This window comes from Coenobita brevimanus, chromosome 68, assembly GCF_032717465.1.
Source record: "Coenobita brevimanus isolate Jiangsu-jjx chromosome 68, ASM3271746v2, whole genome shotgun sequence".
Taxonomy (NCBI): domain Eukaryota; kingdom Metazoa; phylum Arthropoda; class Malacostraca; order Decapoda; family Coenobitidae; genus Coenobita; species Coenobita brevimanus.
This window is the reverse complement of record NC_137021.1, coordinates 38,121,239-38,193,327: the sequence shown is the minus strand read 5'-3', so window position 1 is coordinate 38,193,327 and position 72,089 is coordinate 38,121,239. Positions and strand designations below refer to the sequence as shown.

General features: G+C 41.7%; 1 protein-coding gene across 1 annotated transcript; it reads right to left on the bottom strand.

The window, feature by feature from the left end:
* Positions 1-18,718: 18,718 nt before the first annotated feature.
* On the bottom strand, positions 18,719-51,506 carry LOC145405886 (uncharacterized). The gene is made up of 3 exons (XM_080277142.1): positions 50,061-51,506; positions 46,800-48,946; positions 18,719-18,947 (listed from the first exon to the last, which is right to left on the bottom strand). The coding sequence occupies exons 1-3, from the start codon at positions 51,504-51,506 to the stop codon at positions 18,719-18,721; spliced, it is 3,822 nt and encodes a 1,273-aa protein (XP_080133268.1).
* Between the last annotated feature and the right edge of the window lie 20,583 nt (positions 51,507-72,089).

Genomic DNA, 72,089 nt, shown 5'->3' with positions numbered 1-72,089 from the left:
TGCAAGATGTGCCCTTGGAAGACGGCTAGCAAGATAAGGACTATGTGTCACACCTGCAAGAACCCTGTGTGTGAACGCCACTACACGATCATTTGCCGTAATTGCATTAAGTAACAGGTAAATACGCAGTTTTTGATGTTTTACATTTTTATTTGACAAATACATAATTCTATGGGGATACATGACTGTGTATAAATATCATATACACTAAATTACAGGTAAAATAATTGGTTATTTCCATTGTTCCAGGCAAGTGAAATATGCGTGACCCGTGGCGACCCACTTCATTGCCTGAGGTGCCCTCTGTAACAGGTAAATACATAAGTTTGAATGCTTCAACAACTGGATATATAAATTATGAAAATGCTTAGTGCTGAAATATACATTTTTTTGGGTATAGACATGCTCCATCTATACCTGTGATTTTGGATATATAGCATATCCAAAATCGCAGGTTCAATAATTGGTCTTTTTCATTTGTTCCAGGCACCTGAATTTTTTTGCTGTGGGGGGTTATTTTGGCGTTCCTGGTGGCCAGTAACCCTTCAATAATGCTGATCAAGCGGTGTTTTTTCCTACGGCAGTTTTTTCCTACATATTTTGGTATATGCCCAGGGGCACTCATTTTTACTACTTTTTTTTTTCATTAATATTTTTTGTCTTCTTTTATTATTCTGTTTCATTACTTTTCCTTATTTTTTTACAGAAGAGACTCTATTTTTTACTTTTGTACCTGTGTGGCTAAATAAAATTACTTTTTTCTATTTTCTATTAATATTTTCCTGTAGTGACTCCACATGGACCCAGGTTTCCTATCGCATCATAAAAAAACAACCTTTCCTATCTAGGTTTGACTTGAGAAAAAGTCTTTTAACACTGAGGGATGGTTACGACGATGGGACATGATACTCTGTATGAGATTCATGTCCATGTAACACACTCTCTGTCTCTGTCTGTCCGTCTGTCTGTCTGTCTGTCTGTCTCCATCCAACGCAGCCCCTTCTGGTCTGGGTATTAATTACAGAGATGTCTCCTACTGCTCTCTTCATTTTTTTTTCTTCCTCTTCATTAATCCAGTAAATTTATCTGTTCACTTTCTCCTTCCTTGCACCTGCCGCCAATCATTATCCGGACTTCGTCTCATTATCTCCCTCATCATTTACTTTCATCTTTGCCAGTGCCTCATTCGTATTCTATTATACTACTCTCTCCGACCCATTGTTTTAAATTTACTAAAAGGAGTTAGAGTTGTTGCTTAACCTTGGCCTGTCTAGCAAAACAGACCCGTCAATCACATGAAAGCATCTACTTCTCTAGGCCCATCGTATGATACAGGTACTGTACAAGAGAGGTCATATACTATGTCGGGATCCTGTGCCTCCTCGTGGTAAACAAAGCGTATCTAAACTCAGGCTAGGGTCCTTCCCACCGCGAGATGCAGAGAAATATGGGTCGATTGGGCTCTCTAGTGGACGCCGCAGCTGCCTCACTCAGGGTGCACAGCGCCAGCTGATGCACCACCCAAGCAAGCAAAGTAAATTTAATTATTTTCAAGTGATGGCAACTTGGGTTATGAAAAAGCAGTTGTCGTTATATTAAGGGTATATGGTAATCAGTTTCTCTCTCTCTCTCTCTCTCTCTCTGTATATATATTATATATATATATATATATATATATATATATATATATATATATATATATATATATATATATATATATATATGTTTATGAAAAAATGTCTGTCTTTCTGTCTGTCATCTATAGATATCGAAGGGGATGCATATAAAACTCTCTAAACAGCTCTAACAGGTGAACAGCTCTAACCGGTGAACATTTTGCGGTGGATTTTGATGTGTAAAGTCATAAGATAAAGTATCGTTACCCCAGGAATGTTCGATGCTAAATGAACGTTAGCTGGGCCATGTGGGCGGGTCCTTGCTGTTCGCCCCTCCCCTATCTAGTATTGCCATATCACGATCCCATTACAAGAGTTGGAGTAATGAGCAAGAATGAACCATATGGCGGTGAAATATATAGGACGTGTTTGCGTTACCCTGAGCACCCCGCCGGGGATTAATAATGAAACTCGGCACTTTTATTATTTTCCTACTCTTCAACACTTATCGTCTATAGAATACAACAAATAAATTATTTTGGAGGGTATTAAATATATGGTCATCGACTTTTTTTTTTTTTATGATAGTCTAGCAGGGGTGCACGAGTTCATATGTTTGCTTTAGATGGGTGGTTAAATGCTTCAGATGGATGCTTCAGACGTGTAGAGGCTGTTTCGGAAGCAGGGAGTGGGTATACAAAATATTAAAGCAATGAGACTGAACATGTATTAATATTTTCCTTCTACTCAACATATATTATATGTAGAAGGCAATACATATCATTACTCACTGAAATTTACTAACTTGGCTTGTATCGGCAGAAGTACTATCATACGTCTGGCATGGGTACACATACTCTTTGCTCGTCTGCATGTGTGTTGCCGACTTCAGACCATTCGGTTATATTTTTATTTAATAAATTCGGTGCCGGATAATAAAGCGTATTGTCTCGATGCACGAGGCCAAATGATCTAATTAGCTTTTATTAACTTTAGCACAAATTCTAATATCTGTGTCTCACTTAACCGACATTAACGGGTTTGAGTACAAACTTTCCTGTCCCGTCATTCCACAACATTTCGTCATTGTGTCATACTGCATAGCTCTGAAGGGTAACGATAGTTTTTCTTTTGACAGTACCTAACAGTTTCTAAAGTTTTGGGGAACGCTGCAAAAAATGCAAGAAGCTGGTTTTGTCTTAACTGTCCCACTGTTCATCCAAGATACGTTCTTCGGTGCGTCTAACAACGTTGTTAGCAGCGTCAGAGTAGAGAAAGGCGGGTGCACGACGCAGGCAAGTCTAGCATAAACTCATATATATATATATATATATATATATATATATATATATATGCAAAATAACCACAGGAGAAATGAAATGAGCGACAGTGAGTACTTTCGTATGTTACATCTTCAGACGGGTCTCACTCTGAAGATGTAATATACGAAAGTACTCACTGTCGCTCCTTTAATTTCTCCTGTTATTTTATTTTGCATACACATCACGGTGAAATGAAGTTTCTGCATATATATATATATATATATATATATATATATATATATATATATATATATATATATATATATATATATATATATATATAAATATATATAAGAGAGAGAGAGAGTTCAGCACTTATAGGGAAGAAAAATAAAGGGATATTTAGGTGGGCAAATTATGCAATCGATTCCACTTGACAAACAAAGTATTTACGCAAAAATTGAAGTTTTTTTTTTTTTTTAATGCAAAGTCGTACCTCACTACATCTGAATTCTGTAAATCTAACTGATCTGAGTACGTTAAGGGTATGGTGAAGGAAGGAAAAAATAAACAATATGGTACAAAAAGAAACAATGTTTTTGAGCTATACAACAAGCACAATCAATTAACTACATGTGTGATTTTTTGTTCGAGTCGTAGAGTGCTCTGTGGTGTTGCACAACATGCAAGATCAGCCATCGTTCTTCTTCATTCTTCGTCAGACCACTGTTGTAGTCCATTGCCAGTTTGACTGCCCGCTCAGCAGCTTCATTGACCACTTTGAGGTGGGCCATGACATCAGGAATGGGGCAGAGGTCATTGATGCTTGTCGGAGTATCCAGTTTCAAACACTGGAAGAAGTTTTTCGACTCTGGGTGACAAACTTAGAGATTCTCAGATCTGATGCCCTATCAATAGTCTTCATGTTCAAACGGCGCAGACCCTTCGTCCTCAGCAGTGTTGTGGTCATATTCTTCAGCATTTCCTGCTTTTCCTCAGCAGAGACTTCGTCAGAATACATGGCTAGTGGAGCCAGGTCCTCAATGAGGTCCCAGAGGTGGTTTTTGACTGTCCAGTGCCTTCTTTGCTACAATGGGATCCACGTCTTTGAATTCTTCAATCTGCTTCAGGAGACTGAGGTCACTGATTGGATTGTTGACAGGATTTGGGGCTTCAAACCAGTGTATCACATAGATAGTGACGAGGAAGACACAGATGCGTTTGATGGCCTCCTTTTTGAAGGAGGCTGCATCCTTCAGTTGATTTCTGAAAAGGAAGAAGATCTTGAGACAGTAAAGGCCTTTGGCCATCCAACGTGCTCTGTGATAGGCACCCGGACGGTGAAAGGTCATCCGTGCTGGATTCTTGTCAAGGATAGCTAAAGACAGCTGGAGGAGCTCAAGGTAGTCATCACGGGGTTGCGCACGATCAATGTGGCTGAGTATGGAGTGTTCAATGTCCTCGGCTCTGTTTGCAATCCACGACTGAGATTTTTCATCTAGGTCATCATTGTAGGGATCGAAGGAATCAGTATCAATTTTCCTCCAGAACTCTGAGGAATTTCAGGACCAGAAGAAAAGAAAAAGAGGTCAAGGACCCCTGCCACTGTGAGTTCACACATGTGGTGCCTGCATGCCAAAAACAATAGCGGGACTTGGAGACCTCTATCAGTGACAAAGCAAGCTCCACTGTGAACCCCGGTGTTATATGCTGTGGTATGGAAACAGAGCTCTGCAATCCAGGGCTTCACTTCCGGCCATTCATCTAGAGTCTTAGCACTGCCACTCCCATTGCTTCGCCCGTTCCAGCAGGGATCTTAGGGATCGCCAGGATATTCTCTCTACCAGTCCCTCTAAGACAATTGCCAGGCGATCACTGCGGCCACTACCATCGATGTTGGGCAAGAGCTTTCCATCAAAATGGAGAATCAAGGGTGATTGTGGCTGGAATTCTTTTTTGATTTTTCATGTTATCTCAGTCCTTGATTCCTCCCGAACAGGGTGGAGAGATCCGACAGACAATGTGAGTTCCCCCACGTCAAGCCCTGCTGCGATCAAGGCGGGAGTTACCACTTGCATTGCAACTTGCATTGAAATGAGTCATGGGTTTGAGAAGGCCAGAGAAAAATTGCAAAGTATGGTGTAGTTCCCACCAGTAGTGGAAGCGAATAAGCACTTCGCCCTTCAAGTTCCTGAAGGTTCGATTTTTCTGGACACCTTAAGTTATATATATATATATATATATATATATATATATACTGTATATAGGTATGTCTGTCCTGTATGGAAATCGATGGGAATGCATTTAAAAGTCTCGACCGTAACAGGCGTTACTTCATACGACATACTTAAATGTCTCCAATCAAAAACTGAAGTCGTGTCGTAGTTTTATGCGAAGACTATGAGAGTTCTACCAGGTACATATTCGTGGTTAGCTAGCCTGTCTTTCTTAAGCTTCATATCTGCTGAGGCCAGAAAACTCCGAAGCCTTATCATCAATATGCGAGAAATACTGCAGCTGAGAGACGAAATGCAAACCATATTGTTAGGTAATGATCACCTGGCCGTTTCATCTTAAACCTTACCACACATCGTCAACACAATACTGTATATCGCAGGGTATGGGGAGGACAAGGAACATGAATCGAACTGCATGGAAGATGAGAGCACAATGGAGAACCGTCATCGTTCAGGTTGCCCACGTGTTACAACACCACTACAGGACCAGGAGATAATCACACCAATAGACAGCATTACCTGCAAGCACTGCTTATTCTGTTGAAGACGAACTGCACCTAGACTGAAGTACACAAACAATTGTGCGTAAACTTCGGTCTTCTGAATTTTGTTCGAACCTTAGCCTGTGGGATTCAATTCACCACTCATATAGAATATCAGTATACGGTAACTCTGTCCGAATATGTAAAAGAGTTTTCACAATTTTGTTTCATAACACTGAAATAGTGAAAATTACAGTCAATTAACAACTTCTTGAAGTGACAATTACAGTCAGTTAACAACTTGCTCACATAATTTAGCAGTTACTTTAATACAGATGGAATTCTGATTTCCAAACACGTCTTTAACTTCCTGAACTGCAATGCTGGTGACTTGGCAGTAGTAAAAGAAAGATTAAATTGCAACATTCGGTATATATATATATATATATATATATATATATATATATATATATATATAATTCTTAGAGGAATGCAAGGTTGAAAGCTATGGCACAACCTCCTTTACTGATTTTATTATGTATTTCTATTTTTCTCTTTGCTGTACAATTCTTCACTTGTCTTCTTGAAGTTTCTTCAGGAGTTCCTCAAAGGGCAGCGATGTTTTGGAAATATCTCGTTCCATCTTCTTGCTGGATCTAATGGGTCTGTTGTTTTGCTGTTGTTTATAGATGTCCTCCACCTTTAGTGAAGGCCAGGCCATACATTAGCCTGGTTAGTGGGGGTGAGCTGATTAATGTTGATCCCAGGAGAACTTCTTTGTGAGGCTGTTGAAAAGCTCTAATTTCTTTGACATACGGAGTTGGGAATGCCGAGTCTGCTCTATATTCTTCAGTGCCTCACTGACGATTTTGTCGACGTTATCCTCAATGAGTTATTTGACGTCCAATGCTGGAAGGTTGCGTGGAGGACCCATCGTGACTAGGTGGTGAGATCGGGGTGTTGGTCTGGCTGGTGTGCAGGTGTGAGGCCTTGCATTTTCTCGGTTGCCTCTCAGGTTTTGATGGAGAAGCACGGGGCGCTGCTTTGGTCTGGTCATCTGGCCGGTCAGCAGCAGGAGATGGTGGTGAAGGAGAAGGGCTCTCTTGGTCCTGGTCAATATCCATAGGTGGTGGAGCTGGGCCAGCCTCAGGCAGAGGGGGAGAGGTAGGAGACATAGCAGGTGGTGTGAGGTCCCACCAAACTCCCAGCAGCAGATGTAGGAAACGAGGAGGGAGGGCGCCTCACAGTTCAGACAGACGGAAGGGATAGGAGAAGCAGCCCTTCCCCTCTTGACTGCTGACAGTGGAGGGTGGACCTCAATGGTGGCTGTGCCATGTTCTATTTCTATGTTCAAAGACGTGCCGGGTCAGTGATCTTAGTGCAAGTCGCCCTGTTGAGGGGAGCATCCAGCTGCAGCCTTATCTGCGGTGTACTGCGAGGTTGTGGTGGCTGTGGCTGCCAGGCCTGACGCCCTGATGAGGGGCGGAACATGCATCATGGGCAAAGCTCCAAGGGATGGCAAGGTGTGGCAGCCCGTTCTCCTCAAAGATTTCAGAGAGGAGAATACACAAAACCGCCTTGTCACATCCACAAAAAGCTTGTGCCATCATGATGCACATTGCAACGATGGTGCTAATCTCTCCAGAGCATCCAAAACCCCTGGGCTGGCGTCTCCAGGCCGTGGGACGACGACGTGCATGGGCCTAGCCCTGCACAGCAACACCTCCCTGCCCAGTGACATCCCTAGCCTTTGGACCCTTGGAAGACTGAAAGAGACGAAACTCCACCATCTCACCCTCACCTAGAGAGCACTGGAGGTGCTGTGGATTCGGGCCAATGATCCCAAGGCGGTGTACAAAAACATCAGCACCAATGTCCTGGTGTTTGATAAAACCTTATCCAGCCTTCACGTTGAACCAATTCACGGTCACCACGATCTTCATCGCTCTCGGCGGCTCTAATCTGCTACTAGATGTACCCCCCTAAAGGGTTGAAGGCAAGAGCAGAGGTGGTGGTAGTCACTCGTCAGTCAGGCATAGTGTCGACTGGCCTAGCCAAGTGCTGGACTGGGAGTGTTGCGATGGTTCTGTCGTTGTGTTGTTGTTGTTGAGATTTTCCCCCCATGGGAGGACTGGGCCAGATAAGGGCCCGTCAAGGAATGAGTCTTCATTGTTAAGAGTGAACTAGTGCGAACTAGTTTGACGCATTAGCGTAGCCATGATGAAAGCAATCGCAGCTACGTCTTCAGGGTGGGTCTGGCAGGTGGCAAGGAGACAGTCTCGATGCTCTGAGTGGATGATCCCGGCGTGAAGGCAGTACGCAGCGTCGACGACATTGGCAAAGTTTTCCTCGACATAGCGTTTTTGTTGGACAAGCAGCTCGTTGGTGTTCAGGGACTCGAGGTAGGCACGAGTCTTGGCTGTCAGGGGAAGAAGCTGCGCGAGGACACTCTGAGAATCTGAGGAGGAGATGGAGTCACAGGGTGATCGGTCTCCATCGCGACAGTTGGTGGTCATTTTGGTTTCTTCCCCTTCTTCTTTTTCTTTAGTGTGGATGGGAAGTCATCATCGGCGGTTGATAGGTCGTCAGCAGTAGGTGCTGGTGGCTGAGGGGGAGGGACATCTACGTCCTGTATGATGGAAGGGACGGGAGAAGGGGCCCTCTCCTCCTCAGCTGCTGATGGCGGGTGGTGAGTAGTTGTGGTCTGGCTGTGTGCGGTGTCCATGGGTGGGTTAGGCATGGTGCTGGAGGAGGCAGTCACTTTGTTAAGTGGAGCGTCGAGCTGCAGCCTTTTCCACGGTGTTCTGTGGGGATGGGAAGGCTGCAGTGTAGGGGCACGATGCTGCTGAAGAGGGACTGACTGTGTACCGTGGGCGAAGCTCTATGGGATAACAAGGCACAGCAGCCCACTATTCTCAAATATCTGGGGGAGAAGAACGAGCACTGCGGCCATGTCACCACAGAATGCTCTCGCCATAGCAATACACATGGAGACAATCGTTACCACTCCACAAGTACATCGGGGATCCACAGGCTGGTGCCCCTGTGCCGTGGGGCGCTGCAGTGCTTAAGCAGAGCCTTGCACAGCCTCACCCCCCGGTCCAGTGACGTCCCTAGCCTCGGGACCCTTCGATGTCTGGTGGAGACGAATTCAACTGTCTCGCCCTTGCCTAATGAGCGTCAGAGGCGCCGTGAAGTGGAAGAAGCGTTCCCCAGACAGTGTACAAATACATTGGCGCCAGTGTCCTGGCACCTGATGAATCCATATCCCGCCTTCACACCGTACCATTTCACAGTTCCTGTGATGGTCCGCATTCGTGGCGACTCCTCTGTGCCTATGGTGGTCTCCCTTGACGGGTCGAAGGCCAAGGTAGTTGGAGAAGGCATGGCTGTAGAGGAGATGTTGCCACCATTGCTGCTGGACAGGAACTGAATGATGGCTCTGTCGATGATGATGATGATGTAGATTCGTCCACCTTCGTCTGAAGAGTGGACACATAGGTGGCTGCTTATATACAACTCAGGTGATTCAGGTGGAGAAAGGTAGGCGGAGCTAATCAGCTAAGCTGATTGTTTAATGGCCACTTTGTTGGCTTGGCCAATGTGGCATTTTCATGATGGTAGGATGTGGAAATCAATGACGGCTGTTGATGGAGATGTGCAAGGATGGCAAGAATTAAAATTAAACATCCTCACTCCCGACTGAAGATGACAAAACCTAAGCTGCTAGAAATCCTGTCAAACTACTAAGTCTATGCCACTAGAATAATCACAATAGAAAATGGGTAAACAGTTCTTACTTTCAACGATGAGGACGTCGAGAAGATCTTCATGGACGACTGTTACATTGCACTAACCGGGCATGATTTCAACCCAATGATGCTTCCAGAAATACAAGCTCCCCCCCTCTCAAAAAAAAAAAAAAAAAACAATATTACTCTTCAGGATTGATGACTATGTTCACCAGTATGAAGAGCAAAACACTGCAGATGAAATAATGATAAAAAATGCATGGGCTGAACACAAAGTAGAGAAAATAATAAAAATTCCAAAAGGTAACAGCTAGAAGGTGTTATTTAAACAGGCAATATGTGTAGAGAATGCCGTGGACAATGGCATAATAATGTGTTACCACAGAATCCCTCCTTACCAAATAAAGAGAGATACCTATACACAATTAACAACTCGTATGAGGTGCTACAAACTAGATCTCCCGATCTCAAAATGCCTTAAACCTAAAGAATACAGAGTTTGTTCTGAATGTGCCACCGAAGGACTTATATGGAAGGACTGCAAGTCACCAACTAAACTCTGCTTAAATTGTAACGATCATAGGACCTTGGCAATGAAGTGTCCCAACAGAAGGGAGGCAGTAAAGAATAAATGCAAAGAAAAAGAAACTACATCCAACAACACACACACACACACACAAAAAGAAAAAAAAACTGCCACAATTGCTAATGTAACTGCAAGAGGAATTATGCAATTAGCCCCCTTTGACAAGAACGTCATGGCTCTGATCATGATGTGCATGCTTGAGTCCCATTTGGCAGACATGGCAGAACCGGGTACTTACAGCCAAAAGTTAAGCCTCAGACTCAAGAAAACCAATTTACCACAGTGTGTGGCACCTGAAAACCCTCCATCAAGGAAAATCTTTAACCTAATGACATCTGCCACAAAACCTGCACCTAGCGAGAGAACCAGGAACACACAGAGGCACCACTTAATGAAACAGAACCTCGAGAACAAGAAGGCCAAGGAAATGAAAAGTAAACAAGCAGCACAGCAGAGATGGAAGGAGCACCTCATATGGAGAAGTTATCTGGAACTGATATCGGGCTCTGAATTATGCCATCTGAGAAAAGAAAATTCCCCAGAAGAAATGTAACAACAACAACGCTAATTGAAGGAATAAGTAAAAATCATTATGAATACACATACCTACTGTAAATCTTAACATTACTGAAGAGGATATCTTAAAATTTATTGCCAATAATGAAATAGATCTAATGGGCTGTTTTAAAATAGTTGATGATAGCACATTCCGGAAAATAAGATTAAGATTAATAAGAGACAGAAAACCTTCAGAAAATAGGAACCCAAGACTCAGATCTTCACAATAATCACTACCATGATCAACGACACAATCAAAATTATACAGCATAATATTCTCCAGTGGGAAAATAAAAAAAATACGAACTGACATATGTATAAGTCTCTAAATTCTGTCATTATCTTACTAAACAGCATTGGAACTAAAATGACTAATCAACCAAAAATACATGGCTATGTAACATACAGTGTAATTCTAGTGAAGAACTGAATCACGGATCTTCCATACTGGTTAAGAAAAACCTGAAACAAAATGGATGATGACTTCATTTCAGATATTATAAACATAACCATTGAGACAAGTCTAGGCCCAATCAATATATCAACTACATACTTACCAACGAGAAGACAATACTTACCATTTCTTGATTTTCACAAGCTCCTGAACTATAATTTACTAACCGATATAATGGGGGGCTTGAATGCTAAACATCCATTCCTAGGATCTACATTACAAACAATGTGGGGTTGGGGCTGAGATTACAAGATAGCAACAAATTAATACACGTAGACCCAAATTTTCCAACCTATGTTGGGATTAATTTAGTCTCCACACTCAACATTATTCTGACCAATATCAAGACCTACCATAATATAACAATGTCTCCTGGGCCATTAACAACTTCGGACCATATACCATTAATAGCAACCATTACTGCAAGACCCATCACAGAACCTACCTCTTCATCCTATAATTATGCGGCTGCAGATTGGGATTAATTTATAGATTTTATAGAAAATACACTACTGGGAGATTTAAATTCAGAGGGAAAGGAAATAGAAGATACAGATGACAAGTCGGGCCAGTGGTATAATGCAGTCACTGATGCCATGGGAATGAACATACCAATGAAATGCCAAAGAACAATTGTAAAAGGATTATTGTGAAGTGCTATCAAATCCATACAGACATCTTACAGAGGACTGTATGAAGACGCAGAAATAGTCGGATGAAATCAACAAATGTTAAGATATAAAAATATGAAAATGACACTAGCACAGGAATGTAGAAAACAAGCTGAAGAAAACTGGGAGAAAAAAAAATGGAAAGTCTCACTCATTCACACAAACAACCAAGAGGGTTTTGGAGGACAGTGAAAATTATAATAGGATACAACAATAATAATAATGGGTGCCTTATGGATGAACATAAGATTTTAGATGAACATGAACATGAGAGATTCTCCTTATTACCTGGGAAAAGATATTCGAAATAAGCCAGGAAGAAAATGAAATATTTGATTTCGGCCATGAAAATCTCATCAAAGACATCTGAGAGCAACCCTGCAGAGAACCCAACCATTCACTTGTACAGACAGAAACAGATTCGTCAACAATAACATCTTAACATCATCAGTTACAATTAATGAGTTTAGCACAATAAAAAAAAAAAGCATCAAGAATAATTCTCCAGGTATAAATAAAAAGGTAATATAGAAGAACTACCAACTAAAATGGTAAGATGGCTAGTTGAGATTTTCAATGCCACTCTTTCCCTCGGTTACTTCCCTGGCAGGTTGAAAACAGCACTGATTAGAATGATTCCAGAACCAAATAATTCTACTCTATACACTGTGAATTATAGACTAGTCTCACTGTTGACGGTCCCAGGGAAATTGCTGGACAGGGCTATATCTAAAAGACTAACATACTTTTTAGAAGAAAACAACATTGTCCCACCATCCCAACATGGTTTTAGGAGTTTAAGATGAACTTCTGCAGCACTAGCTTTATGATAAAATAAACCAAACTCTTAGCAAGAAAAAACAATGCTCTGTAGTACTAAGAAATTCACAAAAGGCATTTGAAAAGGTGTGGCATTAGGGCTTGATGTATAAAATACCACACATAAATCTTCCTGACTACATGCAAAAAACATTATGTGACTTCCTCCGTGATAGAGAAGCAAGAATTAATGTAAACAACTATATAGGACAACCTTTTGAGCTCTAAAGCGGCGTGCCTCAGGGTAGCGTTCTTGCACCAGCATTATACAGTATTTATACAAATGACATACCTCCTCCCAACCCATCTAACTTAAACATACAGTTTGCAGATGACATCACACAAAAAATTACGTATCCTGAGAAGTCACGGTATTTAATGGCTCAAAAAGTAGCTGAAGAAATACAAAAATTAACTATATATGAAAGAAAATGAAAAAAAATAAATAAATCATTGTTAATTCACAATCATTCCAATGTCAGTGCGAAAAACAGAAGTAACTATCGAGGGAGAAATAATACCATACCAAATCAAAGGAAATGCCTTGGGGCTTACCCAAACAAACACTGGGGCTTACCCTAACAACACAGGCATCAATCAACACTAAAAGAAAATCATGGGGAAAGGACTTCAAGCTTTAAAAGAATTGAGAAATTTCATAAGTTGTCAGAAAACCTGAAACCGCATTAAATCAAAACTTTAATTTTACCAATTATTGAATACCCAGCTGTGACACTTGTAACTACCAATATAACCAACATAAGTAAATTTCAAGGAGTACAAAATAATCCATTACGATTCGCATACAATGAAAGTTACTCATATCGACGAAACACCTGGGAGTTACATGAGACAGCCAAACTATTACCATTAAACCTTAGGCTATATAATCTAGCCAAAATAGTATGGCAAAAAGTACTACAAATACAGGATCAAAACTTTAAAAATCTTATTAATGAAAAAAACGAAAAGGATCATGCTTGGTTCTCGTCGGCACTTAAGGTGACCGATGCGACCTTCCAAATGGAATTTATCTTGCTTAACTGAAATTGTACATATGTAAATACGGATGACAAGACAGTAAGTGTGAGTATGAGAATCGCTGGGGTGAACTGGAGTGAATGTCATAAGGAGTTGGAGAGTGGAGTATGATAGATATTGTATGAAGACAGGGTGAAGATCATATTAATAATGTGGGAATGACAGTGTATGAGTGGAAGACAACATAAATGAGGCCTGCGTGTAGGACAAGGATTATGTATCACATTACATATGACTGTGTGACTGAGAGCAAAGATTTGACTGGTTTGCTGTTCAGTACAATCCTACTAATGAAAACTTGTTTAAAAAATTATAAAAAAAAAATGTGTGTGTGTGTGTGTGTGTGTGTGTGTGTGTGTGTGTGTGTGTGTGTGTGTGTGTGTGTGTGTGTGTGTTAAAAATAACACATACATATAAGTTATGTACCAGCTAGGTCTTCAGTGTCCAAGCACCAAATGCTTGACCACCAAAAAGCTAGCCCTTGTGAAGACAACAGTACCCTGGTGTGCGAGGGAGGAACAGGAGAAATGTCAATAAAAATCAGATAACAACAGCAAGGTGGAGAACCCACCACCTGTTGAAACTCAGACTCTTCATTTTTCTTAATGATTTTTCTACCTAAACTCCTTTTTTCCAACTTATGAGCAACGGCTGATGCCACTTACTCGTCATCCATCATTCCATCCACAGAAACATTAGATCAAGCCTGAGGATGGAACACGATATTTCCGAAACGTCGCTGCCCTTTGGGGAACTCTTGAAACAAATTCCAATAAGACAACCGAAAAACTGCATGGCAAGTTGAAAAACAGAAAACGTACACAAGAAAATCAGTAAAGGAGACTGTGCCATTCAACCTCGTATGCCTCCAACAAAATATTCTGCCTGTCTACACCCACATACACAAATATATAGTTAAGTGGATGGGTGGCTGTGGAGTGGCAGGGAAGGTGGGAGGGAGGATGTGGTGGGGCAGGGTGATTGGAAGGGGTGGATAGGGTTGGGTGGGAGTTATGTGGGCAACATGGGTGGGTAGACAATTTGGGTCAGTCAGTGTGGCTGAGTGGGCGACAATGTGGGTGGATAAGTAGGGTAGGGGAGTGGGTGTGAAGGGTTGGTTGGTCGGTGGGTACTGGGAAAACAGGTCCATGGTAGGAATAGGTCCAAGGGGAATGTATTGCAGGGGTAATGGGCCCAAGCAGGAACATCGGGTCAGTGGGTAAAATGGAACAGGGGATCTTCTCCCACACAGAGTGGTAAACTAGGGGTCCCATGCAAGGCTGGTAAGTAGGATCATCGAGTTTTACCTGAGCAATGCCAGGTACCCCTTATAGTATACGGTACGTTTATTAACACGTTTATTAACACAGTAACCAAGTGGATGACTAAAATACATAACACATTGTATATTGATACACATCCAGCAAATACTCTCTCTCTCTCTCTCTCTCTCTCTCTCTCTCTCTCTCTCTCTCTCTCTCTCTCTCACTCACTCACTCCCTTTATCTATGTTTCTTTCGTTGTGTGTGATTAATGCTACAGGTGGTAGCAAGAGGTTAAAAATGAACTGAATAATGGATTCCTAGCACCAAGTATCAAAGACCATATGGCAGTAATTCAAGGCAAAGATAATTATATGATTAGCAATGGAACAAAAACGGGAAAGTAGAGAATGAGAATAACAAGAAAAGGTAAATACAAAGTAAAACAAAGAGAAGACACTATGTTGACCGGATATTACTAAAAAATAAATAAAAACTAGGAGGAAAATTATAACACTAATTGTCAGGCAAATGACAGATACAAGTTAAAAACAACATTCGAAAGTCCACATAAAAGGTCTTTAATTCTCTTAAAATATCAGCAAAAAAAGGGGAGCCAACAAAGACAACTAGAGAAGGGAAAGACTGGCGACAAACAGCGGTATAAAAACGGTAAGGCGAGTAATTAGAAGGGTCGTAATTTCGCTGATATATTATCTATCCATCTATCAGTTGCCAACCGCCTTAATCCCTTAAGGGGTGGCCACGACCAAATCACCTCCATGTAGCCCTGCCCTCCCGTCATTTCCCTGCCTTCCCCCCCAGCTCAAACCCCCCTCTCTCATATACCTCCACTCCATCCTTCCATCTCATCCTTGGCCTCCCCCTCCTTCTCATCCCCTCCAAGTCAGTCACATACTGTCTTCGTTAGTCTCTCGCTGTCCATCCTCTCCACAGGATCAAACCAATTCTGTGTATTTCTCCTACCGCTTTCCATCACATCCACATCCACATCACAACGCTCCTTCACATACTCATGTGTCAGTCTGTCTCCCCATATAACTCCACATGCTCCTCTCAAATAACTCATATCCACTACTCTCACTCTTGACTTCCAACGAGGTCCACGCTTAACTTCCGTACGTTAGAGTGCACGTCATCCACCATACTTCGATCCTAACTCATCACACTACCCAAGTACTTTATTGCATTCACATTTTCGATCTCACTGTAAATTCAGTTACTTCATTTTTCTAGATTATGTTTCTTTCACCCTGTCCCAAACTCATTCACCAAGCCTTGCAATTCCCTTTCGCCTTCTTTTGACAATATAGTATCATCTGGAAACAACAGTACAGGAAGTTTCCAAACATTGCCCTCTCTCATCAGGGCGGCTCCAACATCCATTGCCCTATATTGTATCTCTTTTATAGCCCCATCCATATACAGACTGAACACCCAGCGAGACATGACACATCCCTGTTTCAGGCCAATATTCAAACAGAAAAATTCATCCAGTTCACTATCCACACACACTGCAGCCTTAGCACCCTCATACATATTTTTCACGGTATTCAACAACTTCCCGTCTACTTCATTGATTCTTAGTACTTTCCACAATCCTTGTCTATCTACCCTGTCATATGGTTTCTCCAAATCCATGGAGGCCGCATACAACTTCTTTCCCTTCTCTAGACACTTTTCCACCAAAGATAGAAGAATGAATATCTGATCCACACAACCTCTTCCCTTTCTAAACCCCCCCTGTTCTTCTCCAACTAATTCCTCTGTTATTTCCCTACCTCAGTCAAAATGTATCCTACCATATACTTTGCATATTATGCTAAGGTGACAAATGCACCAGTGATTACCACACACTTCTTTTTCCCCATTTCCTTGGTACACGGGAATAATTATGCTTGACTTCCAATCCTCCGGGACTTTACCTTCCTCCCAGGCCAATCTGCACATCTTCCACATCCATTCTACTACTACCTTTCCCCCATGCTTCATCATTTCACCACCCACTCCATCAGTTCCTGGGCCTTTCTCCAATTTGATTTTCTTCAATGCTTCCACTACTCTCATCCTAATGATTTCTTCTTCCCTTCTCACCACCGTCCTTCTCCCAGTCATTCCCCAACCACTTATGCTCGCACTACTTTCATTCAGTATGTTTAACAGTTACTTAAAGTGTTCTCTTCATCTGGTCACTTTTCTCTCTTCTCCACTATCACTTACCATTTTTATCTTTCATCCCCCTGATATGTACGCTGATATACGAGGGTCTAATTCTTGGCTAGGATAGGAAACAGCTTGAAGATTAAAGTACGTTAAAAGAAACTTCACTAACCTTCCACATATTAAAAGAAAAAACTAATGCCAATGCAACAATTATGAATCAAATGACCTGAACAAGTATTCAAATTATGGACGGCTAGTATTACTGTAGTGTCAAAGTGGTTACATGTGCAGCTGTCTGCTTACGAGGACAGCTGGGCCTCACGGAACAGGGTGCTATGCCTATTGCTCAGAGTCACACACACACACACACACACACATCTATTTCTTAATTAATCAATCAGTCAATCAGTCTGTCTATCTGTATATCTATCTATGTACTTATCTGTCAGTATTTATACACTCATAAAGCAAGTCATCCATTAGAGAGAGACAGACAGACAGACAGAGAGATGCAGACATAGATATACTCATAAATCAAGTCATCCATTAGGGCACCATGTGTTCCATTATACTCTTATGGGTCATTAATCCTTCTGCATAATCACAGCCATTCACCAACATCCAACAGACAATTCAATAGCGCGAAATCAGGCACTGAAAATAAAATTAATCACAGCCATAAACTGCACTTTCGTTCCAGGAGCCATTTATTCACGTATAGATGGTTTTATGTGAGACAGTTACATTGGCAAAATCTCCTGTAGACGTAAATTTAGAAAAAAATATATACAATTTCAGCTTTCTTTAGGGGCGACAATTATTCGTGGGAAGGGTATGTTGGGAACTACATTAATGACTTGCTTGTGGTGAATATGAGCTGTGAACCAAAATTACGGAGTATCGTACTAGAGGTATATCACGTTCATCTTGACATCACCTGTATCGGCCTGCAACATTTCGGCTACTTCGTCCATGGGTAAAGAAAGTATTGCCTCTCACCTAAAAACATAATGCACTTCAAGATTACTGTGTTTCGTCAGGACAGCTGTTTGTACTGTGATCAATATGGAAATTTCTTCACACTGGGATTTGAATGGGGACACAGACAAACAAATTGGGAAGTAAAGGAGCATTGTGGTGTTGATGTAGTTGTGTTGAAAAGCGCTTGAAGTAAACTGAGATGGCTGGGCCATGTGTAGAGAAGAAAGAATGAGCGGCGGACAAGGACAGTGCATGTACGTGTGGGGGTAGGAGGGGAGGGGAGGGGGGAAGCTGAGGGTGAGATGGAGGGATGGGTGGAGATGTATATGAATGAGGGATGTGTGAGCCGGAGAGAGGACAAGCTGTTGGTGGAGGACAGGGAGACATGGAGACGATTCGTTTCTGGCCACCGCTTCCGGGATTACGAGTAAAGCGTCAGGCAAGAGACAGAGATTTGTTTTTTCTCATTAATTTCCTTCCAATTCCAGATAATATAATTTTCTGTGAACCAGGTTTAATTATGTAGATCAGCTGTTTTCTCCTGTCCAGTACCCAGTTAGGAAGAGCTGAATTAGTTAGAATGGTAATTGAGGATAATGAAACACACACACACACACACACACACACACACACACACACACACACACACACACACACACACACACACACACACACACACACAGATGAATGGAGAAATTGGACTTAGAATTGTTGTAGATTTTCCTCCCGTAGCAGGACCGGGCCTGTGGGCCCGCCTGAGGCGAAGCTGGTGAATAAAGAGGACTAGCGTAGTTGATGGATGATTAGGGGGAACTACTTAAGGCTGTTGTACAACTCCAAGTTGTTCGTGAGCCTGATTTTCTTGACGATGTTGTTGACAAGTTGTTCAGTGTCAAGCTTGCTCCAGTCAAAGTCGGCGATGGTAGGAAGGGACGAGCTGGTTGGTGGCGGCAAAGGGGAGGAATCACCTGTCTCCATAGGAGGGTCTTTGTCCAAGGCAGCCGGATCTTGGGTGTCTCGAGGGTCAGGGGTGGACTCCCGACTTAGAATTAATATATCACCGTAATTTATAGGATTTATTTTTACAACTTGCTGAGAAAATAAGACTCAGAATGTTACATAAAGTAGTAGTAGTAGCAGCAGCAGCAGCAGCAGCAGTAGTAGTAGTAGTAGTAGTAGTAGCAGTAGTAGTAGTAGTAGCAGTAGTAGTAGTAGTAGTAGTAGTAGTAATAGTCGTAACCGCAAATCAAGGCTCATCTGAATGTAAACCCTGGACTGCAGACAAAAATTACCCTTCTTCTGCAGTCCACCATCCTCCTTTGGGGGATAGGAAGGGGACTGAGGGACGTTATTATACCTGGGAATCTCCACTGCCCAGTCATGTTGGTGCCACCACATGAAGGTGTCTCTCTACAGCCACTTATATAGAGGGAAAACTAAGAAGCAGTAACCACACTAGATGAGCACAAAGTGAGAATCAGATTAAGCAAATGTTAAGGAAAGAATAGCGAGAAGTTAAAGCGAATTGAATCAAGTTAATGAGCTGCTGGAAGAGGACACAGAGTTAGAGCGAAGGTGCTTTGAAGTGAAGGTAAAATTTGGGCAAAGTTCTCTCTCTCTCTCTCTGTCTCTCTCTCTCTCTGTCTTTCTCTCTCTCTCTGTCTCACACACACACACACACACACACACACACACACACACACACACGACACCAAGATTTTATTACAACTACCGTATGATTTATCCCGTTCACTAAGATGGAGTATACTTCTTTTGAAGTATCCATATCGTTTTTTTATTCAGCGATTTTATGAAGGTCTAATAGTGGAGAGACTGCTACAGATTATGCAGGAGAGAGGAAAGAGAGAGGAGGAACAGGGAGAGGAAACTGGGGAAGAGAGAAACGAGAGAATGATGTTAAGCGAGGAACGGGAGACTAGACTAATTAAAGGATGATGATAATGATGATGATCTTAATGATGATGATGATGATGAACTTATTTCTAACCAATTTAGTTCGGTAAAAGGAAGAACAAGAAGAGAGAGAGAGAGAGAGAGAGAGAGAGAGAGAGAGAGAGAGAGAGAGAGAGAGAGAGAGAGAGAATGTTACGAGACGAGGAGGAGGGGGAGAGCAGAGGATGATTTAATGACGATAATAATGATGGTGGGCCTGTATCTAACCAGTATAGTTCCATAAGCCTATCCAATGGTGAAACTTATCGTCTGTACATGACAAGAATGGAATGAAAAGACATCATTGATTAAAAGATTGCAGAGGTAATTCATAACCCTTCCATCCAACAATTGTGACATCGGCGAAGCTTTACATTTTTCTTTTTTTTTAATCCGACCCTGAACGTAGACTAGGAGGTCCGTCCCACATATCCTCCCGATGTACAGTAACAGAGATTTGGTCCTCTTCAGCACTCACAAGTCATCGTGGCACTTAAACATTAATTCCCACTAATGCTGTTGTCAGGAGTTATGGATATCACACTCAGGTTTGATATTAGGGCGTGGTGTGGGCGTTACATTGAGACCACTAGGATCATTAAAACAAAAAAAAGTGAACATGGCGATAGGAAACTTTAGTTTGAATTGCTTTGAGTATGAGAGATTTTATTTCTGGTAATTGGGGAAAAATATTGCCGATAAAAAAGCATTTGCTGCACACACACACACACACACACACACACACACACACACACACACACACACACACGCACACACCGACCCGGTGAATTGCGCTCGCGCGCGCGCGTAAAATTTAACGCCTGAATTCGGTGAGGCTTTTTTTTTCTTTTTTTAATCTTTTGGTGCAGCATCAAACATACTTTTTTTGTTTTTTTCCGCCCAGCAAGGAAGGACTTCTCATACTTAACGAACTTACGAAATCTAAAACAAACTTCCCAATTCGAATCGTCGCTCTTAAATTAAAAACAAAATCGTCAGAAGATGGCAAGAGACAGAAATCAATGGTTTTGGAGTGAATGTGTTAAAGTTAAAGGGTGTTGCTTTCACGGTTAATTATGTTCCAGTTTTTGTATGGGTGATGGTCATTAATACCAGTTACATCCATACATCCGATAAGACTGAAGGATGCCATGGTTAGAGCCAAAAAATTACTAAACGTAAGATTTAAGGGAAAGGAACCATCAATGGTGAAGTTAATAATGAAGAATGGCAGGTTAGAACCGAAAATTAAAAAGGTCAGAGTTGAACAAGGTACAATTTGATATGAAAAAGGATTAGAATAGTATATACTGAAGAATGTTAAGGTTAGGACTGGAAAACGTTAAGGTTAGGACTGGTGAATGTTAAGGTTAGGACTGGTGAATGTTAAGGTTAGGAATGGAGAATAAGGTTAAGATTGGAAAATGCCAAGGTTAGGACTCGAAAATGTTGGAAAATGTTAACGATAGGACTGGAGTCTCTAAAAGTTAGGACTGAAGACTTAAGGTTACGACTGGAGACTGTTAAGACTGGAAGATGGGTGTTATCGCCGAAGTGGCGATATGTGAAAGTGAGTGACACGTAGGGGGACAACTGGGCCTGAGAGGAAGAACTGTAAAGTCTACACACACACACACACACACACACACACACACACATACACACACACACACACGTCACTGTCATTCGCCTTTCTCCTTGCTCTTTCGCACCCCATTATTGCATTTCACACTCCTACCTTTATTTCTGTGTACCATAAGTCACTTCGAGACAGACAGACAGACAGACAGAGAGAAAGAGAGAGATAATATACGCTCACAACGGCGTACTGGAAAACAACTGGTTCCATTTCACACTCACAGAGTAACCGTGTTGCACCCTGAACGTAAAAATGAATAAATAAATAAACAAATAACAAATTCGGACATTTATGAAAGTTGGTGTAAAAATGGAATGATTTAATGGACAAAACTAGGGAGATAATTTATCCCTTCAGGCCGAGGGCAAAATATATATTATATTCATGCAAACAGCAGATGATTTTATTTAGATTGGGAGGAATATTTAGAATTTGGAGGGATTATGAGGGATTTTCCGAACCTGGAGGAATTAGGGGGGATTTTTCGAACTTGGAGGGATTAGCAGGAATTTTTTCTAATCTGGATTGATTAAGAGAGATATTTCGAACTGGAGGTATTACGAGTGATTTTTCAAACTGCAGGGAGTAGAAACAGCCTTCATAAACATCTTCAGTACGACTGGTGTTTGCTAACTTGATCTGGCTCATTTGGGTTAAGGAAGAATAAACTAAAATGGGACATCAGTTTACTGAAGACTTTAAACCCATTATCATCAGCGACATGTCACCAAAATACAGTAGATTCTCTCCGAGTTCTGTCACGCTGTTATATGTTTCCATTATATATATATATATATATATATATATATATATATATATATATATATATATAAAATGTACCCCCTCCACAATATGTCTACTCCCGATGTATATATGGCCCCCCCCCCCCAATGCATACATGCCCCCACTAAACTTGCTGACCTAGCACGCTTCCCAGGACCCCACGCCTGGGAAGACGGTGCCACAGTTCAGTTCATAGTAGACAGCCAAGTCGGGCAGACTATTTTGTTGTGAGCTCGTAATAAACTCCTTATCTAGCTGTTTGTACAAGAAGTTTCTATCACCAAAGTATTGCAAGTTACAATTGGTAGCAGCGGTGTTTCGAACCATCAGATTCTGACCGCCTCCTCCAATTTTTAGTGACACCAACAGATACATGACGTCTCGCATCTCCCAGCCTCATCCCTCCTCAGTGCCTCTAGTGGTGTAATACCTGGCTGTGCTTTCCGAGTGTACAATTTCTCTCACCAGTGCTCACCTCTCAACCAACCCCACCCACACACCTTGTTCCTGACCGCAAGTGTCACCATCGCCGACCTACGCACCTGTTGCACCTGTTCCCAGCACCTGTTCCGAACACATCATAAATCCTGCCCCCACGGTGCCACTTATCACTGTCTGCCCACTGTCTGCCCACCGCCATTCTCTGCATTTGCAACTCAACAGCTCTACACCTGCATTGAACCAACATCTGCCCTCACAACCCACCACCGGACCCGCCGCCGCCACATCTGGTCTGCATTACGTGAGCCTCCTAAGACCGCCACTCCCTGCCGGTGGCTCATCGCGGCGTCTCTTCTCCTCTCCGCCCAGCTGTCTCTCCACCGCCGCCCCGCCCCGCCCCGCCCCGCCCCGCCCCGCCCCAGCCCAGCTACGTCCAGCCACCTCTGCACGTCATACATCTCGACAATCCCGTCTCTACTGTGTAACTATAGTATACCTTACCTTTCTATAGAGATTATCTTCGATTTTCTCTACAAATTGGATATTGTAAATATTCCATCTCATTTCCATTACCCCGTTTTCATCTTCACCTACGTTATTTATTATCCATCTCATCCTTCGCCTTTTATTTAAACCATCCATCCCCGCACCTTCATTCATTTTCACACCTACTCGTGTATTCCTTTCTCTCATTGTTATATTATACATTTCCACCTGCGTATACATCTTCATCCTTCATCTCATCTTCCATTGCCGCATTAAATGTCATACTTTCCACGTCAACCGCTTAATACCAGCCCTCTCGACCCGGAAACATCACCTGATCATACACCGTCTGCCGACTCTAACACGATCACTCATTTACGAAGTGGCAAAGAGTACCACCGCCCTATACCTGAGACTCCCGTTTCACTTCCCGCAGAATCACTTACTACCCATCCTACACTCGTAAATCCAGATACCTCCCCCTCTACTCCTGCCTCTACACTCCCTTCTTCTTCCTCCACTCCTTCCCCTGTCATTCACTCTCCTGCCTCCCTTCATACCCCGTCTTGCTCGCCCTTCACTACCACTACCTTCTCTCTCTCCCACACCTCTCCTAACGCCACTTCTGCACTTCCAGCCATGGCCAACCCTCCACAGTCTATCTATCTCGACGATGCCAATCGTCCCAAATTTACCGGCCAGGACCCGACTTGGTCTGTCTATGATTTCCTCAGAGAAGTCGACACAGACATCCACAATAGGCAGATCACCGATGAATCGCTCAAAGTAGCCTATCTCATGGGTCGTTTGCACCACGGCAAATCGGACATCGGATCCGCGATCCGTGCAGGACATTTTGATAACATTCATACCTTTGCTGATTTTCGTACAGAACTCATCAGCCTTTGTTGCCAGCATTCAAATACCGCGTCTCTCATGTGATTCATTAATCTCCTAAACCAACCAGATGAGGACTTGCGAGTCCCAGCGCAACATGCCAAGCTCCGCGAAGCTGCCGCCGCCATGAAAGCAACACTAGTAGCGAGATGCTCCAATTACTGGTAGGCACGAAATGGTTAGAAGACAATAATGGCGTTCCAATGCTTTCACTCACCAACTTTGCTGACTTAATTGGTTACCTGAGATTCCTTCACTGGCTTACTCCTAAACAGCGAGAGCTAGCCTTGGAAATCGGTTTCAATCCAGGAGATAAAATTATTCAGGTCACTAAAGCCATTCATGAAAGAACCGGTTCGAACTACACGTGTCAGGGCACCACCCAACCCTTGGCCTCCTCAGTCTGTCACTCCTCCACTACCCCAGACCAATCTCACTCCCGTCCCACCACACGCGGCAGACCTGCCACGCATCGCTCTCCTACCGCAGGTCGTGATCAATCTAGCGCCCGACAGAACAGACAATCTTCGATTCTTTGCTGGCACTGTGGTCATCCTGGACATCGAGCATCCAGTTGCGCCCGTACATACAGACGTCCTCACTCCGAAACCAGACAGCGTACGCCTTCCCGCTCACGTCGTCCACACTGCAAATACCACAAATCAAGCACGACTCACACCACTGAGGAATGTCGTTACCTCAACCGCCAACAGTCGGGGGAAGCGCCGCGCCCGTATCGGACCAATATCACGTAGAACCAGACACCCAACTCCCCATCCGCCATGTAGGTCCCATAACATCCTCGGGTTTAGTCATTCTCGGATGCAGTCATGACATACCAACGTCATTCTTCTTGGACACAGGATCTATAGTAAATCTGATCTCCGACAATTCCTTACATCTTCTTCAACTACATCACAACCACGTCAGTTTCCTAGAACCACCACACATTCGCCTATGTGGTGTCGAAGGCTCAGAGTTTAAGGTTAAGGGAAGAGTCACCCTTGAAGTCAAACTACACGGAGATTTGCCCCCTATCCCAATTGAATTTCATGTCACTAATGACTTGCAGTATCCCGCAGATGCCCTTATTGGTTTCTCCACCATGGCACAACACTCCATTGCATTATTACCTGCTTGTGGTAGTATAGACATTTCTGGATTCCCGGTTTACAGTATGGAATGTCCCCGTCCTGTTCTTACGATTAAATCAGTCCTTCAATTACCTCTGTCCCTATCACTACCAAAAAGTCCAACCCAGCCCAAACCACCACTATCATCATCTGAGAATACAGAGATAATTCCTTTACTGACTGTGAGCAAGGACATAAATTCCTCAATGTCTACTGATACATCATCTCAGCCTTCGGACATGGCTCTTACCTCCTCTCCCAACAACACTATCACTGACTCAGACATGTCTCAATTACCTACCTCACGCAGTGTGAATGATCTTCTCCAACACGCAGAGACGAAACGTGCAGTAATGAATACGTGCACAATTTTGTTACCGCATGAGTTCACCAAAGTATCTGTTTGTGTTGCCGGTGCGAAAGAAGGCATGGATGTACTAACACTACCTGAGACGAGTTGTGTGAATGGCTTGACTTATGAGTCAGCGTGGTGTACAGTCTTAGAGGACTGTTTATGCTACCTGTACTTGCTCAATGTCACAAATGCTCCACTAAAACTTAAAAGTGGTGTAAAGATTGGAGACTTCCTAGTACACCCAGCGGCCGTAAAGGTGTGCCAGGATTCCTCAATTCCTACTATTCAGACTGATGATAGTACGCCAATCCGTGTTTGTCCTATTAACTCTACGGGATCTGCGCCGACATATTCACCCGATATGCTCTCACATCTCACTTGCACAGATTTCCCAGAAAATAGGCCTCAACTCCTCGACCTTCTGACCTCGTACAGAAACGTGGTTGCCTTACCCAGTGAACCGATGGGTAGAACAGACCTTGTCAAACATACGATTGAACTACTACCAGGAACTCAGCCGATTTACATACCAGCGTATCGATTTCCTCACAGCCAGAGAAAGTAGACAGATCAAATGGTACAGAACATGTTAGACCAAGACATTATTGAACCCTCCGTCAGTCCACGGAATAGCCCAATTTTCTTAGTACCAAAGAAGGACGGCAACTTTAGACCAGTAGTCGACTATCTTAAGGTCAATTCTGTCACCATTCCAGACCGTTTCCCGTTACCCGTCCTCACTGATATGCTAGAATTCCTTGGTGAAAACAACGTAGTCTTTTCATCTTTAGACCTCCTCAGCAGGTACTGGCAGGTCAAAATGGAAGAATCCTCTCGCCCAGTTACAGCTTTCAGCACCCCTTCCGGACATTTTCAGTTTAAGAGACTCCCTTTTGGTCTGAGAAATGCTCCTTCCATGTTCATGCGACTTATCCATTCAGTCTTCAGCGGTATGATGGGACACTCTCCTTTTGCTTACCTAGATGATATCATTGTTGTGAGTAAATCCATCCCTGATCATTTTACCAAACTCCAGCAAGTCTTAGAACGCCTCCAGCTCGCAGGCCTGAAAATCAATCTCAGTAAATGTGACTTCCTGCGAAAGAAAATCAAATTCTTAGGCCATGTCGTAGATGCACAAGGCATTCATACTAATGAGGATAAAATTAAGGTGATTATTAACTTCCCAGAACCTACCACTACCGAAGCTGTACGAAGTTTCCTGGGCCTCAGTGGCCATTATGGTAGATTCATACAGCATTATGCAAAGATCGCCGCTCCTCTGACCCACTTACTCAAGCAGAATGTGCCCTTTGTTTGGACTAACGACCAGTCACAGGCTTTCCAAAAGCTAAAGACAGCTCTTGTAAATGCCCCTGTTCTAGTGTTCCCTGATTATACCACACCCTTCCTTCTCTGCACAGACGCCTCAGGCACCGGACTTGGTGCCTTTTTGATGCAACTCAATGAAGCATCAAGGAAGCGCGTAATAGCGTATGCTAGTCGCACCCTTACAACCGCTGAACGTAACTACAGTGTCACAGATCTCGAAGCACTAGCGGTAGTCTGGTCCTTGAAACACTTCAGAGATATAGTCTATGGTTATCCAGTGCATATCCAAACAGACCACCTTCCACTATGTGATTTGTTCAAGAATCGCAACCTAACAGGTAGGCTAGCTAGATGGTCTGTCATCATCCAAGACTTTAATCCCACTTTTCAATATGTACCAGGCAAGTTGAATGTAGTCGCAGACGCACTCTCACGTCACGTAGCAGCAGCTATAACATCATTGCAGCCCGAAGTAACTGAAAACACTACACTAACATCAGAAGTTGTTCGAAACTTTCAGCGCCAAGACCCCGTATGGTCCAAATTCATTTATTTCCCAGAATCTGGCGATGCCTCGACCTTACCTACTCTGCCAGTATCACTAGATGAGTTCATGCTAGATGATGATCTCTTGTACAGGAAAACACTACTAACAGGGAAAGACATGCCCAATCGCGAAGTACGCCAACTTGTTGTCCCCACTGCCTTGATACCAAAGGTTCTTCACATTGTTCATAATACCCCTCATGCTTCCCATCCAGGTAAAGACCGATGCTTGCTCCAAGCACGTCTCAAATACTATTGGCCAACCATGCGCCGTGATATCAATGCCTACTGTGACTCTTGCCTCTCCTGCCACCGCCACAAAGGATCAACCGGCTTACCAGCACCTCTCTTACAATACTCAATCCCGTCACGACCATGGGAAACTGTCTCAATCGATCTCTTAAAACTACCTCTCACAGAATCTGGCGCAGAGTACTTGTTCATAGCGGTCGACCACTTCTCCCGCTACTGTGTCCTCGTACCCCTCTCCGACAAGACCGCGAAGAGCGTTGCACGTGCCTTTGTAGATCACGTAATTTGCCCGTTCAGTACCCCTCATACCATTCTTACTGACAACGGTACGAAGTTCAACAATAGCCTTCTAGATGATATCTGTCGCCACTTTCATATCAGTAAATGCAAAGTCGTGCCTAACCATCCGGCTTCCAATGGCCTTGTAAACGCCACAACCGGAAAATCTTAGAGTGCCTTAGACATCTAGCCTCCCCTAGTTCGTCCTGGGATGACTGGATTCCCCAGGTGGCATCCTCAATCAATAGCTCCATCAATGCATCCATTGCTGAATCTCCTTTCTTCGTCCTCTTTGGTTTTGACAAGGACCTCCCATACTGTCTCTTATCCTCAAAGCCAGAACCCATCTACAACCTGGATGATTATGTTAAACTAAAATTGGCCAACTTCTAGACAATCCACCAGTATATCCAATCCACTTTGGCTTCCTCTCAGGAGGACATGCTTCAGCGCCAACATAAATCCGCCTCTCCTATCACTATCACTGTAGGCGATCTTGTCTTTGCTCATTCCCATATGCGTTCCTCTAAGTTGGATGACAAATTTACAGGGCCCCACCGCGTCCTCACTCAACAAGGCAACAAATTTCACCTCCAGGACCTGTCCACTAAGGACACCAGATGGGTCCAAGTCGATGACTTAAAGCAAGCACCCCCTGGCCTCATGTTGGAAGAATTACTTACACAACCTCCTGCCCCCTCTTCCCCTCCACACATCCCTCAGTCTACTTTGTCTCCACCTATCCCTCAGTCTCCTTCCTCTCCATCTCCACCTGCTCATTCATCAACCAATCAATGTCGGTCCAAACTGCGCTCTGCCCATCAACCTCTTCACGACCTCCCCCATTAACTCTACCCTGATTTTCTAGGTACGATGTTTGCGATCTCCCTGCTGGCAGTGCTGACCCTCCTGGGGTCTGGGTCAGGTCAGGACGATGGTGGAGTACGTTCCGGGGCCTTGGTCGGCTCGGGAGGCGAGGTAATGCTTATCGAAGAAATAGCCTCCTTGCGCTACGATCTTGCGCCCCTGGCCGACGTCGCCATTGCCCTACCTGCCTACGCGCACCAGCTCCACGGAATCAGGAACCATCTCACGGCCATCATGGGGACACACAACCCAAATGAGTATCTCTATAACCTTTTCCTACCACTCTCCTCTCAATTGCAATACATAAGTAACAGATTCACTGAGCTCAATGACACATTTTCCATTCAGACACCCGTTGGTCGTTCTTGTGTGAAACGAGGTCTCTTCGACTTCGGCGGTGAGATTCTAAGTCGCTTGTTTGGCGTTGCTACAGCCCGTGACATTTCTGGCTTCAACTCTGATCTCACTCATTTAGCTTCAGCTCTAGAATCCCAACGCCAAGTCATTGAAATCCAACACACTATGTTACAGAAGCTCACGACCCACCTAAATGAAGTCACGTCCACTCTAAACAACTTCACCGATATCTTACAATGCCACCTTTCAGATCTCAACATTATCTCTCAGTTCTACTACCTCAGACTCAACATGGATAATCTCCAACTGGCCATTGACTCTCTCCTGTCTCAAGTCTCTACCTTGGTTCGTATCCTGGTCGATGCTATAAATGGACGTGTCACTGCTGACTTAGTACCTGTCTCAGCTCTCCATTCTGTCCTGGAATGGGCTCACTCCATCTTCGGTCTCTCCCCAGTCCTCCCCTACTCCTCCCTTGAATATTATTATCCTGTTCTCGAAGCCACTCTTCTCACCACATACGTCGTCGTCCATATTCCTCTCCGTTCTGCCATAACCTTTAACCTTTTCCACATCATTCCCTTCCCTTTCCGCCTCAATGACTCCTTGTTACAAGTATCTGTTCCTTCAGAATAGTTCCTCCTCTCCCATGATCATCTTTCAGTTGCCTTCCTTTCTTCCACAGACCTCCAGAAATGTTCCTCCCTTACTCCGACCTCTCGTCTCTGTGCTGCCTATCTTTTCGCTATCTTCCCTAGCAGCGCTACACCCTGTGAGTCTGCTTTAGTTCGCAACCATTCCATCTACTCGGCCTGTTCTTTTGTCCCAGCTCCTGACCTCCCGGTCCACCATGCTCACCTCAACCATGTCCAGTACTTCTTCTTTGCTGTTCCCATCTCTGTCACAATCATGTGTCCTGGTTCTTCGGTTCGATCCGTCCCCGCTAGTGGTCTCTACAAAGCACCTTACTATTGTACCGTCAAATCAGAGTCCGTCATCACTTACGCCACTCGCTATCACCAAGCTGTCCGTAAACACTCCTATGACATCTTTCAACCAATCGACATGCCTTCCACCCTACCATCTGCCAACATTACCATCACCTCCCCTAACTTGCGCATGCTAACATTCCTCAATGACAGTGATTTCATTATGGATCAATTTTCTCTGGTTTTCAGCCATTCATGGGTTCATCCAACAGTTGTGTTTCCCCCTGTGGTTATCGCTTTCATAGGTTTTCTATTCATCATATGTGCAGTGCATTGTTGTGTCAGAAAAATGAAACGCCGACTCCAGGAAATCAGAGTCACTACAGGCATAGTACGCCCTACACACGACGTGGAATCTCCCCGTACTTAGTGCCCTCACATTCAGTGACTCCCAGTGCCATCTGACAATTAACCAAGCTGTGAACAGAACTCTGCCTACTAGAAAATGATGGTATTTCTTTAATGCATTACTGAGTGACAGTGTATCCTACAGAAAAAAAAAAATGAACGAAGAACAACAATAGAACTCTCATATCTACTCCTTGTTTATCATGTATCAAACTATTATTGTATAATCCCCATTATATCAATGTATACCTTCGACCCTTACTGGACGCATCCCTATTCATCCTTGTATATCTTATATGTATATATCCTTCTAATTCCCTCCCCTCAACATGGTCATGTCTCCCCTACTGCCCCTGTATCATACTTATCCCTTGTACAAACCTCCCCGACCTTGCCTTAATACTAAAATCAACCACCGTTTAACTCCTGGTGTCAGGAGACACCATCTCAGCTACCCGGGGGAGTATTGTACCCCCTCCACAATATGTCTACCCCCGATGTATATATTTCCCCTCCCAATGCATACATGCCCCCACTAAACTTGCTGACCTAGCACACTTCCCAGGACCCCACGCCTGGGAAGACCGCGGCGCCACAGTTCAGTTCATAGCAGACAGCCAAGTCGGGCAGACTATTTTGTTGTGAGCTTGTAATAAACTCCTTATCTAGCTGTTTGTACACGGAGTTTCTATCACCAAAGTATTGCAAGTTATATATATATATATATATATATATATATATATATATATATATATATATATATATATATATATATACCGGTATGTAAAATTAGATTTTTAGAGAAGACGTTAATCATTATTATTGTTATTATTATTACTATTATTATTATTATTATTATTATTATTATTAATATTACTATTATTATTATTATTATTATTATTATTGTTGTTGTTGTTATTGTTATTGTTGTTGTCATCATTATCTTTATTATTAAAGCAGATGAAACAGGAAGAGTGCGAGCACTATAAGCATTTGGGGGCAGCCCCTACCCACCTGAAGCATCGAAGAGAAGAAACGAAGAGAGGATGTGGAAAGAGAAAGGGAAAGAAAAAACAAAAGTGAGAGAGGGCTTTCCTAAATAAAATAACATGGTTTGCTAATAACAAGAACACTGGATTGAAGGGGTTAACGCTTCCATTACAATTATGCCTTTATTTAATAATTCTTGCTGAAGCCAGGTGATTTTCAGTTTTATTGGTTTAAATATTCTTCTCGGTGGTGTATTTTCAGTTTTATTCTTGAGATGTTTTCATAATGTTTTGTAACTACCTTCACCTGTAATTGGAAGACTTTTACCTGCACTTAGAAGAGCCTTCTCCAGTAATTGGAAAGACCTTCTTCTGTAATTGAATAAACCTTCACCTGCAATTGGAAAGACCTTCATCCGTTAATTAAATCTATACCTAAACCCTGCTCTACGAAAAGCCCTTCTTGAGCTGAATAAAATCCTTTGGAAACCAAAAATTGAATAAACATTCCATCTTTCGATTTAAAAGCTTAGAGGAGACACCTCGTTGGAAAGGTATTGGGAATTATCTCCAATAATCCCTGAGACCTGTCCCAAAATCTTTATGAGCAAAATCCCATGAAAAATCTCCAGCTTGATAACGCACTTTTAATTATTTCTTCCAGTTATCGGTCGGGTTTATTCAACATCAAAAGATCCTCCAATATTAAAGGGGAAGTGGGGATTGTACGTAACCCTTCAGTTCGAAAGAGCTGTCCTAAAGAAAATGAAATCATGTTGGGGTATTAAAGATAAACTGAACATATACTAACATGCTAGGTAGATGTGGAACCATTAGGGCCGTAATATGAGGCATCGCTCAAGTCTACGTAAGTGAAGCACTTTTTTTACGAAAGTCCTTTGAGTGACTGGCGCACAGCGGCACTCCGAGGTATACTCCTGGATCTTTAATTACGGTACCGGATTCAAGGAAGTAAGCAGGGTTCGGAAAAAGTTTTAAACCCTTCAGCCAAAGTAAGTCGCCTATATTTTAGTCTTGACACCTCCAGATGAGAGAGAGAAGAGAGGGGGTGACTCTAATGAATGAGGGTGAGATTTGGAAGATTCCGGTGTTGCTGTTTGCTGATGATACAATATTGTTGAGTGAAGATGAATGGGAGTTGCAAGGTTTGATGAATGAATTTGGGACAGTGTGTACGAAGAAGAATCTGAAAGTTAATGTAAACAAGAGTAAAGTAATGATGTTTGAAAGGAATGAAGTCACAGGATGTACAATGAGGTTGGATGGTGAGGATATGGAGAATGTGAGTGCATTCAAGTACTTGGGTAGTGTGATGAGTAAGGATGGAACGTTGGGGGATGAAGTGCGTGAATGGGTACAGCAGGGAAGGAAGGTTGTTGGTTCACTGAAAGCAGTGATGAGAAATAGGGAGGTGCGTATGGAAGTTAAGAAGTCACTGCATGATAGTATTGTGATCCCTACCCGGACGTATGGAAGCGAGGCGTGGACCTTGCAAGAGGGGAACAGGTCAAGAGTGAGAGCAGTGGAAATGAGTTACTTGAGAGGAGCATGTGGAGTGACATGGAGGGACAGGTTGACGAATGAAGAAGTGAAGGAACGTTGTGGGGTGGATGTGGATGTGGTTGAGAAGATTAGGAGAAATACACTGAGGTGGTTTGGACATGTGGAGAGAATGGAGAATGAAAGACTGACTAAGAGGGTGTATGCAGGTGAAGTGGAGGGAGGGAGAGGGAGGGGTAGACAGAGGATGAGGTGAAGGGATGGAGTTGAGAGGTATATGAGGGAGGGGGGAGTGAGCTGGGGGGAGGGTAGTCAAATGGTGGGTGACCGAGCGACTTGGAAGCGTTTTGTCTGCGGCCACCCTTTGCGGGATTAGGGCGTCGGGCTATAGATAGATAGACATCTCCAGATTGGTTCTTAGTTACGAGAGATTTTTCGACCTGGAAGGCGTAGGTCGCGATTCTCACAGGTTAAGGAAGCTCCCTAGAACCTTTTCTATAGCGAATTATTTTTGGTTATGGCCAGTTAATGTCCTTTTTGTATGTTATCTGTGTAGAGCATAGTGATATTAGAAGGATTTAGATATCACAGAGGACGGCAGTAAGGTGTAACATGCAAAATAAATCACATAGGAAGAGGTGTTAGGTAGCTTTATGAACCGACGAGAATAAGAGCCTTAGACATAGCCATCACTAACCCTTCCTTTGCCTTACTGCTCTCTTAACCACTTCATTATGATGACGAAGTCTTATATTCTATCGCTGCTCTCTCCAGACGATTTTGTTGAGCTTAAGAGAGCCCACTGGTAGAGCAGGAGTTTATGAAGAGTGTACGTAACCCCTTCAGTATAAACAGTCTCCAGCAGAATAACATCGTCCGGAGTTACCAAGAATATAACAATGCACATAATCCGATTGAACAGGTTAATCTGACTTGTGTTATCTAACAGCCCCAAGAATGAAGTGAAGGTAACTTTGTGGAACTGAAAGGTTTAATGTTTACTTCAACGGAAGTCAGAATGCTTGCCGGGTGTGGAGGAAAACGAGTGTTATTAGCAACCTCAATCTGGTATGTGGTTTTTGTTAAGTTCATTCTGTCCCTGCACTCACTCCCTAGGTCAACAAAAGCATTTGGTACGGCATGGCACAGCCTCACTCTCTCTACAGTTTTGCCCAGTCAGGTTCTTCCATGTGAACGTTTGCATGGACCAACTCTTGTTATCCTAGCAAACTCCCGGTAGGAACGGACGATTTGCTCCAGCCATAAGCTTAAGTCTTCTCTTTGGTTTCCTCTACTCCTTGTTTTCTTACTCATATTCCTCCCTGTGAACGAGATCTGGCTCAGGGAGACATGCCATAAGCCCACATAGACGAAACTCGATTTCACGTATTATTCGGTTAATAGGTCTTGATTAATTCTCGTGGAGTATTCATTCATTAGGCACAGGGTTCAAACAGCGATAACCCATGATTCTAAAGTTACTTTGCTCCTCCAAAGCGCAGTTTAATTTTGATGTTTCATACCCTTACTGTAAAACAAATAGCATTTGTGCCATGAAGATGCATATACTCTTCCTTCTCCTTAAATAATGATAGCACTAAATACTCAAACTGAGTGAATCCATAGCAACATTTGCCAGTCCAATGCAGTGGAAAAGCCTCATTGCTATGGATTTAAGTACCAAGATAAGAGAATTTCTGAAACCTTACCAACTGACTCCGGACTGGCATCAAGAGAACATGAGCATGAACCCTGCCTGGTACAGTCGCCAACGACGGCAAAGTATCCAGATTTTGGTCAGCGATAATGCACATAATCTTTCTTATATCTTTATAAGGTGAAATTTATTTTGTAAAATTGTTGCAAAAAAACAATAAGTTAATACCAGTGTACCTGTATATTTCAAACATGTAGGAAGTAATTAGTTTCGATAATAGGAAGGACTAATTGAAACTAACTGACATGTTAAACCACCGCTCAGAGACAGTCAGGAATAATCTGCGGTGTTTTCATTTAGTGTAGTAACAAGCAATAATTTTAGTTGACTAAGGATGAAAAGAAAACGGCTTCAATAAGTAATTAAAATTAATCATTATTATTCATAAAATAATTTCTGTTAGAATAACAGTGAACAATTTCATCATCATCATCATCCGGACCTCCTTTCCCACCCTAGGGCAGGGTGAGGAGTAGCAACGTCCAGACAGACCAAGTTTGCTTAATCCAATGGGCCACGTTTCTATTCACTCATCATTCAAGCCCCCGGGATCCTGACTCTATCTGATACATCAATAACTTTCACCACATTCTATAGCCTCACATAAACGCATCCGATATTTCAGGTTCTGTTGTCTCCATGGACGACGACAAGAAGCGGGAATGCGGCGCAGGTCAGTAGGCTATATTTAATGGCTCGATCAACAAGCTCGAATGGAGGCTTTACTCAAAGATATGCGGTTATTACACGGCATTTGGCCAGTTTGCAAGTAAGAACAAAACTCCGGAAAGCTATCAGTGAATGAAATGAAAAGAAAGAACCTCAAAAATTTTTTGAGTTGGAGCTCCTCGGAAAATACCAAACATGTGTTAGTCTTGTATTCTCAGTTTATAAATTACTGGCAATAATAATAAAATGCAGAAGTTTATAAACAAATCACTGAGTTTAAAACTTCTAAATCAGCACTTTAGTTAAGGAGGACAACGGTTTATCTGAAAACAAAAATAACATCAAGACAGAAAAAGTATGTGGTTTTGTATTGCAAGAATTTGTAAGCTCATGTTTTCACCCTCTTTATCGCCTACTGTAAGAGAAAACGACAAAATCTGCCAAACCTCCTTACAACAAAATAATTTTTCATCAACAGGGAATAATGTATCAAATTATAATATTATTATAAGCATGGAGAAGACGAGGAATAAGAGGCAGAAAGGTCTGGTTGCTACCTAGTACAGGGTATTTTTAATAAGAATAATTTCATTGTTTTGGCATCATTATTGTTGCTATATCATCACCATTGCATTTGAAGAACTGGTTTGGTATTGTGGTCACAAGAATGTTCAACTAGCCTTCGAAACTAGACCATCTGTATTTGAAATCTTGAGAAGTTAATACACCGTGAACAGTGGGTTATTCTTTGCACCACGCGCCGAGTAATCCATTGCACAATCAGATCGGGAAAACGTATTACACAGTGTTAACTTTTATATTACTGTACTGCCTCATATTGTTCATTTTACATAATTCTTAGCACGCTATACTATGTAATTTAATCGATATGGCGTGATGAAGGTACACATTGTTTTTTTCCATATCTTCACTAAGTTTTCACTGAATCCCTAGGAGTGCAGAATGACCGAAGAAATCTGAAACTCTGCCATCATTTCTTGGGACGACTGTACATTGACCATTGTAAGAACACCATAATTACTGCCGGTATGTCGGCTTTCCAGATAGCTATGGTCATATCTTTTACCCAGTTAGAAGGAACGATATCGATCGTTCAAAGGCTTCCCTGACGCCATGTAATCCTCAGATCGTGCTTATGTCTGCAGCTTTGTTCGGGTCTGCCACAAACATAACCCACTCTTCCCACTTTTTTATCTAGGCACTGCCTTCCCTATTTTTTTTTTTTTTTTTTTTCGGGAAGGCACGGCATTACTGTAGGGCCTTTTCACACACAGCTACTCAGAAAGCCTAACAAGGCTTTATATCCACCCACCTCTGACACAATCTATCTTCCTTCTGCTCGAACAGAGTTACCGAATGAGGTGGGCTTGGAATGTTCTAAACCTCCTGGAGAAAGAGCGACTATATATGTTAACACGAACGTTCGGGTGACTGGGGTTCAACATACCAGGTACCTGTGCTTTCTGAGGTGAAACGACCTTGGCAGAATCATCAGGGATGGTTGCAAATACTGCACTACTACCCTGGCTTTGATACCGGTGCCCATCTTTGGAATGTTGTTGCGGCGATAAAACTCGTTTTGCCTCTTCTGTCAACAGGATTACTCCTGTTCATGAGCGTATAATATTATTAAGGTAGAGGTATGGTCCTGGCTTCATCTTTATATAGGGTTGTATGTTCCTATTAAGGTGAATGATCTAAAGGAAAAAGAGTTGTTCAGTACCAAACCCGATTTAAATGTGGAACAATACCCCTCACGTGATAAGATGTTGATCTTAGTGAACTTATTAGTAGTGACAAGAAAGCTGCTGAGAAATGTGTAGGTAGTCATGGTTCTGAAACCAGAAATATCAAGTTATTTCCTATTGGATTTTACAGTACTTCAGGCAAAACATAAAATATTCGATCCTGGTTCTAGTAGCCAGATCTTCATTGCTGTACTTGTTATTTCAGTACCAGAGGGATATTTGTAGATATTCGACTCTAGACATAGGCTTCACAGCCTATTCCCAAGGCCTAGTAGTCCTCCCACATACAATACACCTCCACATGTTACCACTTCGGTGCTAACACCTATCGTCCATACTTAATAAAGGCTATGGCTGTCTCATACAGGACTGGTGTATTAGTATTATCAGAGGTATTTTACATGTCGGTGGGTCTTCTGGTAAATCTGTAAAGTCTACTGAATGCAACGCAAATCCTTAAACTGTTCCCTGCCCTAGCCAGGATTAGAACGTTGGTCCGTTATGATTGTCAGCCACTTCTCTAACGATTTAGTCATCGTCCTCACCGAATTTACTTGTAAGGTCAGCAGTTTCTTTTTTATTTATTTATTTACCGATATTTATTTATTTTTGGTAGTGAAGACCTATTTCTTGCTACTCTGGGGCTGCAAAATCCTAACTGGGGAAATTCCAATGTGCCACCTAAACTGTTCAGTCTTGAGAAAGTCAGTCACTTGGACTGTGTTCATGAGTATGCAGTCGTTATCTCGAATCGAAACGAGGTGCTCAGTGTTCGGTGTCACTGATAAATGTAATGGAAATTGCTCGGGATCAGTGAAGGTGTAACTCTCGCCAGAGATGCTGATTACGATTAAGGAGAGTCGTGTCCCCATATTGTTTTGGGATCAGAAGCAGCACAAACTCCTGTCTCGTCGTCAAGAGTTTTGCTGAGAAGGGATACAGAGAGGTATGCCATGGAAATTGCTTAGGAGGGTGGGAGGCACTATCACACAGGTCACCTTCGACTTGCTTATGAAGTCCTAAAGAAACACCACTCCATTCTTTACGAGCAGGACGATTTTATTTTATTGGAATGGAATGTCAGAGCACTTCTTAAATGTCTCTAGATAAGTTACGCAAATCTTCCGATCCATTATTGATAGCTCCTTCACTAACTTGTAACGTTTAGGCTACAGCTCTTCTGACAACTGGCGACTGTTTCATTTGTCAGAGCGACACACACACACACACACACACACACACACACACACACACACACACACACACACACACACACACACACACACACACACACACACACACACACACACACACACACACCGACACACACACACACACACACACACACACACACACACACACACACACACACACACACACACACACACACACACACACACACACACACACACACACACACACACACACACACACACACACACACACACACACACACACACACACACACACACACACACACACACACACACACACACACACACACACACACACACACACACACACACACACACACACACACACACACACACACACACACACACACACACACACACACACACACACACACACACACACACACACACACACACACACACACACACACACACACACACACACACACACACACACACACACACACACACACACACACACACACACACACACACACACACACACACACACACACACACACACACACACACACACACACACACACACACACACACACACACACACACACACACACACACACACACACACACACACACACACACACACACACACACACACACACACACACACACACACACACACACACACACACACACACACACACACACACACACACACACACACACACACACACACACACACACACACACACACACACACACACACACACACACACACACACACACACACACACACACACACACACACACACACACACACACACACACACACACACACACACACACACACACACACACACACACACACACACACACACACACACACACACACACACACACACACACACACACACACACACACACACACACACACACACACACACACACACACACACACACACACACAAAGTGCATGATTCCACATTAAGTATGCAACAAAGTCAAGAAACTCTTGTTGGAATTATAACACGAAAGGAAAAGCAAGAGAAGAGAATTAGGTGTACTTCAGAGTTAAGTTTGTGTATATGCTTGTGGAAAAACGAAGGCCATTCACGTAGCAAAAGAATGATGTCCCTGTCAGCTGTGTCTCATCCATGGTAAGCCGCTGGGCTGGTGCGTACCACTCCTGACACGATGATTGATGAGGTTTATTGAACCTATATTGTTGAATCTTTATGGATATTTCGAATATTTACCTGGTGAAACATACTGATTTGAATCTTATATTTACAGGGTGGTAGACATAGGCATAAACTATCTCCTCACTTAAGGTAGTGGTACAGTCGCCAAACTTTCCACCTGGGCCACCCAGCCGCGAGAGGTGGGTAATGGGTGCTGGCAACAGTGTCTCTGTTTGTTCGTGTGTACATGCTCGACAAAAGTTCGGATCAACAACTCTTTTCGTCCGTAGTGAACCTCCGTTGGAGTCAGAGTTCATTCCATAGATGGCTGGGTACGGAGTTGGCTGGGGAGAAAAATGTCTCAGGAGTAAGGCGGCTCTCCCATCGGCTCAGCCAGTTGCATGAATCTGGTCGCACAGAAAACTGTATGCCACAGATCATGCTGACCTAGGCCAAATAAATATCTATCTATCTATTGCCAGATGCCTCAAGCCCGTTCGGGGTGGCCACAAACAAATCGCCTCCACGTCGCCCTGTCCCTCGCCATTTCACTGCCCTGCTCCCAACTCACTCCCCCCTCCCTCATATACCTCTCCACCCCATCCCACTATCTCATCCTCGGCTCCCCTCCACCTCACTCACATACACTCTCTTCGTCAGTCTTTCACCCTCCATCCTCTCCACATGGCCAAACCACCTCAGTGTATTCCTCCTAACGCTTCCTATCACATCCACATCCACACAACAACCCTCCTTTATAATATGACTACATTAATTTTATAATACGGTAATATATATGATGATATAAATATATACTATTGTATATAATACAATATATATTATACTATTCTTATCTGGCCTTGGTCCGTGCAACCAGTGGCACACAACAATTCCATGCGACCGGTTTCCTGCACCTGGTCTAGCCGGTGGGAGAGCTACTTAAGGGGTGAGCCATGATCTAAGTAGGGGGGGTCAGCCAGACAGCACGCTGCGTGAACCCGCGTGACGTCACATCAGCCCTGTGGCGAGCGGGTTCAGTTTGTTCCATTCCGTGCATGAATGAATGAATGAATGGGGACACCATGATCTAGACACCACAGCATCAAGCCCTGGGAGAGAGAGAGAGAGAGAGAGAGAGAGAGAGAGAGAGAGAGAGAGAGAGAGAGAGAATGAATATTATATACACCAATAATGATGGTTGTATTTTTTCACACAAATAAATGATGGAAATGACATTGATCTCTTCATTTATCCCTCTAAGAGCCATCATAAACGTTGCTCGCGTTTTATAGATAGATAGATAGATAGATAGATAGACGGATGGATAGACAGATAGATAGATTGATTGATTGATAGATAGATAGATGAGTGAGAATGTGATCGAATGTGTATTTGTGTGTGAAGGTTTTTGTTATTTTGTTTTTTCTTTTCCTTAGCTGTATCGCTAACCCACCCTGGTGGGAAGGTGCAATTACAGTAAATAAAAAAAAAAAATAGATAGATAGATAAATAGGAGACGCATGAATTAAGTCCTGCTGTGGAATGTAACAGGCGGACGTTAATGTGATTTATTGACGTATTGAGTATTGTTATGGTAAATGGTTATAAAGACATAAAATATACTATAGGAGAGATGAAACTATGAATGAAACACTATGGTCGAATCTCAGATAGCGCGTCCAGGCCGACACCAGCCAGCCAGTCTTGAGAGCAAGAATTGGGAAGGCAGTGGGGTGCGTGTGACGTCATGCAGGCGGGAATTCCCCGCTGTCTGGCTGACCTCCCCTACTTAGATCATAGGGTGAGCTTGGCATAGTGATGGCCAGGGCAGGCGCCGGACGGGGAGGGGGGGGGGACGGTTACGATATTCATGCCGTCAGTGATAATAATTGCCGAACTAGTTTTTGATATCCATTAGCATTCTACTAAATATTTGCATTCTTAACAATACTAAACATTTTATTTTCTATGTTGTTTTTACACTGTTACCATAACATGTTAATACACTATCTGCTGGAATTGCTTCAAGGCTCTCTCTCTCTCTCTCTCACTCTCTCCTTATATCAGTAATTCCATTTCATATGGTGATCGCTTGATACCATTATCAGTATAGGTTGAAGGGGAATGCATTTACCTAACATCTACATCCAGCTACAAGTAAGATTACCTGCCATAATCACATCATGAATGACACTGGCCAATAAACTTTAGAATGATGTTCAGACACTGTTAACGGTTGCTTATTTCCTCATTGACAGTACTTCAGGTATGTGTTTATATGTGTTCTATGGTGGACCACGGAGAGGTAGGAGAAAATACTGTCACCTCAACAGGCAAAAAGTTTATGCATACCGTTGTCGAATGTGGCTATTATATCAGCTATGATAATGACTTACCGTCTCATATTTCATATGACTATGGCCATTACAGCACACCTTTGTAGTCCGATGATCTAACGAATGGCTGAGTAACACATTACAGGGAAAACTGATTGAGCGGTGCCGCTTTTGTGTGAGGTCACACATTTACACGCTCATCGATTATTCACTGAACAACATTATCTCACATAACTGCAAAATGAAGACACCACAGCTACATCAAAGTATGCAAAAGCTTCCAGTCATTTTAAGCACAATTGCTATTGATTCATGAATTGTTGGGAGATATATATCACCACTGTCTGATATTACTTATGTGATTGGTAAATGCAACATAACGAATATGAAATTATCATTACAAGGTGGAACACTGATTTTTTATATTTTTTATCTATTACTATTATTATTATTATTATTATTATTATTATTATTAGTAGTAGTAGTAGTAGTAGTAGTAGTAGTAGTAGTAGTATTTTATTTTTTTAAATCCCAAGAACAGGCGCTTCAGCGCCTGTCACCGAGGCCCGGGGTGCGAGGATTTGTGATGGTTGCTGACTGGCTGCTACTAATACCTAGGTCATAAGATAAGGGCCTGGTGTTTAATAGGAAAAACCCATCTCTTCTGACGGGGTGGAACCACGTCACACGAATCGGCTGGCGGAAGCGTTAACTATCACGTCACCCACAATACTGTTTCACATACTTAATATATATGAACTATCAAAACAATTGCCGTGTTTGCATTGCAAGCACAGTGATCGACGTAATGATTAAGTGATGAGCCATGGGTTTATCATGAAAAAGAATACGTTTATAAATTTGTAATATATGTAAAGATGTGATCTTTTAGATTATTTTACTTATTGTTTTCAATACTTGCATTATCCAATACTTTCAAGAAGTTCCTTTGAAATTCTGTCGGCTAAAAATTTACTACTGAATATTGGGATGAACTCTGGCTGAGGTTCACTACGGAAGACGAGAGTTGATGATCCGAACTTTCTTCGAGCATGTACACACGAACAAACATATACACTGTTGCCAGCTCCCGTTACCCACCTCTGGCAGCTGGGTGGCCCAGGTGGAAAGTTTGACGACTGTACCTCCTGGTGTCTCGGAACTGTGACATACAGAACTGTTTTTCGTACCCCAGTAAACCATTTACTATGTCGAGTGTTAACCATGCAATAAACAAATTACACATAATCGGATGTGGGTCAAAAGGGTTAGTATCAAAGAAGAGCTACTATATTGCAACTCAGAGGAAAGTTTTAATCACCATTTTCTTAAATATCTCTTTTGAGCAGCTTAGCCTGGGTCGCCCACGATCCTGATGGGGCAACAAAGTACCGCATGATGGTTGGATAAATAGGTATTTTAACTCACTGCAACATAGGCCCTTTGATACTTGGAAGTTAGGGGGTATTGGTTGTACTTCATACCAATATTATCTTAACCTGTAGATCATTTGGCTTCAGTAAGACATCACTGTTATAATAAAGGTACACATTTATGATAATAATTATCAGGTTTATATGATATTTCTTTGTCTGGCAAGTATTTTCTCTAACCTAGTGATTTAACGTTCGAATATACAATCTAACCTGAAATTTCTTGAACAACTGGGCACGGTGAACGTGAGAAAGAACAGAATGGGTCTTGTCCGTGTGGACAAGTTAATGTTCCTAACTGGGAGTCATCTGACCGTATGTCATTACACTAGCTTATGATCACCAAAAAGTACTGGTGAAAGAGTTAATTTCGTGTAGCCGTTCAACCGTGAGAGCCTTTTATTCACATGCGCGCTTCTACGTTGTCCAACTCTTTCATGCAAGAATTAACGAATTCTCTCAGTTCTTCATGACTCCCGCTAGTGACGTCGCAAACTGTTTTCTTTAGTCTACATTTCCATCTGCCTATCTATTGAAATACATTAGATACGATAATTATGTCCAAACATCTCAGAGTTTACATGGATCGTGATTTGGAATTTCTTTCTTTTAGTTCTTCCTTCCATTTTGTTTTATGTCTCTTGCATGACAAAAAACAAAAACTCATTATAATTACACTGCATGACGCTTAAAGTGTTCGAGAAGTATTTAGTGGGCGTACACTATAAAGGCTGAGGAAGAGTAAGCTAATTCACATCTGAGTCTGAGGTAATTGCAAGGACACCAACCCCTTAAGCATGGTAACACCTTTCTTGCTCTTATTTTGCATGTGAGAAGAAGTGTAATTTAGTGTCGGACAAAGATTTCAGTAACACTAAATGTTTTCTTTACTTCCACAAACAGGTGTACATGACTCACGAACGGCTGAATATGATTGTCCGGCATTAGGTAGACAAGAATACGAGAATTGTGTCGACCACTGGAAGGCAGTGGTACAAGTATTAACACTGTCAGACTCCTAGGTTTATTTCAAATTCAATAAAATCGTGTGGGTTTAGCTACAGTAGAAAACTAGAGTTGATCTAACAAGAGAGAGAGAGAGAGAGACTCAGACTCCTCTCTCTCTCTCTATCTATCTCTCTGTGTCTGTCTGTCTGTCTGTCTGTCTGTCTGTCTGTCTGTCTGTCTCTCTCTCTCTCTCTCTCTCTCTCTCTCTCTCTCTCTCTTTCCAATCGTCCATAATTCAACCTTTAATGGGATCCTTCTTCCTTCCACCTCATTCATTTTCTTCCTCTCCCTCGCTCCCTCTTTCCTCCTCGGCTATACAGTATCTTGTGAAAATGATCGACCAGCTTCACTTAACCATTTACTCTCTCTCTCTCTCTCTCTCTCTCTCTCTCTCTCTCTCTCTCTCACACACACACACACACACACACACACACACACACACACACACACACACACACACACACACACACACACACACACACACACACACACACACACACACACACACACAAACACAGCAGAAGGAAGACTATGTTATACTGCTTTACATACAGTATATTGCATTAGGCACATTACACATGCTTTGCGATTTGCGATAAAACTGCATAATCCTGTGTAAGTGAACTTTCAGTTTAACTCAAGTAGTGTTATCTTAGCTACACCACTGAAATCAAGGGTGTGGGTAGAAATAAGGACGATGAGGAAATTTGGTGTACACTAATCCCAGTATGTTGAGAGCATCGGTATGGCGATGTAAAAAATAATGAGAGAGAGAGAGAGAGAGAGAGAGAGAGAGAGAGAGAGAGAGAGAGAGAGAGAGAGAGTGTGTTTCAGTCTGCGGGGACTCATTTAAAATTATGAATGAAAAAGTAGTGATCACGGAAAAAGCATTTGCATTTGCTGTATATTAAGCCACTCGAGAAGGAAAGAAATGTGAATTAACACACACACACACACACACACACACACACACACACACACTGAGTGTATTGTTATTCAGGTTTGAATGAACACTGCAGTTCTGCGGTGTCGGATCCGTTTAATGATTCAACCTGGTAAATACAGCTTCATAAATAATAAACAACAAAAGAATGAACTCAGATTCACTTCCCAGCAATAATCGCAAACACACGTCATATATATAATTACAAAGAACCTTAGTATGATATCAAATAATAATATCACACTATACAATGTGACCGACCATACTAAATATGCAAAATAAAATGGACAATTATTCATGAACTTAAGCATAATTTGAAACTTTAAAAAATGCAGTAAACTTACAACATGGCCGCACTGTCTTCCAAACATCCACCCGAATAACATCAGTCCACATACAGTATAGACAATTTCACACAGGACAGCTGCCAGACCTAAACTCGGGGCCCCTCTGCTCCAGCTCCTTAACCTCGTACCAACTGACCCCAGGACTCCCGGTCCGGCTGTGAGCCAGGCTTGAAATATGGCCACGTGACTGGCTACTAATAGTTTATCACAAACTGCCGCCATTCGGCTTGTTTCACACGTTAACCGTACAGCTTAAATTAAACCATTCATAAACAAGTATCAGTTAAAACATTGAACCTCGCAAATACAACATTTTCAAGACATTCCAATATTAACTAATATTAACAGTACACTATGATTATACATAAATGTAACTTAAGCTTATATCACTAACAGTACCAAATCACCCAAGGGTATCAACATACTCCTCGTTATTCCAATAAACAATCAGTGAAATCTTAATACATACAATATACAGTATATACAGTATTTACACATAAATAATCCTACACATATACATCCACAATTGTGATAGACAAATATACATCTAAATAATCACCATAGAATAGTAATACAAAAATATCGTGATTTCTGATAATCACGATACACTCCCCGCCTGACATTTAAGCTATCTTGATTACTGCTCCTCCACCGGAAGAGTACAACTAAGCTATGAACTGATCTGGTTACATTTACATCCCGTTGGCCTGAATATTTGCCTCCTGGCTTATTAATTTTATACCGGAGCAACACATCCCTGACCTTTCCATCTTTACTTCTGAGAGCACTTACGACCTGTGCCATTTTCCATTCCCCTTTCAATACATTAGAATCCTTTACCAAGACTATATCTCCAGTCTGGACATTCCGTACATCTACATGCCATTTCTGCCTAATAAGCAGACTAGGGAAATAGTTTCGCATCCATTTCTTCCAGAATGAATCAATAATTCTGTTCATGAATGCATGCCTCTTACTAAAATTGCTACTTTCATCCCACATCCCACTTGGCACTGTGACTGTAGAACGACCCAAAAGAGGTCAGATACTTTGTTACATCCAATCGGTCTTTCATTGAGAAGGTTAGCTACCTCAAACATTACTGTTTGTAACTCGCCATATGACAAGACACAGTCCCCAACAATTCTACACAGGGATCTCTTAACCAACCTAATCAAGGCCTCACTGCATCCGTTCTGCCACGGTGCATCTGCTGACTTATTAAACTCCCAAGAAAGACCCTCAAATCTTCCAAATTCAGTTAATTCCTTAAGATTCCACTTAGAAACCATGTCTCTCAACTCCTTGTTTGCTGACACCAACTGAGCACCATTATCTGAGAACACCTTTCTTGGAAAACCTCTAATAGATGTGAATCTTTTAAATACCTTAAGAAAGCTGCCAGTATCATAGCCTTCTGCAACATCTACATACACAGCTCTGGTAGCCATACAATTAAATATGACTCCATATACCTTCCTTTTCACCCTTCGTTTTACAGTATCACAAACAGAATAAGGTCCAAAAAGATCAAGTGATACATTGAAAAATGGTGGTGAAGGTTCAAGTCTCTCTTTTGGTAATTCGCCCATGCATTGAGAGGTCACTTTCTTGTCAATCATACGACATGTGGTACAGTGCCGTTTCACAGATTTAATAACTCTTCTAGCACCAGGCACCCAAAATTTTAACTGCAATTTAGCAAGACAAGCCTCTACACCATCATGATTTTCCTGATGTATCTGACTAATGTATAGTTTTGTGAATGGGTGGTCTGATGTTAAAAGAATGAATTCATCACGGTTCCAATTAGCTTTCATCCACTTCGATATTCTGGTTCCTACCACTACTTTCTGATCATTTAGCGTGGGCCCCAGTCGTTTGAACCTAGTCCTCCAATCTGGATGGATTGAGACTTGAACTTGTCTGATCCAGTAATTCTCTGCTGCTTGTAGGCATTCTGCGGTAGGCTCTTCACACAATCCTTTCAATGACTTTGCCTTGACAACTTGCATTACCCGAGCTGTGACTGAAAGCAGTTTCTTGTAGCTGCTAAATCTACCAATATCTATCACTGTCTTTACCTCCTTAGCCTCACATGCATGGGTAGTTGCTTTCACAAACACAGTATCAGGTACATCTCCCTCAAAACTCTGCTTCACCGGCCATTGATCATGATCTAAGTAGAGAAATTCTGGGCCTCTTTGCCACACAGAATCTGGTCCTAATTCTGATGGGGTACACTCCCTTGTTGTCAGGTCTGCTGCATTATTTTCAGATGGCACCCAATACCATTCTGTTGGTATTGTCCTAGATTGGATTTCAGCCACCCTATTTGCAACAAAAGGATTAAATCTAAAGGATTCCTTTTGAATCTGAGCTCGTACTATAGAGGAGTCTGTGATATGAATAACTCTTTGGAACTTAAACTGCATTTCCCTTTCAATTGTAGATCTCAAACGACTAGCTACAACAGCACCACATAATTCTAATCTCGGTATACTGATCTGTCTTGTTGGTGCAATTCTGTTTTTGGAGCACAATAGATATGATCTAACTGAACCATCAGACAATTCCCATCTGACGTATGCAGCGGCCCCATATGCTTTCTTACTACCATCAGAGAAAACAACCAATTCTGGGTGGCCTACGGTGGGTATCGGTTTTATACATCTGGGAAATTCCAACTCTTCTAACAGGAACATCATCTCAAACAGTGATTTTGCCTTTTCATACAAAATTTCATTAATTGGTTCATCCCACCCTCTTGGTCGATCCCCCTCACTGTCTGTAACTACATCTCTCATCAATAGCTTAGCTTTAAGGGTAAATGGAGTAATAAATCCAAGAGGATCATACAAGGTTGCAATCTGACTAAGAATCATGCGCTTCGTCAACTGGCTTGGCAAACGCCTTTCTAGATCACCTAACAAAACATCTGGTTCAGACCTTCCTTGACGAGTTTTCCTTGAAAAATTGAGTTTGGCTTTGAACAAAAAGATATCCTCCTTAGGTTTCCAATCTAGACCTAAAACCTTTTCATGATTTGTATCCAAAACTTTCTCACTGATGCATCCATCATCTCCAGACATGATCCACTGTTTCATTACAAATCCTCCTGCTTCCAACACTTCTTCCACTTGTCCCATCCTTTCAGCAGCTATTTCGGAACTATCAAAGCTTCCTAACACATCATCCACATAAGAATCTTCAATAATAGTCTTTATAGCCAAAGGATATTCCTCATTCATTTGAGCAGTCTTCCTCAATGCCACCATAGCTATTGCCCCCCCTGGTTTATCTCCAAATGTCACAGTCTTCAGTATATAATGATCAGGAACTTTCTCTGCATCTAAATCTCTCCATAGAAATCTATGAGTATGCATATCAAACTCTGATATTTTAACACTGTTGTACATTTTCTTGATATCGCCAACTATGCCAATCCTATTTTGTCTGAAACGCAAAAGAATCCCCAACAAATTATTTAGAACATCAGGCCCTTTAGCAAGAAAATCATTTAGAGCCATTCCTTGGAATGATGCAGCTGAATTAAACACAATCCTTAGAGGTGTTGACTGAGATTCTGGCTTATGGATTTCATGGTGTGGCAAGTAAAAAGTAGGGCCCTCATAACTCTCCAATTCTTGTTGGGTCAACTTCTGCGCAACTCCTCTAGATACCATGTCATTAATTTGTTCCTGATACTTTAAACAGTACTTCATTCCCATCTTTTTTAATCTTTTCTCTGTAGCTCTTAATCGAGCCAAAGCCATGGGGAAGTTATTAGGTAACTTAGAAGGGTCACAGATCCAAGGGTATTCTGAAATCCAACATTTATTTCCCCTATCATAGTGCAATCCATCTTCAATAAGTCTAAGTTCCCTTTCTTCCTTTATAGTTAAATTTCCTTTAATGGAACAACCTCCACACTTGCATCCCCCACATCTTGGGGTACACAAAGTTCCTAAGCTTTCAGTCAAAAAGTATTCTTCAATTACTTGACAAGGGTTTAGCCGAGATGTAAGAAGCCACTCTTCAGGATTAGAACATGCAACATGATTCACCTGAACATTAAAGCTAACGCTTTGCTTTCTTTCTCCATCTATACTTCCTCTAAGGCAAAATCCAAAGTCATTAGCCAACAGTTGAACACTGTGCACTGTTTTTACAACTTGAGGTAAAAGAGCACAGTAATCTGATCCAATCAATAACTCAATACGTCCGCTGGGTCTCTTTAACTGCCATTCCTGTAACCCAAACATATGTGCAAATGGAGTCACGTCTATCTCACTTGACACACCAGTGATTTCAGTTATACCACAGGCATCAATTATTTTCCCTCCCAAATTTATCTTTCAACAAGACTTTATACACGTAACTTTCTACCTGTTCTGTTTGCGCACCAACCTTGGTTAAAGTTAAACTCACAGGAGTCCCAACAAGACCCAGTTTCCGTGCCATCCTATTGGTGATTAAACTTAAATTACTTCCTGGATCATAAAGGGTGGGTATTACCTGATTAGCACTGTTCACATAACCCGTCATGAGCATTACTCCATCTCTTGTCACATGGCTACTTGATGCTTCCACAGTAGTACTTCCATGGCTAATGAATATGGGATGAAGGGCAGAATGATGATATTTTCCACAGCGTTCCCCATCTACCAGAACTCTACATGAATATCCTTGACTGCAATTCCTTGCTAAATGTCCTTCCTTCAAGCACATATAACATATACCCTTAGATTTCAGAAATTCAAATTTTGTCTCCTTAGGCCACTGTTTAAAGGTTGCACAATCTTTTAGATCATGAGTATCAGACTCATGCACACAACATCTCTTGGTATTTCCCTTTGGTCCAAAATTTGACCCATTTCTGCTTGGCATTCCCTGAAACTTATTACTAGCAAAGGATAAGTTAGATAAACATTTGAACATTTGATTTTGAAATTTTTCCTGACCTGTAGCTAACTGCTTAATCGCCTCTGCAAGTTCAGAGTCCTTGGAAGTCTCTTCTTCACACACATGAACTGTCGCCCTAGCACTTGCAATCCTTGACTCATCTTGCAAATACTCTATAACTTTGCGCTGTTCAGTCAAGAATGTTACTAAGCTTTTAAACCTGTCAGTACCGATAGACTGTACCTTTATTGCCCATTCTCTTTTCAAAGTAGGTGGCAACAATCTCTCCACTTGAGTAATTACAGTAGTGTTTTCAAGTTCCTGTAACTGACCCAAATTATCAATATCCAACCACACTTTCTCTACAGTATTAATCATGTTAATAAGCCTTTTATTGTCACCTTCAACCACTGGTTTAGTTGCTCTGATATCTCCTAAAATAGAATCTATCATTTTAGCTGGATCACCATAAGTCTCTTTCAGACGAGCCCACATTCGGTTATAATCGTCTAAATCTTCCACTAATTTCCTAGGTTCACCTTCCAAGGAATTCCTCAGCACGTACGGGTCCATTCCTTGCTGAGACACAACTAACCTTTCATAATCCTTAACAAAAGTAGGAAATGCTCTGACAGAACCACGAAATTTAGGAGGCTCCAGTTTCTTTATGGCAAGTGATGGTTTCTGTTTCACCTTCCCAGTCTCAGTTATCAAAATATTATAAACTTCATGTTTTATATTTTCAAGTTCAGTTATGTATTGTTCATACTCATCATAAGGTTCAGATTCCTTTAAAAGAGCGATCATTTCCTCATTCCTTTCATCCACCACTTTGAAGCACGTACTAACCTCCTCATACATTCGTTGAAGCACTTCACATGATAACTTCTTTCCGTGGGCTTCCTTGAAGATGTTGACCTTCCTAGTGAACCTTCTCTTGGCTGCTGTCCGGTTTTTCTTGAGCTCATCCATGGTTGCCAGTTGTTGAATTGTATTGTTATTCAGGTTTGAATGAACACTGCAGTTCTGCGGTGTCGGATCCGTTTAATGATTCAACCTGGTAAATACAGCTTCATAAATAATAAACAACAAAAGAATGAACTCAGATTCACTTCCCAGCAATAATCGCAAACACACGTCATATATATAATTACAAAGAACCTTAGTATGATATCAAATAATAATATCACACTATACAATGTGACCGACCATACTAAATATGCAAAATAAAATGGACAATTATTCATGAACTTAAGCATAATTTGAAACTTTAAAAAATGCAGTAAACTTACAACATGGCCGCACTGTCTTCCAAACATCCACCCGAATAACATCAGTCCACATACAGTATAGACAATTTCACACAGGACAGCTGCCAGACCTAAACTCGGGGCCCCTCTGCTCAGCTCCTTAACCTCGTACCAACTGACCCCAGGACTCCCGGTCCGGCTGTGAGCCAGGCTTGAAATATGGCCACGTGACTGGCTACTAATAGTTTATCACAAACTGCCGCCATTCGGCTTGTTTCACACGTTAACCGTACAGCTTAAATTAAACCATTCATAAACAAGTATCAGTTAAAACATTGAACCTCGCAAATACAACATTTTCAAGACATTCCAATATTAACTAATATTAACAGTACACTATGATTATACATAAATGTAACTTAAGCTTATATCACTAACAGTACCAAATCACCCAAGGGTATCAACATACTCCTCGTTATTCCAATAAACAATCAGTGAAATCTTAATACATACAATATACAGTATATACAGTATTTACACATAAATAATCCTACACATATACATCCACAATTGTGATAGACAAATATGCATCTAAATAATCACCATAGAATAGTAATACAAAAATATCGTGATTTCTGATAATCACGATACACTGAGGTAGGCAAAGATATTCCTTCATGTTCCAATTGTCTGTATCTGTATCGGCATAGTATCGGGGTTCAGTTGTATATGACATTACATTTCCCAACACCTCTTCCTTAACGATTTATTTTTTGTTTACAAAGATTTTATTTATGAATTCTGCGCCGACATTACAACTATATAAATAAAGATGAGACTGTTAATCTGTAATATGCAGAATAAATTGTTAAGGAAACGTTGTTACGAGGCTTTCTGTGCCAGCTGAAATACGACCCTCAATCAGGATGAGGTCCATTACGACAGGACCATAACTTTCTCTCGGAGGGACAGGGAATTTTATCATCCTTTACTGACGGAATATGAATCACGGGTGAGATCAGCGCTAACCCAACCTAACCAAACCTAACCTAACCCTAACCACGTCTAACTCAAGCGTAATCTAATCCTTACCTAACTTAACCTAACCTAGCACACCCCAAACCTAACCCAGCGGAGCCTAACTTACCTAACCTAGCTTCATCTTAACCAACCACTAACCACACCTGGCCCAAACGTAATCTAAGTTTTACCTTAACACCCCTACGGTAACCCAAACTAAGCTAACCTAACCTAACCTAAGTTCAATTATAATAACTAATCTAACCTAACATAGCATAACCTAATCTAGTTTAACCTAACCTATTTTTAACTTCACCTAACTTTACCTCGACACTCTTGGAAAACTCAGAATGCCCAACTGTTCTACATACAGAAATTTTCATCCGAGCCCGACACAGGAAAAAGTCCTAGAAAAAGCGCAGACCCTCATCCACCTAAGTAATTTCATGTGGGGGGAAGGGGTTGCTGGAAGGGTTCTTAGCATAATGTCATCTGCCTATTGGGTCAGTCGCGAAGCTCATAGTTAGCTACCCTGGAGTTCTCCCTCTGTGCCAGCTTTTGAAAACGCCCAATTCCGTCATTTTTAAAGGACCCTAGGCATTAATGGGTTAAGAGAAAATGGAAACTATCAGTAAAACCGATGGCTTATGGAAGGAAGTCTCGAGAATTTTCTGGGTCAACCATGAATCACACCACGCACTTCATTTTCCATTACTGCTGTTTCCAATGTGATTTGACTGAATTTACGAGAGTTTTCGAGTTGCCGGGACTAGATGCAATTCTCTTCAACTGTTCCACAAGGGGAAGTTTTTTTTTGTTTTCCTAAGCTGAAATTGATTATCTTGAGACAGCAGAAATGATAGAGAACTCGTCATCAGAGTGATATTTAGATGGAAGTGAGAATAAAAATGTTGGCACCCTTCTCTCCAAATAGCCATCTTCATGTCAGGGAGGTGAGAGTTAACCCCTTCATACTGATGACGTCTTTTGTTTTGTACATACTGTCTATATATTATTTTATCCCCTTAGAAGAGACTGCGAATTAGACGGGTGAGATATTGCCTTCAATAACCTCTTCTTTTCTGGAGGTCTGTTTTAAGATATGTACAAAACAGCAGTAGTCTGGTTATACTGAACATCTATTAGCGTATTGAAGGGGTTTATAAGAAGACGTGTTAAAATACTGAGTTGTGTTTTTATTCATTTAACACAAGTGATAGGGTGAATTTTTTGGTTGATCTGAATCCAATAGTAGGTAAAGACAAAGCCGAAGGAGTGCTTGTTATGAGTAGAGAAACATCTGGTCAGCATTCCCTTCATTGGTCTTCGGGAAAGCATGACATAAATGGAACCGCATAACGTATATTTAATGTTAATAAGAGGGTGTTCTGATATCTCTAATGAAGGCCTCATGACTCCAGGTGTGAGACTGGGTCCAGAACACAAGTCTATCCAGTCATTTAGGAGAGGGCCTATCAAACTTTGGGTCGCTACAAGGGGTCAGGCAGGTGGCAGGACTGTATGAGTATTTCTGAAGTATACTATCTTAGAGAATAAATAAATATATTAGTTAATTAATAAAGACATTGTTCCAAGGCTTGGGAAAATGTTTTTAATAAGTGATATGTTAAGTCTAATTAATACAAGGAGGAAATGTGCAGTGTTGAGCATGATTAGTGGACTGTACGTTCGATGCTGCTGCTGAGAACATAAATACCACGAAGAAGGGAGGGGGAGCCCTATGAGTCCAATAACGGCAATAACAATGTTTCATGATAACTTCAACCTTCCCACAACATGGTAATAAGTCTTTCAGATTACTTAGGGGTCTGCTACAGATGTGTGGAAAGGGATTGACCTGAAGTGGTCATTTTCCCAAGAGACTATACTAATAATATGGTAACTAATGGAAAAACTCAATATAATGGCAAGTTATTTATTTCTGTTACGTATAATATACAGTATATCCCATTGGAGCCCAGTGTCCGGAATATTGAACAGAACTGGGATTTTTCAAGTCTTTGTAAAGCAGGGAACCCCCAGGTAGGGACCTATGAGGTTTGCGACTATGAGCCGATAGGCGGAGGGCGGTACGCTTAGTACCCACCCAGTGCCATGCCTTGCCCAGCACCCTTGGGATCCAATGGGATATATATATATATATATATATATATATATATATATATATATATATATATATATATATATATTCAGGTGTGCCCGTCCATCACTAAAGATTTGATAAACTATTTGTCTGTAGATTCAGAGAGGGTCCTACATGATATTGGGTTATAAACAAAGAAAAAGGTTGAGTTTGTTATTACATTATTACTGTTAAATTTAGCAGTACTACATTAGGGGCTCATTAATGGGCATCCATTAGAATGTACACGTGCTTATTGTTATAACTAATAATTACTTGCCCTGAGATGAGCTAATTTCGTCATTAAATTAGTTTTTTGTTTAATATAACAGCAAAGTTAAATTCTTTGAAAGTTTTTATTCTTTGGTATTTTTGATGGGAAGCCAGTTTCAGATGCAAATGATAAATAACTATGAAAGATGGAAAATGGTATTTTTTAGCGCTTGATAATGGGTTCCAGTTAGGCAAGAAATTTCAGAGAGATGCGGAGAGGCCATTTAATATTTACTGTACAGCTCTAATGGCTTGCAATAAACGAAGTGGGTCGCAAGTCAAAACAATACTGAAAACCTACGATGCAGCAAATGAATGATGAACAGTCAAACAAAAAAACAGGTAGATATAAGATTTTGCCAAATTAGTACTTGACAGGCACTCTGATGTGTTAGCTAAATAATGCTGTTCAATTTCACTGAAATACATTACGACATTTAGGAATATGCTGTTATGATCACAAATACAATCTGCCTATCTATAGCCAAACGCCTTAATCCCGTAAAGGATGGCCACAAACAAATGGCCTCTATGTCGTCCTCTCCCCTGCCATTTCGCTGCCCCCCTCCCTCAACTTACTCCTCCCTTTCTCATATACCTCTTTACCCCATCCCTCCATCTCATCCTTGGTCTCCTCCTCCTTCTTTCACCACACTCACATACACACTCCTAGTTAGTCTTTCACTCTCCATCCTTTCCACATGGCCAAACCACCCCAATGCATTTTTCCTAACTCTTTCTATGACATCTAATCTACATCCACACCGCAAAGTTCCTTCAATTCATCATTTCCCAGTCTTTTCTCCACTAACTCCACATGCTCCTCTTAAATAACTCATTTCCACTGCCCTCACTCTTGTATTCTGTCCTTCCAACAAGGTCCAAGCTTTGCTTCAATACTCACTTCCCTACTTCTCACCACTGCTCTCAATGAACCAACAACCTTTCTTCCCTGATGTTCCCTTTGAAGCAAATCATCCTCCAATATTCCAGCCTTATTCATCACGCAATGAAAGGCTTCAGCTATCAACATGAAATCTTCAGGGTATCAAGATATGGCCATAAACTTAGCAAAGTTCGAAAATGGGCACTCGGGGTCAAGATCAAGGTCACCAAAATGGCAGCCTGAAGTCAACAAGTTTTTATTGCCCGCCTTTAGCACCATCATATCTCATGAACGGTTTGAGGTATCCACATGAAACCTTCAGGGTATCAAGATATGGCCAAAATCTTGGACTAGTTCGAAAATGGGCACTCGGGATCAAGGTCAGCAAAATGGCTGCCAAAGGTCAACTAAGTGATGAAGTGTACGAGGTTGGTAGATGGTAGGGGGATGAATATAGTTTTGAATGGTGAGTTGCTTGAGGAGTTAGAGTGTTTTAAATATTTAGGGTCACATGTTGCTGTGAATGGAGGAATACTGTAGATGCAGAAGTGAAGTTTAGAATGAATGAAGTAGGAAAGGTGCTGGGAGGAATGAAAAAAGTGTTTAGATGTCGTTCACTTAGAATGGATATAAAGAGAAGGCTGTATGAGGGTGTTGTGGTACCGACTGCGTTATATGGGGCTGAACCATGGATTATGGGTGTAGCAGAGAGGAAAAGTTTGAATGTAATGGAGATGAGGTGTCTGAGGAGTATGTGTGGAGTGACGCGTATGGATCGAGTGCGAAATGATGAAGTGCGAACGAGAACTGGAGTTGTTCGGGAGATGGCTGATAGAATTGAGCAGAAGGTGTTGCGATGGTTTGGGCATATGGAGAGAATAGATAATGAGCAATTGGTGAAAAAGATAACTAGATCTGATGTGAGAGGTGTAAGGCTGAGAGGGAGACCACGAATAGGATGGAAGGACAGTGTGAAAAGAGCGCTGGATGTGAGAGGGATGTCCGTTGAGCAAGGAAGAGCGGCTGTGCGTGACAGAAATAAATGGAGAGGAATTGTGAATGAATAAATGATGACGCAGCCCTGAGGGGATATTCTCCCGCATTTGGTCTGATCAGCTAGTCAGGTCAGGTGCGGGTAAGGGGATGGGTCTATTCTGATGTGGCAGAGGTAAACCAGCTCTGCTGTCGGGCCCTGCTGCGGATGTCACTGATTGCACTGCGCAGTTGGCCCTTGTGCGGTGTGGTGCGGTGAGGCTCTGTCCTTTCTCCCCTTTGGGGCTAAGATGCGAATGAATGTGTTTGAATGGCTGAGTAACTGGGGAGTGTGTCGTCCTGTCTCGGCTACCTCCCTTTCCGTGGGGGAAGCAGCCTAAGTATATAGATAGATAGTTAGTATTTAGCACCAGTATTATATGATGAACGGCTTGAGCTATTAACATGAAACCTTCAGGGTATCAAGATATGGCCTAAATCTTGAACTTGGCCAACAGCATATTCTGGCGGGAGATTAGCATTCGGCTTCCGAATGCTTTTCTTTTGTTATTATTATTATTATTATTGTTATTATTATTATTATTATTATTATATTATTATTATTATTATTATTATTATTATTATTATTATTATGTGTTTATGGCATTCATGGATCTGGCAAAAGCATACGACAAAGTAGACAGAGAGGGAGTGTGGAAAGTTCTGCCCATGTATGGTGTAGATGGTAAGCTGTTATAGGTGCTGTCAAGAGTTTTTATGATGGTAGCAAAGCATGTGTAAGGGTTGATGGGCATCTAAGTGAGTGGTTGACGATCGGTGTGGGCGTGCGACAAGATTGTGTGATGTCCCCTTGGTTGTTCAATATATGTATGCGTGGGGTGATGAGAGAAGTAATAACACGAGTAATGGAGAGAGGGATGGCGCTGGTAATGAATAGTGATAGATGGAATATCTCAAATTTGTTGAATGCTGATGATGCAGTACTGCTTGCAAGTCCCGGACAAGAACTCAGTAGGGCCGCTAGAGCATAGTTTTGCTGATGTCTGTGAGCGTCGTGACTTGAGAGTAAATGTAGAGAAGAGTAAAGTGATGGTTACTGAGAGAGAAGGTGACTCCCAGTGTGATGTCACAGCGGATGGAGAGAGCCTGGAATTGGTGAGAGAGTTCAAATACTTGGGTACAGTGATAGAAAAGAGGAAAATGTGCAAAAGAAGTTGAACGTAGAGTGACACAAGGAAGAAAAGTGGCTGGTGCAATGAAGGCCTTAATAAGAAATAGAGGCCTGAGTGTTGCAGCTGCACGAGGCTTACATGAGAGAGTGTTAGTGCCAACTCTTACATATAGGTGTGAGGCTATGGTGTGGCATGAAAATGAAAAGTCAAGATTAAGAGCAGTGGAGATGGGACTGCTGAGGAATGTATGTGGAGTACAGAGGGTGGATAGTATACGAAATAATGTGATTCGTGAACGGTGTGGAGTGAGGAAGTCGGTGGACACCAGAATCGATGAGAGTGTCCTGAGATGGTATGGTCATGTGCAAAGAATGGATAACAATAGACTGGTGAAAAAGGTGTACCTGAGCGAATTTGAAGGAGGGAGGAGGCGAGGTAGGCCAAGGAGAAGGTGGAGAGGTATGGTGGATGAATGTGTGAGGAAGAGAGGTTTGGAAGTCGGTGAGGCTAGGGAACTGACAAGAGATCGAGCTGGCTGGATGAATTTTGTGAGGAGAAGTAAATGATCAGGGATTTTCGCACCCCTTTTTAAGTGGCAGCGTCCGGATTGACTCAATCGGATACACTGTGTGAAGCTGCAGAATGTGGTGAATGTTTTTGGCGTATCCGGTGGAGCCAGGATTCCGGGGGCTTGAATGATGAGTGAATGGAAGTGTGGCCTATTTGGATTGGGCAAGTTTGTGCTGTTTTGATATTGCTACTCCTCACCCTGCCCTTGGGTGGGAAAGGAGGTCCGGATGATGATGATGATGATTATTATTATTAGTATTTACTCTAAAAATATTCATTTTCATCAGTATGTCATTTTCTATTAGTAACAGCCTCCCTCAACTATGGCAAGCCGATGGTGTGTTATTCATTTTATACTGGAATAGGTCAAACAAATATATTCACTGGGAGTCGAGTATGATGAGAGATAGACAGATAGGAATGCAGGAGATGAAACAATATCATCATCATCATTATCATCATAATCATCATTATCATCATTATTATCATCATCGCCATCATCCTTCCCATTTCCACGGATCGGGAAGGATCCAGAGGCAGGGAGAGAAAAACAGTAAGAAAGAGTCACAAATCCACCTACTCGCTCGAACCCCCAAAACACATTGTTCTCACTCACAGGCCAAACTAGATGTGACATACCAAATAGAATTCCCGAACGGCAAATCAGTTTTCTTTACTGATTTGTCAAATTTAGAGTAAAATCTGTTTAGAAGTTTGTCGGTACACAGACCTGCCTCTTGCAACAGAAGTGTCAAATCTACATCTTTAATGAGCTTGGGTTGGTTTAATCTTTTTGTATGTGTGCCAGGTTTTGTTGAATTCGGTCATTTGTTTTATAATGACAGACAGACAGACAGCTGACAATCGACAAGCACGGCAGAATTAATTACTGTCTGACACAACCTTGTGTAACTCATTTGCCGTGCACACGTTTCAGTAACACCTTGACTACGGTGATGTCTTTTTCACTATGTTAAAGCTTGGAAGGTGCCTCTCGTAATGAATGCCTCAATGAAGGCTGGATCTGACCCTTGCAAAACTGTCCCATAGACGGAATATGATAGTCTGATGGTAAGAACAATGAAGAAGAAAAAGCGTCATCTTACTGAGGGAGAAAAAGGTAAAAATTATCTTTATATTAACATATCCATTGCCAGAAGCTTTAATTCCGTAAGAGGTAGCCCCAGACAAATCGCCTCCTCGTCGCAAAGTCCTCTGTCGCTTGTCCTTCCTCCCGCTGCCACTCTCTTCCATACATCTCTCCTTTCCATCCCTCCATCTAACCCTTGGTCTTCCCCTCCTCTTCTATCCTTCCACCTCATTCACATACACTCTCCAAGTCAGTACCTCATTACTGGCATGCTCTATCCCGTCCACATGGCCAAAAGCATAAAAAAGTAATGGTCTTATTTTTCACTTTCAGTCACACGCATGTCATCATCACCACTCTTTTATGTCCTCATTTGTCTGTCTCTCCATGAAAGTCCAATTACTCCTCTCAGATAACTCACTTCCTCTGCTTTCACTCTTGACTTGTGTCCTTCCAGCAGGGTCCAGTTCCAAGCTTCTCTTCCCTGTGTTAGAGTGGAGATCACAATACTGTCAAACAGCCAATTTTTTACTTCCTTGGTTACTTCCCTGTTCCATATCACTACAATTAATTAATCACCAACCTTTCTACCTTGCTGTACCCTTTCATGCACTTCCTCCTCTAAACTTCCCTCATAATCATCACACTTCCTAAGTACTTGAATGCACTCACATTCTCCATTTCCTAGTAAAGTATTAGAGAGAGAGAGAGAGAGAGAGAGAGAAATGGAGTTCCCCCGAGCTAAGCCCTGTATTGGACTATATAGCCCCGCTAGGGTTACAGGAGCGAGCTACCACTCCCAGCACGGCAGCCCGGGCGAGGCTCGAACTCGCAATCCCCCTATTACGAGTCCAGCGCGCTACCACTGTGCTACCGCGCTCCCCAAGAGAGAGAGAGAGAGAGAGAGAGAGAGAGAGAGATCCAATATATCGTAGCATAGTGCTGTTTAAGGTATTGCAATATGCATACCAAAACATTCTCTTTGTTCACTTGATTGATAAAAATAAAAACACCATGATCATATATCCCCCCCATTTTTTTTTTTTTTTCCATTTTTCTGATCACTTCAGTTAAGGCTGGCTGATTGAAGAGCATCATAAAAGGGGAAAGGAATAACACCATTGCGCAGGCAGATCCAAGCAATTGTTTCACGCGGTTCATTCTGTTAATGTATAATTCATGCATAGTGAACACTGATAGCATGGGTGTTGCTGGTGATGAGATGAAACAGCCACGGTGACTGTGGGAATAGGCTTTTCTTAGGCACTCATTGCGTTGAAGGCACTGCGCTGGTGTGTGAGTTGTGGGTAGTAACATCAGTTTTGACTACCATGCTGTATTATTCATTGTATTCCTACGACCACCAGTACCTTTTGTTCTGTACTTAGAGGCGTCCTAAATTTAATGAAGAGGGTAAGGAAGAGTACTTTACGAAGAAACACACCATCTTCTCAGCTCCGTGTAATGAAATTTACAACTGGCGAAATACATTGAAAAACCCTATTTCTACGAGTACTAATGCTTGTGTCCGAGGGTTCGATTCCTTCAGTATGTATTCGTCAAACTTTTGGGAGATATTTGCGTCTGTCTGTACATCTAACCTCTCAAGTTAGGGAACCTTATTCTAAAGTATTTAAATTCGTCTAGAGATAATAAGCCACCGTAGAGATGGCGTTAATGTGCTGATGTGGGAGTAGTGAATGGTATAAATACTGTCTTTCTCTCCCTTGACGTATTTTATTACAATCCTGCAGCTACCGGGGAATTTTACTTAAATGAGGAACTCGACTACTGAAAAGGCTAAGGCATTGTGCCTCTACTCCTTACATTTCTAAAAATATGTTCTACTGTGAATGAAACTGTGCATAGCAAGAACGAAATGTAATAGTGGCCGCTGGGTTGAAGGCTTAAAGTTATTGTGCTGTTGTCGAAGTCATGAGTGGTAATAATAAGTCGTTTACTTGTAGGGTTTGTTTTTTTTTTATTCATTTTCTCCACCAAAAGATGATTTTAGGCAGCTTAGGAACAATATATAGTGCCAAGGAAGTTTATGAAGTCTCCTCTGTCTTGGGTTGTCTCCATTATTTCTAAAAAAAATCGTCTTGGGATTACAAGATTCGATACAAAACATGGTTAGGTGTAGTAATATTAAACCCTTCTGCACCAAGACATAATTGTCTTTCATTATTTCTGTCCCTTGACGATTTAATCCCGGTTATAGATAGATTTTTTTTTTTTTTTTTTTTTAACTAGGGGGTTATATACAGCACATGCGAGTAGTTGAGTGAATGTAGTTCAAATAACTTTAAGAACGTCATGGATACTAATTTATTGCAATAATTGATACAATAATTTGTTGAAAGATGGGAGAACGAATGAATTGCAGAAAATTATCATACGATCAAGTATCGTAAACATGGCTTCACTATGTCCGGCCTTTTAACGCATACAATATTACCAAGACAAACCTGATGCATATTTATAAAATGATGTTTATATGCAAATAAAACATGTACGAAGGAAATGTAAACTTGGTAAATAATAAACATCTGGCATCTATTCATGGAGCGACTATAATTATTAAATTTCAATGCACAGTCAGTCATTTTAGGCAGTCAATTAATTTTTAGGGAGGATCTGCATGAATATTTGATGGAGAAAGGTAAAGTAAATGGCAGGTTTGGCAAGCAAGCGATGTGGAGTAAGTGTAGTGAATTCAGGGCGACCTGGAACGTGTATGTGAGGCTAAGGCGGGTGCTTGCCTTCGCCTCAGCTCGTTGCAAGTCGTTCATACCTCGCTGCAGGCTTCGAAAATCCAATAAGCTGCTCGTATCGCACCGTTCAGCTTGGAGAAACACATTTGCCCACTGACTTCGTTCTTTTTGTAGCATGTAGTGCGGTATTTAATATGGAATTAATAATTATAAAGAAAATACGGCAAGAAAATATTATATTCAAGATGCTTTATAGGAACATTATTTCCTACACTAATTTGGAATCAGCCTAGTAGATGTCACTTATGCCGTACTTTTACCACTGATACTTTGATTAAGCAGTAACGAACTTATGATAATCTATTACAAAACCCGCGAAAGCATTTCGTTAGCTTTTTAACTGCTAGGATTCTTTTTTAAACATTGTATATACCTCTGGGAGCAACAAATATAATATTGCGTCTTCGGACTGAAACTATAAAATTGTTGTGCTGATATGAAGGCAATACTAATGACATTTTGATTATTTAATCTTCCTATTTCCAGACGATCTTGTCAACTATTTAGAGATCCACTTGTGATGACAAGATTAGAAATAGTTTCCATTAATCCTCTCTGAACCTAAGTTCTCTCCCTAAGCCGAGGTAAAATATTTGAAGCCAACAAGAATAAAATTTTAATGTGCCATCATACTGAATAGGTCAAGGAAGCAGACTCTGAGAACGGTGGTAGACTGAGGTTATGATGGTAGTTAGATGTGCAGTGGCACTTGTTGTTGACTCTATGGAGAAGGCCTAGGAATAATGCCCCATCGACTACAGGAGGGACACTTAGACAAGCACTAATTGTTGCCAATTCTCGATCTTCCTCTAGAATACATGTATCCTATTGAACCTATATCTAGGTCGCCAATTTTACTGCTGGGTGAACAAGGATTATGCAGAAAAAAAAAATCCAAAAGTCTGACCGAGCCTATAACTGCATGATGTGCAATCTATGTTTCTGTCCGAAATCCTGTTAAGTGTTTTCTCCGTCTTGGAAAAGAAAAATGACTGAAATATAAGAAACTGTCCAGTTCTAATTGTTTCTAACCATACTTCAACGAAGCAAAAATATTTTCAGTAACCTTTTCCTCTCCTCCACCCTTTCCACTCAGCTGGGTCTGTAAATGTTTTTCTGTGATGAAACGCGAACTCATTACTCAAGCTATCATCTCTGACTCTACTTTGGTCGATTCCAGTAGTGTTCCTCCATCTTTTCGTCTCACTGACTTTTTCATTTTTACCTTGAGAAACTTCAAATTTGTTTTGCCCTCATAGGTGTTTGAACCAGATGGAATCCCTTCTTAAGTTTTCAAGAATTTTTTCTGTGCTGACACTCTGCATGGGAAAACTTTCTCACTTTTTTCATGCCAAATTGCACCTTCCTGTCGTCTACCAAAGTCCACCGTCCTGTACCCCATCACCCCGGGCCCTCGCCTCTAGCCCCCAGTTCGACCACTTTTGCCTCCTTCCTCACGCACCTCCCTTCTCCTGTCTCCCAGGTCTCCCATCCCCACCCTGCCACGTCCTGTGGCGCCACCTCCTGTAAGCAGTGAACTTGCTTCGATTTCAGAGATCTACCAGTATCGGGTTCACGTTAGGGAGAATGGAAGTCACGATAATTTTCTGTTCATTGATAGTTGTGGGGAAGCTGATAACTATGACTTATATGATGAATTGTTAACTGTTGCATGGTTCATGACTCGAAACTAAACCACTCATGAAATCCGTGTCATTCATAATAACTGCCATTATAAAAATTTACCATAATCATGACATGCTATTATCAGTACATATTCTGGTGGATCTTTGTTTATACATTATATTGCCACACATAATTGCGCACAGGGAAAATGTTCGCGTTCGGTTCGTCCTAGCGACCGAACGAAACCAGGTGAAGTTCCATACCTATCAGTGTTACCAAATGCGGAGAGCATTACACCACCTAGCTGATGGACGGTGTGTTTCTGTTTGATATATCAGGAACTGTACTTTTAACTCTTTCAAGTAATCAACTGCTGACACCACCCTTCACTTTTCTATCTGCCTCACACAGCATTCATGACCAGTGCTTCTCAAAGAACCCATTTAAAAAGTCGCAATAACCTCCACCTGATGAAATTTCTACGCTTCTGACTCCTTATTAGTCTCTTATTTTTGTCTATAGCAAAAAGAGCTGTGTCAGTCTTAATGCCTCAACACATTCATTTCTCGTTTCTTCACCGGGACACAAATATCCAAATAATTACCCTCTCACCTTAAACAACGCACAGGTCAATCTTTCACCTTCTTTTAATATTCTAGGCGTCTTTTTCCTGTGATCTGTCTTGTAAGTCGAAAGTTACACTTTCTGTTTCAAAAATAGCCTCACAAAGGTTAAATATGCTGAATCTCTTCCGTGAAGTATTTAACTTCACTCAGTTATCGATTTTATATAGAGTGCTTTTTTCCTCCCTGAAGTCTTTCTCTCTCTCTCTCTCTCTCTCTCTCTCTCTCTCTCTCTCTCTCTCTCTCTCTCTCTCTCTCTCACACACACACACACACACACACACACACACACACACACACACACACACACACACACACACACACACAAATATCTATCACTGTCATTTATGTGGACCACTTACTGTACAAGTCGTTCAGTTGTACACATTTGCCCTATTTTTGCCTAGCACTCTAATGCAGGGATCAGCCAATACTCTGAGTTGTTCATAATGATTCTGGTCATCTCTGGAACTGTCTTCCTCATTTTTCTATTTTCAGTAAGTGTGACGCCTAATCTTTTCAAGGTAATTTGTCCAGACATCGTGAAAGTAACAGTTACTGAATTTGAATTTCCTTTTGTTATTTTTTTCTTGGGAAAGGACAGGTTAAACAAGGTGTTGGCCTTTGGGTATTTCTTCTGCTTATAAAAAGGATGTCTGTTGGGATGGCGGTGGTGTAATAAGAAAGACAGTCGGCCCGCAAAGAGATCCCCAAATAATGTTTTTTTTTGCCAGCCTGTTCATTTCTACAACAATGATGGAGACTTGACGGATACACAAACATACTGGTAATCAACTCTCTGCCCTAAGTGTCATTTGTTTTCCCAGGAAGAACATGTTAAGGAGAGTGCATAAGTCCTTCCATGTCTCTTGTTCCTCACATAAAAACATAAATTATCTTGTTTACGATAGGATCATTATCAAAAGATTATACACGTATTTCTTTTAGCGGGATTGACATGGAAAAGAGAGTCTATATTTTCCAGTGCTCCTTCCCCTAAAAATAAATGTAGATCGTAAATTTGTTCGATTATTCCACCTCTGGAATGTAAATGCAATGATTGCATCTGAGGCAAGACAGGACCTTTGTAAAGAGCTGATTGTCTACGCCAGTTATCCAAATGTATTTAGAAGGCTTTACTCTCATTTTAAAATTCCTATAGTTGTCCGTGAAGGTGTGGTTAGTTGGGAATGAAATTCCTGAACAGTGAAAATAGTCCCTCCTTACAATAGTGTACTGTACAGTATTTTTACATGATGTCCATGCTCTCAGAAGAAAGACTTATTCAAATTATGACGGCCTTTACGAACCTGGGGACTTTTGGCCTTTAGTTACTTTTTCTTTGCATTATAAATGACAGGTCTCTGTGACCTTATCCCTAGAAAAGGTCTCTCTTAATCATATGTTGCAAGAACAAAGCAAAGAAGCAAAAAATGCAAGTCACGTACAAGATTTAGTGCTCCAGTATGAAGAATCGTAAAAGTCGTTAAAATCTATGGGCACGAAGTGGAAGTTTCAGAGCTGTAATACGGGGCTTCGCTAAAGTCGCTAAGCTCAACTAAGGGGAAACAACTTGTGTCCGACTAGCATTGGTAAGTGACAGATGGACAAAGCTGCTCAAAGAGACTTGCCTATCGAAAAAGACGTCCTGGACTGAATGTGTTACTTATAATATTAGTTTTCTTTGAGGTACTTACGTTTCTTGACATTATGTTACTGGTGATGAATTAATCTGCAGCTTGTTATTGATAGCGCCATACTTTTTTTTTTTTTTTAAGATCACGAGGGACCTATCAGAGTAGCTTATGATATTCAGCGTAGTAGGACGTCTGGGAATACTTAGTTCAGAAATTAAAGCTAGGGACCGATAAAACAGTGTGATGGTAGCAAGAAAAGAATGGACAAAAAAAAAAACTGCAATCATGTTGAAGTGGTCCGTTTCCTACTGGACTAAAGAATCCCTCCAAAACCTTTGCCCGACTATAATAATATTCTTGTTCTTCATCTTGGTTCAGATTATCAGTTTTCTATACTTCATTTCACTTATCTCATGTGCAGAAGACAATGCTACAAACATGCATATATCTTTCTTAGCTATAAATTCTTAGAGTGAGATCAAAACGCTTATACTGAAGTAAAAACTTTCTTTAAAACAAAGACCCACTGAAGATCTAAAAAAAAATATGTACTCAAAATAGCAAAAAAAAGGACACCAAATTCACTCTCTTACTCTTTTTACACACACACACACACACACACACACACACACACATATATATATATATATATATATATATATATATATATATATATATATATATATATATATATGTATATAAAATCTCATCTCTTCAGCCGTTTGAGTGTCCACTGCAGGACCGGCCTATCTCGACCGAAGTGGGGACGATACAGCCAATGTATCTCTACCAAGTGGCTTAGGCTGTCTAGTAGAGATTGTATGTAGGGTGAGAAGTGCTTGTAAGTGTAATTGTAGTGTTGTAGCGGCTTTGGATGTGTGTGTAGTCTATGAACAAGTGTAATCGACCCGCGCAAGCCGACTGGGTGCAAGCATACCTCATAGTATGCAACACTGGTTCAACCACAGCACCTCTTATGCCCGCCAAGTAGTACGTGGCCAGAAGAACGCTCTCAAAGTTTATTACCCTGACGGGGCGCGAACCCTCGTTCTTCAGTGTACGAAAACGCACACTTTATATATATATATATATATATATATATATATATATATATATATATATATATATATATGTGTGTGTGTGTGTGTGTGTGTGTGTGTGTGTGTGTGAGGACTGAAAAAGGAGAGCAAATGGGTGGAAGTGGTGAATGTGTTCAAGACTGCTAGATATGCCGTGATGGCACTCTGTGAAACAAATATGAAAGGGTGTGGAGGAGTGGGAGGGTGTGAAATGTGTAAGTTAGTGCATGAATGGTCGAGGAAGGTGCATGGAAGGAGTTACTTTGTTGTTGAATGAGATGTGGCAGAGTGGAATGAGAGATTACAAATGTGTCAGCTCGAGGTGTATGTATATCAAGTTCAAGTTTGAAAAGGTGAATGTGGCGGTGACTGTAGCGTATGCACCGTGTGAGAAGAGGAGTGAGAGAGTGAAAGACAGGTTTTGGGTTGAGCTGGATGAAGTAGTGGGAGAAATGCCCAGGAAGTATAATGTGATCGTAATGAGCTGGATGAAGTAGTGGGAGAAATGCCCAGGAAGTATAATGTGATCGTAATGGGCGATATGAATGGAAGGGTAGGCACTTGTCCTGATGACAACATAATGGGTTGTAATGGAGTACCAGGAGAAAATTATTATGAGAAGCGACTGAAGAATATGTGTCAGGAAAGAAGGTTGAGCATTTGTAATTCATATTTCAAACACAAAGATGCACATAAATATACATGATATAGAGGGAACGGGGATCTTGTTGAAAGGAGCCTGATTGATTATGTGCTCATAGAAAGGTTGATGATTGGTATGGTGGCTGATACGAGGGCCGTGAGAGGACGATGTATGAAAGTCGAGAAGCTGTGGATCAAAGAAATCGCAGATGAATACAGGACCAAAGCAGGGGAGAAGTTAGAATCAGTGAATTGGAATGAAATGGATCTAGACAGCTTGTGGAATGCATATAGGGACTGCTTAGCTAGGAATGCTAAAGTGGTGTGTGGTGCGGCAAGAATAACAACAAAGAAGAAAGGTACGGCATGATGCAATGAAGAGGTTACGAGAGCGGTGGAGGAAAAGAGGATGAAGTGGCTAGAGTGGTTATAGGACAGGGGTTCAGTTGAAATAAGAACTGAATATATTGAGAGCCAGAAGCACGTAGAGACTAGTGAAGAGGAAAAGAAGGATGATAGGTTTTGGGGGTGTGCAGAGAAGGAATGCAGTGATAGGAAACGTGGCACTCGCAAAGGTGAAGAACTCTGGGAAGCGGCTGAAAAATGGGAAAGCAGCTGGGGTTGATGAGGTGTATGCAGAGATGATTAAGTGTAGTGGAGATGGCGGAATGAAGTGCTTGTTGGAAATATGTAAGAAGGCGTGGATGAGCGAAACTGTGCAGCAAACTGGAAAAAGGTTGTGATTGTACCCCTCTACAAAAAAAAAAAGGTGAGCGAAGTGAGTGCAAGAAATATCGTGGCATAAGTTTACTGAGTGTGGTAGGGAAGGTATATGAAAAATTATTAAAGAGAAAGTAAGAGAGATATCAGAAGTCCTAGTGAGTGATGAACAGGGTGACTTTAGGAGTGGCAGAGGATGTGTGGATCAAATATTTGCAGTGAGACAGATAGAGAAGAAAGTGTGTGAGAAGTAGGTGTTTATGGCATTCATGGATCTGGAAAAAACATACGACAAAGTAGACAGAGAAGGATTGTGGAAGATATTGCGCATGTACGGTGTAGACAGCAAGCTGCTAGATGCCGTCAAGAGTTTTTATGATACTAGTGAAGCATGTGTAAGGGTTAATGGGCATCTAAGTAAATGGCTCACGATTGGCGTGGGCGTGCTACAACGTTGTGTGATGTCCCCATGGTTGATCAATATATATGTATATGGATGGGGTGATGAGAGATGTATAAACACGAGTAATGGAGAGGGAAATGGAGTTGGTGGTGAATGGCGATGGATGGAATATCTCAAATTTGTTTGTATGCTGTTGATGCAAATACCGGAAAAGAACTTGGTAGACTAGTGCAGAGTTTTGCTGATGTCTGTGAGTGTCGTGCCTTGAAAGTAAATGTATAAAAGCGTATAGTGATGGTTATTAAGAGAGAATGTGACTCCTGGTGCAATGTTACAGTGAATGAAGAGAGACTAGAAATGATGAGAGAGTTCAAATACCTTGGTACAGTGATAGAAAAGAGAGAAAAAAATTTGCAAAAGAAGTGGAAAGTAGAGTGGCACAAGGAAGGAAAGTAGCTGGTGCAATGAAGGCCTTGATAACAAACAGAGACTATAGAGTGCTGCAGCTGCACTAGGCATACTTGAAGTGTTAATGTCAACTTTAATATATGGATGTGACACTACGGTGTGACATGAAAATGATGTCAAGAGTGTCAGCAGTGGAGATCAGACTGCTGAGGTATGTATGTGGAGAACAGAGAGTGGATAGGATACGAAATAATGTGATTCGTGAAAGATGTGAATTGAGGAAGTCTGTGGACACCAGAGTCGATGAGGGTGTACTGAGATGGTATGGTCATGTGGAGAGAATGGATAAAAATAGAGTGGTGTAAAAGGTATATCTGAGCGAATTTGAAGGAGGGAGGAGGTGAAGTGGGCCAGGGAGAAGGTGGAGGGATATGGTGGATGAGTGGGTGAGGAGGAGAGGTTTGTAAATCGGTGAGTCTAGGGGACTGGCAAGCGATCAAGGTGGCTTAATGACCATTGTGAGGAGAAGTGCATGATCAGGGATTTGGCACCCCTTTTTAACGTGACAGCATCCAGATTGACTATCGGATATGTTTATATGAAGCTGCAGAACATGGCGAATGTTTTTGGAGCCAGGATGTTTAGAGGCAGGATTCCGGGGGCTTGAATGATGAGCAAATGAAAGCATGGCCCATTGGATTGGGCAAATTTGGGCTGACTGAACATTGCTTCTCCTCACCATACCCTAAGGTGGGAATGGAGGTCCGGATAATTATATATATATATATATATATATATATATATATATATATATATATATATATATATATATATATATATATATATACATATATATATATATATATATATATATATATATATATATATATATATATATATATAGATATATATAGAAAGATAGATAGATAGATAGATAGATATAGATATAGATAGATAGATAGATAGATAGATAAATAGATAGATAGATAGGTAGATAGATAGATAGATAAATAGATAGATAGATAGGTAGATAGATAGATAGATAGATAGATATTGGATAGTGACTTATTAGACACTCCTTATTTTTAGATTAAAATAATGTCTACATATTTCAATCGATGTTCGAATTAAAATAATGTCTGTGTATTTCAATCTATGTACGGAAAATGATTTACTATCTAGTAAGGTTTTGAAAGAATAGTTTGATTTTATTTTTCATTTTTGTTCTTCCGGTGAATCATGCGCAAGTTTTAAGTATGGAAGAGAGAGCTAAGACTGCAGCCCTTTTTGAGATTTGGGGATCCGTGTTCAGAGTTCAAAAGTAGTGGCGGGCTTAACATGGATCCAGTGCAACACTTGACCCCAAGACTATAAAAAAAATGTCATCGAAAGTTAATGACAACTGGCTGTGTCACCGATAGGAAGAGACAAGGAAGACCATCAGCAAGGAGGACTGAGGCTAACATTGATACAGTGAATGAGATGTTATGCAGGAACCCAGGGAAATCAGTACGTCAAGGATCTCGTGAGAATGAACTCTCATGTTATGCAGTTGCGACCATCCTCAGGAGAGAACTGTGTTTCAAACCATAGAAGCCGCATTATGTCCAACAACTGTTTCCTGATGGCTGTGACAGACGAATGGAATTTGCAGAATTTTGGGAGGGGATGGCATGAAGGCTGGCCAGAACTGTTCGATAACATGCTGTGGACTGATGAGGCAGTATTCCTTGTTGGTGTGTGTGTAAACCTGCACAACTGCCATTACTGGGCATCGAAAATTCCGCATGTTTGTGTTGAAAAGGCTCAGGCTCGCCGAAAGTTAACAGTGTGGTGTGGTACCACGTCATTCACAATTGTCGAACCTGTCGTTCCGCGAGACACCATGAATGCCACAAGGCACAAAAAAATGTTACGTGATCCTGTGTGGCCGGTTATTTCTCAGTGGGAAAACATTGAAACTCTCTATTCCTTATTTTGCAAACGATGTTCGTACGTGGCTGCACGATCATTTCCCAGGGCTATGGACTGGCAGACGTGGTGCGCATGAATGGCCTGCCTGCAGCCCGGATCTAACACCCAGTGATTTTTTTTTTTTTTCTGTGGGAGTTGGCCAAGGAAGAGGTTTACCGTAGAAAACCACGCAACCTGAACGAACTGGAAGAAACAGTCACCGATGTGTTCCATGACATTCCACTGAAAACGTTGAAATCGACATTAGCAAACGTACCAGTTCCTTTAAGAAA

Coding starts and splice junctions, on each gene's coding strand:
- LOC145405886 (XM_080277142.1), bottom strand. CDS start 51,506: ATGGATGAGCTCAAGAAAAACCGGACAGCAGCCAAGAGAAGGTTCACT. Junction 48,947..50,060: donor TGGGTCTTGTTGGGACTCCT/GTGAGTTTAACT, acceptor TATATACTGAAG/ACTGTGACATTTGGAGATAA. Junction 18,948..46,799: donor TGCAGTGAGGCCTTGATTAG/GTTGGTTAAGAG, acceptor ATTAATTCTAAG/TCGGGAGTCCACCCCTGACC.